This window comes from Phodopus roborovskii, unplaced genomic scaffold (genome assembly GCF_943737965.1).
Source record: "Phodopus roborovskii unplaced genomic scaffold, PHOROB, whole genome shotgun sequence".
Lineage (NCBI taxonomy): Eukaryota > Metazoa > Chordata > Mammalia > Rodentia > Cricetidae > Phodopus > Phodopus roborovskii.
The window spans coordinates 1,173,389-1,234,336 of NW_026125675.1; the positions used below are offsets into that span (position 1 = coordinate 1,173,389).

Consider the following 60,948-nt stretch of genomic DNA (forward strand, 5'->3'; position numbering starts at 1 on the left):
GGGCAAAAACCTGGAAACATGAGCTAAAGCAGAGGCCATGGAGGGGTGCTGCTTACTGTTAGGAACTAGCAGCCAGCTGATCCCCACACCCGACGATGGGCGGGATGCTCATGGCCATGTGATCGCTACTTCAGCCTTACCTGGCAGCTCAAGCTTTACCTGGCTGCCAGAGGACTCAGTTACGCATGCACAAGCCCCCCTTTTAAAGCAAGGAAGCCAAGCACACCCCTCTCTATTGCTCTCTCTTGCTCGCTCTCTCTCTCTCTCTCTCTCTCTCTCTCTCTCTGTCTCTCCTGCTTTCAGTTGGCCACCAGCTTCCCCCCCCCCCTTTTCGCTCCCTTCTCTCAATAAACTCCACGTGGGCGCTGAGTCTCGTGTTTGTGTCTTATAGGCATTAGCTGCCGCAAAAGAACAACACTTGCTGTTTGGCTTCTGTGGCTTTTTCAGTTTGATTTCTTATAGAACCCAGCACCACCAGCCCAGGGATAACACCACCAACAATGGCTTGGGCCCTCCTCCATTGATCACTAATTAAGAGAACAACCTACAGACAGATTTTATGGAGGCATTCTCTTAACTAAGGTTCCCTTCTCTCAGATGAATTTAGCTTGTTGTCAAGTTGACATAAAATAAGCCAGGACAACTCTTTAACTGCAACACTGGGATCCATGATGCAATTCCTGAATTCTGTAGTGAAAAAACTGTAACTAAATTCTTGTTTTATTAACTGGACAATATTTATTAAATGACTATCATGTGCAGGGCCTTTCTTTCTAAGCTCATTAGGTGTATTGGCTTGATTGTAGTTCTCACAATTGCTCTTCTTTTTTAAAGATGATTTTTTTTTTGCTTATATTTTATGTATGAGTGTTCTGCATGTTTACCTGCAGGTCAGAAGAGGGCATCAAATCCTATAGATGGTTGTGAGCCACCATGAGGTTACTGGAAATTGAACTCAGGACCCCTGGATGTGCTCTTAACTGCTGAGCCATCTCCCCAGCCCTCATAATTGTTCTTGAGGTGGGTTATGTTAGCAAGCTCATTGTAGACAGATAGAACAGATGAGGTCCTGGGGCCTTAGGTAACAGTGCACAGCAAAGCAGCAGCATTGGAAACAGGCACCACAGCTCAACATTTCACTGCTACCCCTAACAATGCCTCTCGCAAGATTGAATATCTGCTTTGTCAGGCATCTACATTCTTTCTTGTAGGAGGGCTGTTTGGGGGTTTTGTTTAATGAGAAAGGGTTTCCTAATGTAGTTCAGGTTGGCCTCAAAGTGCTTTGCATCCAAAGCTAGCCTTGGAATCTTAATCCTCCTGCCTTTACCTCTCTAGTGTTGGCATTCCAGCATCATGACAGCCAGCTTAGCTAGATTCCTTCAGAAAGCATTTCTCTTAAACTGCAAATTGCAGGTTCAAAACAGCAAGCTTAATACCAAGGTCACACTAAGACTCTATCAACCTGTCTTGGCTTTCATCTTTCCCAAGCTTTTTGTGATCACTGATCTGCCTTTTGAACTTATTTGTATGAGGGTTGATCAGTGTTTTCCCATATCAACCATATCACCTGAAGAGATATGTCACCCATACATACCTATCTATACTCAGACTACATGTTGAATGAAAGGCAAGACTCGTGGATATCGCCAGAAAAGGCAAATGGCAGTATCCACAGGGAAAGAGTTCTCTACCAACAGTTCCAGGTTCGAGTTTTGTTTCTTTGCTGGTAGGTACTGTGTATACTTCTGGCAGAGCAATTCCAGAAGCAGGGCAAGTACTTCAGGAAGAGAAGGATATGTGTTATGCCAGAGGTCTGGAAACAAAATATCACCAATTCAGAAGCTTCAGCAAGAGAAATATGTTTTGTTTTTGTTTTCATAGATTTGAGTGTTAGTAGGGCTGGTTCCATCTAAAGCTATGAGGGAAGGAAGGGCTCTAGCCTATCTCTGTGTGTCTTACATGTTACAAAACTTATTTCCCTAAGGAGGCATTAACAGTGTCTGCCTCCCACTCCTTATGAGGCTTCAAAAACAAATAAAAATACAATTCTACCAAAGTTCAATGAGAACGGATGAATTTATTGTGATTACTCACAAGCCCTGGGTGAGAGGTTACTGGCCCTAGAAGGTCTTCAACCAACATGGATAGTGGCTTTTTTATATAGCTGTATAGATAGAACCTTGCTGTTAACCTTCAACAGCCTATTACACTCTGGTCCCTCTCCAGATACTGAAGCTGCATATGATTATGGCAGAATCACACACACACACACGACTAATAAAAGTTGCTGGAAACTTAAGTGTGGATCCAGTAGCTCTCAGATCCCTACCTCTTCTATAAGGAATCACCAATAGTCCACAAGCCTGACCATGATTGGCTCTTGCAAGTAGGTGATGGGAGATGCCATTATGTATATTTGTTTCCCATACTGGTTAATGAATAAAGCACTGTTGGCCAATAGGAAAGAAAGATAGGAGGGACTAGGAGACGAGGAGGAAAGAGGAAGTAGTAAGCAGTAGTCAAGATGGAGAGTCTGGAGAAAGCAGTATGCCGGCCGGCTCCCCGGTAAGAGAAATACATAGATCAGCAGAAATGGGTTAATACTTAAGACAGAGCTAGCCGATAAGAAACTAGTACCTGGCCAACAGAATTATATCTAATACAGAGTCTCTGTGCATTATTTGGGGCTGGCGCAGCGGTGGTTCAAGACCGGGTGGCGGGTAGAAAAACCTTACTCGTTACAAATGGCGCCCACGTGGCTAATAAGAACTTACACTTAAAATTTAACAAAAGCTTAAGAAAGGGTTTTAGAAACAAAAGAACAGAGACAAGCAAGGTTTCTTGGTAACAGCATTTTTCTCGGTTGGACTCTGCTTTGCGAGAGACAAGCAGATATTTGCGCTGCTCCTTTAAGGGAATTTTCCTGACTCAGCATAAGCGGCAAAAAAAACTGCATGGCTTTTAAATAACTCTGCTAACAATTTATTGGTGTGCATGAGAGATGGCTATGGCAGTGACCACATCTCCAAGCTGGCAGCATGCCTGCTGGATGGCAGCGTTGACCAGGGCAGTGACCAAACCTCTCATTGCTGGCTGTAAAGGTACCCGCCGCCATCTTTGATAACCTCGGCAGAAACAACAAAGACTATCATTTTAACAATGTTGTCGTTTAACAGATAAAGACTCATGGCCAGAAAAAGATAAAGATTTACAGTAAAGACAGATTCATATGAAGAAAAACCTCTAAAGGTTTGTGGTGTGTTTTAAAAAATACGTAGGTTTGGAAAAAAAGAAAACCTGGTTTTAAAAAGACAGAGAAGCTGGGTGTGGTAGCACAAGCCTTTAATCCCAGCACTCGGGAGACAGAGGCAAGCAGATCTCTGTGATTCCAAGTAAACCTGGTAGGCAGAGTGAATTCCAGGACAGATAAGAGTTACACAGAGAAACCCTGTCTCAAAAAATGAAAAAAATAGAAGAAAGAGAGTAACAATAAAGCCCCATAAAAATGAAAAGCTCAGAGAGAAGCTGTATACTATATGGCATTATATTGTCTTTATATCGTTTGACTGCTGAGGAAACAACTGTCAAAGGAAATACTGCTGGATTAATCCAATTTATATATTTTAAAAATACTTTGACTCCAAAATTTAAGTTCAAGGACAAGTTACTGGGGAAAAGGATTTCTATTTTTGTTTCCACAGAAAATAAAAAGCTGGGGATTCCTTCCAGACTAATGTGGTTTGAGCAAGCCAGACCCCCTGAAGCAGCGTTCCTGGTGATCCTACATTCAATACAGCTTGAACAAGGCAGCCTTGCAGACTACAGCCATCTTCTTAGGATCCCCATGACAGCGCCCCCTATCAGCAGGAAGTAGTTTGGAAAGAACGATGCCCAAATTCCCAAATATTGTTTATAAATGTTTGTTTTCATTTAAATGTGGTTGATTATAAATGGTTAATGATCACAACCAATATATTTTTAAAGGTAAAAAGGGGATTATGGTATAGATATGAATACTTTGTTTTGGAATGGATTTTCATTTATTGACACAAATTTAAGGTCACTTTTGTGATGTGTATATTTCTCCTTTTGTTTACATATTGTGTTTATATAGCTCATTTAAAAATGTAATGTATAATTTAGTACAGATTGTAGATAGTTACCTATAATAGTCAAAACTTTTAGCTAGGTGAGTTAGGTTTTCTAGATACACAGACATGCATTTAAGATGAATAGGCATTCTTCAAATCTTTCAAAGACCTACAGAATATGGCATTTAAAAAGGCTTAGGGTTTTTCTTGACAATGAGGCACAACTGCTCCTGGCAACACCACCTGCATCAGAAAGGATGATGGACATTAAAGAATTTCGTTATGAAGTTTGCTCCCAATATGGCAAGACTAGCCATTTGGACAAGATAATGCTCTTGTCTGGACTGTTTGACTTTATGCTGTATAAACTGGACATGCAGGACCCACAGAAAAGTGACTGCTGATTCAAGATGGACATTGCTACAGCGTTCCTTCTTCATGGAAGAGTCTGCCAGACAGTCTGCAGGACACAGAGGAAAGTGACTGACAAACTGCCAATACAAGAAGACAGTTTAAAGTTTCCTGCTTTGCTAAAGAGTCTGCCAGACACACTATGGCCTATGGGCTGAAGATGGAAGATTACAAAAGAAATTCGGGTGACTAGGCAGTGAGTTGTCTCTGTCATTTCTAGAGTTTATATCTATCCTTCTGTGGTCTTTGAAGGAGTTGAAGACAGATAGTTATGGTTATAGTTTTCCTTAGTTAGGATTCAATGATAAGGTACATATAGAACTTTAGACTCACAAAGATAGAATAGATGATGGAATATTTTCTTCAAATCTTACTAAATGTTAATGGACTAAATATTGTTAACTGTGATTCTTATTTGATAAATATTGTGTTATATATTTTGCTATGTTAAGGTTAAAACGCTTCTTTTTATTTAGACAGAAAAGAGGAGATGATGGGAGATGTCATTATGTATATGTTTCCCATACTGGTTAATGAATAAATCACTGTTGGCCAACAGGAAAGGAAGATAGGAGGTACTAGGAGACAAGGAGGAAATAGGAAGTAGGAAGGAGGAGCCAAGATGGAGAGTCTGGAGAAGGCAGACTCCCCGGTAAGAGAAATACATAGATCAGCAGAAATGGGTTAATACTTAAGACAGAGCTAGCCGATAAGAAACTAGTACCTGGCCAACAGAATTATATCTAATACAGAGTCTCTGTGTGTTATTTGGGGCTGGCGCGGCGGCGGGACAAGACTAGGCGGCGGGCAGAGAAAACAGTACTCCTTACAAGTAGGCACAGGTGATTGGATGAAGATGGCATCTATTTTGTTCAGAGAACCCTATCCTATAATTTCATTTGCCTCTATATCGAAATAGCCCCTTTCTATAAGTGTATCAGTAACACTGAATATGGGCCTACCCTCATGACCTCATCTTAACTGATCACTACCAAAAAGACCTTATCCACAATGAGGTTACATTCTGAGGTACCAGGAATTACAACACCAATACTGAGGGAAGCACAATTCAACCTGTACTGAAGAATAATTATCAGAAAATTTTAATGACTTAGTAAGTCCTTGCATTATGACCCACAAATAGTAAATGAGTAAGTCTGACTACAGTTGGAGCATTGCACCAGGCACAGAGCATGACTGTGAAGAGGTGGAGAGGTACAGTTCACTGTGGTTGGTGAATCTCAATAAGCCATGTAGCAGGTAAACAATTCTGATTGCAAAACTGTCATTGTATTCTTTTAATTAGACTCAGTAAGGCACCCATCCAAATACGCTATCATTTCATCAAAGCCCACACCTGCTAGTCTTTTTGTGGGGTCCCCAGACCCACCAGGATTCCACCTCGCCTCTCTCCCAACATTCTCTCCATCATGCTCCAAGGCATTCCAGCATTAAGTAGCTCCAGCTAAATCCAATGCTGGCTTCCAAATGGCCACTGCCTCAGGGCCTCTGTCCTGGTACTCCATCTAGTGGCAAGAACACGCAAGAACACATATGTAAGACTACCGTCTTACATTAATTCTAGATGGAAAGTGGCCCCCGCCCAAAAATCAGTTTTCTGGAAGGAGAGAGCCCTGGAGAACGTCACAAGGAGAAAAATGAAGATGAGAGGTTTGGAACAAAGATGGGGATAATATTTCAACTGGGGCAATGGCAGAGACATGAGTATGTATACAGAAATGAGCTGGGATAGGCTCTTACTAAGGCCTGAGGTCTGAATTCACGGACATGGGAAAACAGGCCAATAGAGTGATCCTCTGTTGGAGTGATCCTCGGTAGCAGAAAGGACTGCACTGATTTTGCTTAAGGCTATATGTGAGGCCTACAGCCCCTGTTGCCCACCAGTCTTTTGGGCAATATGCTGTGTAGGAGCCTGGCATTATCAGCTCCTTTTGTTCTCACAGCACAACCATTTTCTAGACATGTGAAGCAAGGCTGAAGACTTCGTAGCCCCCCAAGGCCACAGCTGTGAGTAGAAAAGTTGCAATTGAAGCAGACAGGATTTAAAAATAAAACAACAACAACAAAAAAACAACTAAATGTTTCATTCCTTTGCAGAGAAAGATAACATGAGAACAATATTTTCAGAATAGACACGATAGACTAGGTAGGTGAATGGTGAAACAATCTTATTTGGATTGAGAGGTAGCTTCAGAAATTAAAAGGGGAGGGAAGCTGGTGAGGTGGCTCAGTGGTATACATGCTTGTCATCAAGCCTAGTGACCTGAATTCAATCCCTGGGATACACATGGTAGGAGAAAACCCACTGATGCTGATTGTCCTCTGAACACACATGTGCTGTGGCATAGAAACCCACACAAATAAAACAAATATAATTATTTAAAGAAAATTCAAAGACAGAGGCTGAAGACATGGCTCAATACTTAAAAGCACTTACTGTTTTTTTCAGAGGACCCAGGTTTGGTCCCCAACACCCACATGGCAGCTCACAACTGTCCATAACTCCAATTCCAGGGGCTCCTACACCTTCTGAGGGTACCAAGCATATGCATGGGGGCAAAACACATCGATAAAATAAAAACCATCTGAAACTCCAATTACAGAAATCCAACACCCTCTTCTGCCCTCCACAGGCACCCGCACGCATGTCTCTCTTACACCTACACACACAAACACACACGCATGCATGCACACACACACACACACGCACACACGCACGCACGCACACGATAGAGGAAAATAATGCTTCAGAATGCAGAATGGCACACTAGATTTCTGCCAAAATCCTAATATCTGAAAGCACAAAAAATGAAAAGAAGCTGAGCAGCCCTAGCCTGTAGTATTGCTAAAGCAGGAGCAGGCTCAAGGGAAGAACTGGAGGAGAGCCAGGGTTCTAGCAAAAATGCCTAGGTAAGTTGGTAAGTGGGAGGCCTTTATTATTAAACACACACACACACAGGGACAGAGAGAAACGAAAGACAGACAGAAAAGGAGATGGAGAGATTACTCAGTGGTTAAGAGAACCTTAACACTGTGTTTACAAGGTCAGCACTCTCAGAAAACCCTTAAAGTTAAGAGTTCTTCCAAGTAGATGGTGGAGATGACCGGGAACTGGTAGCCATGCGACCTGGTTCTAAACATATAGTCTAACTGTGAGGCTTCCCAAAGAGGAAGTTTAGTGGGAACATGGTAAAGCATAGTTATCTCTTGTTATTCTAGTCTCAAAGAAACTAGCAGGAGGAGAGAAAAAAGCAGAAACTGTTCATATGGGACTGAAGCAAAACAGTCCCTAAACAAAGAATGTAAAATTTGGTAGAGGGTAAAATAACTTCAAAATGGCCTAGAGAAGCCAGTCTGCATTTAGCCCTCTTCCTCCAGTGTCCTACCCATCCATGTCCTGTGTCTATGTCTTGCAAGGACTGCAATTCAACTATCTGTTGTCTTTAAACAGCTTTCTCAGATTCTAAACTCCATACCAGTGTGTCTTCACAATCCAGCTTTTCTAACATCTTACAGTGAAAAAAAAAAGACTCATCTATAAGCAGGCAGTGGTGGCACACACCTTTAATCCTAGCACCTGGGAGGCACAGGCAGGTGGATCTCTGTGAGAAGGCCAGCCTGGTCTACAGAGCGAGTTCCAGGACAGGCTCCAAAGCTACAAAGGGAAATCCTATCTTTAAAAATCCACCACCTCCACCCTGAAAAACTCATCTACTGAAAAGTTCTTTCATGAACACTTACTATGACTTTAAGTCATTCAGGAGAGGCACAAAGCCCAACGTGAATGGCCCTCTTCTCTCCTGTAGCTCTCTGAACTATCTTTACAAAGCTCATCTCTGCTTCTTCCCCATTCCCACTATACTGCTGAGATCGCACTGAGCAAACCTCATAACCATTCGTTACTGCTGTCTTCAATACCTCACTCAACCAAATCCTCTCTGCTCCACCCTCTCCTGAACTGTCTTTTCCATTTCTCTCTCCTTTTCCCCACCACCTGCATACATCATTGTGTTCTGCCCTCCGTAAACTGAACTCTCCCTGGTTCTGCGACTTTCTGATCCCTTCCTGTTCTCTAATATATCCCTGGTTCATTCTTTCCTCTTTCCTTTACCCAATGCTTCTACTGCTTCTATGAACATACAGCCACACATCTACTGATATGTATGGCTGTGCCTTTCTCTCTACTCCTGAGTGCCCATGTCTCTCTGGTATAGTCATGCTCGAACCATGCTCAATTTTCTCTAGTACCCCCACCTCATCTAATTTTTTTTTTTTTTTTTTTTTTTGCCTCAGCTCCTTCTTTTTCCCAAACCCTATAGTGCCCCTTGCTTGGCTCCACATTAACTGAACTTACATGGCTCCTGTCCTTCTCACAGCTCCTTGGTTCAGCTCTTCCTCCCTCCTTGGATCCTTGGATGACTCACCCTGTCTGTTTCCTGCACAGAGAATCACATAATGGCTGCACTGCAGAACATGGTGACACCTTTTCACCTCCCTCAAGAGATTCCAGAGAGATTTGATTTCATACTTGGAAACATTAAACAGGAGGAAAGTGTGTTCAGGGCAATTAGCTTGATTCTACTACTTCACAAAGAAGATCTATTTCAAAATATAATTGTGCATACACTAAATATACAGAACTTTTACTTGCCCATTAAATATAAATTGACTTTGTAGGGTTATAATTCATAGTAAAATGGGAGGAAGGGCCAGTCTTTCCAATCCTTTGTCCTTTATCATGTCATATGCCTCTTATTAGAAAACAATAATAATAAAAAAAAAAAGGCCACGTCCTCTGAAAAAATGCTGTCAACTGACTTTGGGGACAATGATCTTAAGTTCCATGGAGCTGCTCCAAACTAAAAACCATCACAAAGGAATGAAATCATTCTGAAACATCTCATTGTTGAACACCATAAAGCAAGGTTCTGTTGGGAAAATTGCTTTTGACCCCCAGAAATTCTCAGTTCTCCCCATTGTACAAACAAGGACACTGAGGCACCAAGAGAAGCAGCTTTCCCCCAATTGTTCATCCAGTAAGTGAACCCATGTTATATCCTAAGTCTGGGATTGCTCTTGGCTCTTTGTTCCCTTTCCTGTGTTTCCCAAGGAGTAATCCCTCTCTCGCTTCAGTGCTCCCAGATTCTCAAGACTGTCAGATACAAGGATGTTGCCCAAGAGCAGACCTTTGTAATAGGCTTCCAGTTAAATATACAAAATTCCTAGGTAAGTTGAATATTAGCTCAACAAGAGGACTAGTGGAAGGCCTTTATTATTAAACACACACACAGGGACAGAGAAAAACAAGAGAGACAGACAGAAAAGGGGATGGAGAGACTACTTAGTGGTTAAGAGAACCTTGTTACTTCTCATAAGATCTGAGTTCTATTTCTAGCATCTGGAATCTACATGGTGGCTCACAACTGTTCCTAACTCCAGTTTTAGAGGATCTTATGCACTCTTCTGATGCTGCAAGCACCACATACATACATATCATGAAGACATACATGCTGGCAAAATACTCAGACTCATAAATCTAAAAAAATATAAATATAAATATATATATATATATATATAATCTGATTCAAACTAATGTAGTTGTGTGGGGTTTTGTTGCTGTTGCATTGTTTTGCTTCTTTGATTCAGTGTCAGATTTTGTGACCCAAAATGACCTGAAACTCATCATGCAGCCCGATGGCAACCCTCTTGCTTCCTCCCACTATGTACTACAAACATGATCATCTGCCTAGCTTTTATTGTTGTTCCATATATATATATGTATATATATATATATATGTATGTATGTATGTACTCACACACACACATACATACATACACACACACACACACACACACACACACACACACACAATTCATCAGAGGACTAGAATGCCCACACAAGTTTAAAGACCCATTCTTTCTTTCTCATGTGAAGATCAATAAGTATTCAATCATTGTTCATTTTCCATTTCCCTTCAGCCTGCTTTGCTTCCCACACTCACCATGGAGTTGACTTTCATGCTACATACTTTGTCTTCTCTCGTAGGTAATTCTGTGCAGGGCTTAGAAGAAACCTGGATAATACCCCTTTTCTTCTCAACCCAACACTAAGATTCTATGAGATGCTACAAGCAAATAAACTCACAAGATTGCCTCAATCTTACTATCACCTAGCTCTCTCCATTTTGTCCAAGCACAAATTACCCACAAGACTTTATAAGCTTTACAGTTTGATGGAACCACTTTTAGGGCATCATTTAGGCTTAGGTCATATGGAAATACTACCAGTTGTACAAAGTCACAAGTTTTGAAAGCAAGAAACCATCCATGGCAGAAAAGTAGCAAAATATTATTTCTTTCTTTGATCATAGGCTGATGGAAAATTATATGTGTGTGTGTGTGTGTGTGTGTGTGGGTTCCCTCAACACAATTGTTTACAATGAACTCACAGTTAAAGGTAGAAATACTCATCCTTTAAAGAATGAGAGCTTAAATTAAGAAAAGTTTTATTTTTAAAACAAAACAAATGCATTAACACATTTCTAAATGCCATTGCAAACACTCATTGGGTTTTATGAAAGGAAGTCTGCACTCTGGTGTCAACTAAAAGCTAGAACAATTTTAGAACAACCACTGCTTACGGTGACATGGATACATGGGCATCTAAGAAGCCATTGTGTGTTTGCAGCTGTGTGAAAATGCATGAGCAATGTGGAGTAATGGAAAGTGGAGTGGCTGCAGTCACACTTTCAGACCCTTTTTCCCACTATGTGCTCTTGTTCTGTCCTGTTGAACTAGTCAGCAGGAAAATGTACAAAGAACCTAATATCAAAGGAACTTCCAAAAGTCAAAAATAGATTCAAGGTCACGGCTAGTTACCCCAGAGGTTAGGGGGAGGGGGTTGTCAAAAGCCATATTTCACAAAATGGCAGGCACTAAATCTAGTCACATGTGCTTGCAGTAGAAAAAGAAGCACTGATCTTAATAGAGACTGGTCTTCTTCATGATGCGCAGGAACTCTTGCTCATTGACCTCGCCATCTCCATCTCGATCAGCTTCATCAATCATTTCCTGTACAGTAGTAAGGGTTCATCTTAGATTAAGTCACAACTAAACTTAAAGAGATTAGATAAGAAACTTCAAATAATGCTGTAAGGAGAGACAACTATGGTTCATCTACTGTGAGTGTGCCACTTTTTGTGATAGTTTTTTGAAAACTAAACCATACATATTATCAAATGCATCAACTGAAAAGGAGCTAGAAAGTCACCCTGGCCTGAAACACAAAAGAGGAAATTCAGCCACACATGTGTGTTCCAGAAGAAGGTTCCATGGCTATCAAATTATCACTGGAGGCATAAGAAGTTTTCTTAGTAGAGAAAATAGAACCTTGGATAGGCAGGGGGCTCCAAGGTGGGAGGGGTTTGAGTTTCTGACTGAGGCTTTACTCACCTGCAGCTCTTCATCGGTCAAGTTCTCGCCTAACTCCTTGGCCACACGCTTCAGATTTTTGAATGATATTTTCCCCGTTTCATCATCATCAAAGAGCTTGAAAGCCTTCAGGATTTCTTCTTTGGTGTCTTTCTCGGACTTTAGTATAACATAAAACAGATAGTTACTAAAGCCCTGCCACTTTTGGTCATCCTTTTGTCTCCAAAAACCTGACTGAGCCATGGTAGAAAGCCAGGCAAGCCAGCTTCTCTGGTCTACAATGCAATGTACTCTCTGGCTACTTCTTTTCCCATCATCTATTTCATAATCAGCTCAAAATTCAGTAGAAAAAGATGCCATCTTGGTAGAAAAGCCAACAAGTGCTGATAAATGGGAATGAAGCTTGGTTTGAGGGGCCAATGAACCATGTAGGGAGGACTGACTCCTAGTGCAACTGGACAGTTTTCTAAAGTAAAAGACAAGGGCTTCTGACGTGAGATGGGGCTCATCTTTCCAGCACCCAACACTGGATATTACTAGGTATCTATCTATACCGATTGCCTTTCCTGTGTTTTGTCTTGTTCAGAACTTTCCCCAGTTCTAAAGCCAAGGGGGGAGTTTTAGGGAAACTATCTTCTTAGATTAATTCCCTGGCCCCATCCACATCATCTCATGGTCCTAGTGATAGCTGTTGTGACATGTGCCTTTAGTCATAGAAAAAAGTATGATCCATTGTAGAAAAAGAAAACAAATTCAGTAAACTGAACATAAACTCAGGGATTACAAAGGAAATGTAATTGAATCTAAAACACTATATAAACCAAGGAGATTCTAGATTCAACTTTAAATTTTTTAAAAGCAGTAAGTAGGGTTATAATTAGAAACAAACAGTGTTTATGCTAACAGAAGATAGAGATGTACTTATAAGAGCATTTTTAATAAGAAAGAGGCATTTTGTACAATGGATTTCAAAGAATTACTGGGTCCCAACATAAAGAGAACAGAATTTCCAAAAGCATTTATACCTCAAATGTTTCAGGAAGGTTCTTGCCAGGAGCAACAAGTAGAGAACTAATTAGAGCAATATAGGAACCAATCTTGAGTATCAATTGGATTTGCTAGGGGACAGCAGAATACTAAGCTTCCTGATCTCTTAAATCAGTACACACATGCACATAGATATACATATGGTGATTTCAAGGTAACTCAACTGTTAAAGAGGTATGGCCTGTGCCTGGGAAACACTTTGGGGAACATGGAAGGGGTTACCTTTCTCCAGGCATACTGAGAGAAGGAGCCACACCAACAAGCCAGAAGGTCAATGAAAGAGAAAAGTTGGTTTGGTTTAGGTGACATGATCATGTTCTCTCAAACCTTTGGACCTGCTAATAGGATCTGAGAAACTAGGGATAGATGAAAGAAACTTTAAAAGTACCAAAACACCTTAACTATTCTAAAGCTCAAAATTCTTTAGTATGTGTGATTGCACATACTAAATTGCCAAAATGAGAAGCATTTGTCTGAAAATGTCATAATACCTGATTTATTGTATGCTAATCTAATTTTTAATACTATTAAAATAAAAATGAGAAGCATTTCCAAATCTGTGTTAACATGTTTTAGTGCTTGTGATTACCATATGGCCATAAGAGACAAGGTAAAATAATTTCTGTAATGCTGTAACATTAAAGAAAGTGAAATGAAACTTAGGGATCTCCTCAATTAATAATACAATCCTTAAGCATGTGAATGGTATAGATTTTATTGAATAAAGTTATTTTTATGTCTATGTTCCCATGTATGTACCATTATGGATAAAAAGTTTGCTCCTTATCTCAATTAACTTACCATTTTCTGAGTCATCACTGTCAAAAAGTCACTAAAGTTCATTTTTCCTGTACCTTCCTTATCCATTTCACTTATCATCTTCTTGATTTCTTCTTTCTTGGGTTCAAAGCCCAGGGCCCTCATTGCAACCTACAATGAAACAGAAAAATCTAAAAAAAACACATATAACTGGTATAGAAGCAAAAATGACTATTGAGGATATTAACCTAGCACCTGACAAAATGATAAAAAAAAATGATGAGGGAACACTGTAATGCTAATTTAATTTATATTTGCAGTCAGCTTTATCAATTAGATCATTGATTCAGGCAAAATATACACAGGTTACCTTCTTCTGTTACTTTTTACAAGAAGAGAGAAAGGATAGGTAAAAGACAAACAACAGGGAAACACAAAGTGCCAAAGCAGGAATGTGTGCACCTTGCCTTTAGTTCCTTGATGTCTATAGTTCCAGTTCCATCAGCATCAAAGAGATCAAAAGCTTCCCGGATTTCCTGTTTCTGTTCTTCAGTCAGTTCAGGCTTAGGGCTCATTCTTTTTCTCTGGCCACTGGATGTCATGTTTGTCTTCTTAAAATTAGAGGCCTTCAGACATTACACAAACACAGAAGCACAGTATTACAAGGCATAGTCAATATTTTATTTATGACAGTTCTAGACATTCATAAATCTTTCATTTATGCTCCACTCTGAGTAATGCACATATGTCATTCTGTAAAATTTCATAAGCTGGTGAGATGTCTTGCTGCCAAGCTTGACAACATAAGTGAGAACCCAGAACTTACATGGTAGGAGAGAACCAACTCTTCGAAGTTATTCTCTGACCTTCATGCTCAGGCTAAGTCATACTCCCCGTCTCCCTTGCACAAATGTCAGCAAGGGTAAAAACTAAGTAAAATTAACCCCAAGTCTAAAAAAAACTCCTCTGAGAAGAAAAAGAGAAAAACTTTAATTTAAAACTGTTTTAATAAGTATATTTCAGCTTTTACCACCACACTGTAAAAAACAGAAAATCAGCAATACACTAATTAAATATGGTTATCTTCTACCATAACTGTACATTAAAACATCATTTCTGTTAATGATGTAATGTCTCACATGATTAAATCCAGCTATATTTCATTGGGGAGACAGAAGCTTGAAGGGACTTTTTATTTTAAAATAATATATTACCATTTTTCCTCCTTGTTCTTGTATAGATCAACATACAACAAGTGACTATATGAATACAAATTTCTGGTGTTAACATGAGCAGTTTTTCATTAGAGGATAGATAGTTTATGTACTTATACCTTTAATAGACATGTTACTTTAGGAAATTAAATTTAATTAAATTTTTAATCAAAATGTCTTAAATCAAAGAATTGTAAATATAAAGAAGCAGCATTAAAAACTCTTTAAATCATTTTTACATAAAGGTTGAACATGCCTCAATTTTCTCCTCCTTTTCTAAAGCTAGTAAACAGCAAATTTGAGACCACATTTGTTTGAAAGGAACAAGCTTATCAATTTATTATGAATATTTCTATATTGTATATTCAATTAAACCAGCATGGTGTGGCTTCAGTTTCATTACCAAAGATGAAAAACGATCCCTCCCTATTCTAATGCCACTGCTCAGACAGCTGATTAATGAGAAAACAGTTTATAAAGAATTGAGCAATAATGAAGTTTCCTGGAAAGAACAATTAATCTTTCCAAAGTATTGATTTTAGAAGCCAGGAAATCCCTCATTCTTCATCCTGAGAGTTAACTGAGAAACCAATCATGCATGAATACTTAACAGATATCAACTGCCCCTGAATCCAGCTCAGCTCTAGCCAGGTAGTTAAAACATCTATTTGTGATGCTAATTCTCAATGCATTTGGCACTTGGTGCCTTGTCTGAGAATACCAAGCTCAAAGCATCTCCTGAAAGCCTCAATACATTTGCAAACATCAGAATACACTAAACCTCTTAGCATCATGCATAAACTTTAGTAGGTGGCAGCGGCCAGGAGGCCTGAGTCTGACTGAAGTAGGAGTCTGCGTGTTCCCTGCAACAAAATGGTCACCTGCGGTTCCAGGAAAACCAGCAGAGATTACGAGGCAGGTTAGGGGTGGATGAAGGTGCCTGGGAGGCAGAGAAGGGGGGCAGTGGTTAAGCGCATGCAGGCTAGCGGCCGGAGGCTGTACTTTTTCTCCTACCCTTCCGGCTTGGAACTCCAAGGAAGAACTAGTACGCCAAGATGAAGAACAATGCAGGAAAGGCTGCAGGGCCGCAATGAGGCCTAGGAAGGGCTTTGAGGCGCCACTCAGGGTCCACGGAACGCCCAGCACTTACCATCGCCAAATGGACTCCTCTGCGATCGGTTGTTAAGGCAACGGCGTACTCGCGGCCTCGGCGTCTTTCCCACTGCTCAGAGCGCGAGCGACACACTTCCCATTGGTTTGCGGAAGGAGCAGGTGGGACTAAGATGGCAAAGCCCGCCCAAGTGTAAAAGAACAGTGTGGTGGCGGCAAAGGCTGCCAGTCTCATTGGACAAATTCGCGCTGTGAGCGTCAACTGGCTGCGCCGAAGCCGCGCTAGACCAATCAACGTGAGGAAGGAAGCTCGGCTGATCATGGGCTCATACCTCTCGGTAGAAAAGGGTGTTGGGTCTTGGGTTGAAGTTCGCTGGTTGCAGTTTGCTAACAAGCTGAAGGCGGCTGCAAGAGTTCCTAAACCGGGTAAGAGTTGCGGCCTTGCTCTGGGAGGCTGCTGCGTGTGGGCGACGTAGCCTGGGAAAAGTGAGAAGGGATAGATGGGATGTTCTAAAACCCGAGATGGGAATACAGAGCACCTGAGGGGCCGGGAAAGATTTGGCCTAATGGGTTGGAGGGGTGACTGAATGGGGCAGCAGAGGCCTAGAAAGGAGGAACGGGCATGCCAACCATTGCGTCAGCGGTTCACGGGGCTGTGGCGTACAAACCGAATCCAGGCGAGCCTTTGTGAATTTAGTTCTCAGGATGATGAACTGGGGACTTTCTGGGTCTAGAAAAGTCATCAAAATGGGCTGCGTTAGACGTGCAGACACTCAAATCACATGAGGAGCATTTCTGAATGAAACCTCCTTTAGAGCAAAGCCACGGGAATTTTGGAAATGATGGGTTCATAGAGCATTAAAGAGTAATGTGTGCAGGGGTATAGAAGTACCTGGAACTGTTCCAGACTTAATGGAGGTCCAGGGTCAGCTATAGCAGCACCTCAGCTGTCACACCCTCTTCCCTCAAGGTATAGAATATTAGTTTAGGGACATTAAGGACATAGCATCAGTCTCACAAACTGAGAAAAGGCCAGACACTTAACAGCACCCCATAAATGTAATGTAGGCCATTGCTTTCCTTCCTTGGAGCCATGAACCAGATTAAAAACTTTTGTGTCCCATTTGACTCTTCTGTCCTTGCCAGCAGCAGTCCCTCATATCGAGCCTCTCGGTTTTCTCAGTTCTGTCCTTGAAGTGTCCTTTCTTTTTTTTTTTTTTTTTTTTTTTTCTCTGCCCCTCCCCAGCCCTTCATCGGCAGTATGAGCTGGAGTTCTCACCAAAGTCTGCAATGCCTGGCATGCAATTCCTCCTCTCGTCATACCCATACTGGTACCCACCTCCTCATCCCACCCAAGACACTGCTTTCATGACTGATAAACTCTCCTGCATAGACCTTACCCACCCCATGAACTTTTTAAAAAATATACTATTTTGGTTGATTCTTTGAGAATTTTTGTCACTGATGTATACAATTTTTTTGTCATTTTTTTTTTTTTTTTTTTTTTGAGATAGGGTCTCATTATGTAGCCCCTACTGCCCTGGAACTAGCTCTGTAGACCAGGCTGACCAATCTCACAGAGGTCCGCCTGCCTCTGCCTCCTGACTACTGGAATTAAAGGTGTGTGCCACTATGCCCTGCATTGGCAATGCATTTTGATCATATTCACTCTTCATTCTCCCCTTAACTCCTTCCAGAGCCGTAAACCTCCCTCCCTTCACTGTACTTTTACAGTCAGTCGTCTCAAACAGTCTTTAGTAGCGTATAGTCTTATGGTTTTATCCCAGTGTATGATGTATAGTTTGGCTTTTGATGGATTCGAAGTTTCACCATAAACCAGACTTGAGGCTTCTGGCATGGCAACCATCACAGCCCACAAAACCGTAGGACTTTATTCTTTGAGGTCCACTTTTCAGTATTTTATGCAATTCTGGTGTGTGTGTGTGTGATCAAATTGAAGTACCAAAATTGCAATATTTTAAACATTTTTGTACTCTATTCCCACTGTAGGGCAAGGACACCAACTCCACTCTAATATTTCCCTGCTGCAACACTGAAACTCTGTGTATTAGCAGCTCTTCCCTATCCCACCACTGCCAACTACTACGAGATACCATCTACTCTGAGTTTCTGTGAGTTCGCCTACCTTGTGGTTGTGGGATTAGATGGTGCTTATTCTTTTGTGCCTGGCTTACTTCACTTAATATGATACCTTCAGAGTACATTCAGGTTGTTGCATGTGTCGGAATTTTGTTCCTCTTTATAACTGCATAATACCGTGCTGTATGATTTAAATGAACTACATTTTATCATTTCATCTATCAGTGTAAATTTAGATTACTTTTATTTTTTGGCTACAGTGAACAGTCCTACTGTGAAGATGAATATAGGATTGTCAGCGCCAGATCCCCACATACCATTTAGGGGGTTTATACTCTGAAATATAACTGCTAGATCACATGGTACTTCTGTTTAATTCTGTAAGGAACTGCCAAACTTCCACAGTGGATAAACCATTTTACCATTAGCCTCACATGAGTATGCCAGGTTTTCCTGACCTCACCAACACTTATTTGCTGTTTTCTGGCTTCTGATAGTAGTACTCTTAATGGATATGAGATGGTCCTACTGAGATTTTGATTGGCATTTCTCTAATGATTGGTAATGTTGCATCAATTTTATGTGCTTGCTTGCTATCTTTTAAGTCTATCTTCTCTGGAGAAATGCCTGCTCATTAAGAGCTATTCCTAATATGCATTTGAACACTCAGTGCATTTCAGACAGCAGGCAGGGGAAAGGGAATGCCAGTGGAATCTGACTAAGCATTACACTAGTTCTGAAACCCCAAGACCTACAGACAGAAAAGCTATCATCAGGATTCTTTAGTGACTCACAGTATTTACTCTCAGATAGCTGGTGTAAAATTTGAGACAATGTAGGTTTAGTTTTGACAAGAAACTGGTATGCTAAGACCCATATGATCATCATTTGAGCACTGTGACTACACTAGGGTGGGACATGTTACTTTTATTTCCTGTGTCCTCCTTTGAACAAGTGGGGAGGATATATGAATGGACTAGTGTGGGATGGGGGTGGCAGCTGTGCTCTGTGTTTCCAGACTGCACAGAATTCATCTCCTAGGATGATTTAAAACAGCAGGGCTCTAAACCTGTGGGAAGCTTTCCCTCCCTGTGACTCTCACAGAGATTTTCCATGAAAAGGTCACTTAATCTCTCCGTCACTGGAAGACAATATTGATTAAAAGTGTCAGGCTGTGAAAATTGAATGGGAGCCATCATAAGACCCAGTCAGGGTTGGCTGCCTGCCACTTCTTTCCCCAGTGGCATTCTCTGCACCTTCCTTCATGGGTGGACTCTTTTATTTCTGGTACATCTTGCCATTAACACATATTGTATCAGTAAATACATTCTTTGTTTTCAACTTGCTACTCTAGATAACAGAAGAAGGAGTATATGATTAGGCCTTCACCTGGGCTGCAGTTTTCTGTTTGGGAGCATCATTGCACATGGTTACTCTTATTTCCCGTGGTGAAGTGCTTGTTTGCCACCATTCTCCACTCACAAATTAAAGATTTTTGGTATGACTAATGAAGGAGGTTACTTATCTGGCTTCCTCCCTGCCTCTAGTCCAAGTACTCTGTAAATTAAGGGGAGAGCAGCCTATAGCACAGGGATATGCACAGGGTACTTTGGCCTGTAGGTATGGCTGTGACTCAGCTGTTTGTGAGTCTTAACACCTAAAGATTCTTTGCTTCACATACTACTAATGTCTTTCTCTATTTACGTCTTTAGGAAGAAGAGTTGATTGCAAACAAGAGTATAGTTTGAGCCATAATGGAACAAGCAGTCGGTGGTGAGTCAAAGAGAGGCCAGGTCACAGGGAAACATCTGGCAAAAGACATTTCCAAAGTAAGTACTAGCATTAAAAAGTAGGGGAGACCAGGCTGTGGTGGCACATGCCTTTAATCTCAGTACTTGGGAGGTAGAGGCAGGCGGATCTCTTGTGAGTTCAAGGTCAGCCTGATCTACAGAGCTAGTTTCAGGACAGCCAGAGCTTTACAGGGAAACCCTGTGTAGAAAAACGAAACAAAAAGGTAGGGGAAAACCAAACCATTGATATTACCTATGCAGTTTAAAATGTACTTAATTAATTTGTTCAGACAATGCTGGTTGGTTGTGTTTTGTGTATTGTATAGCTTGATTTAAGATATGCCTGTTACTTATTGCAGTATAACAAAAATCAGAAAGCAGGTGTTTTAAAAAAGCAGTAATTGGATCTGGAATGATGGCTCAGTGGTTAAGAGCACCAACTGTTCTTGCAGAGGAACTAGATGTAGTCCCCAGCACCTACATGGTAACTTACAACCATCTGTAACTCCAGTCCTAGGGCATCCCTTTCTTCTGCCTCCTGAGGGCATTGCATGCACATGGTACAAAGACATATATGCAGGCAAAACACCTATACACACAAAATAATAAAATAATTTTTGAAGTACTAATACCTTTGCTCATTACTGTAGATCCAGTTGGGTGATTTTATACCAGTTTTCCCTGGGCTTATTCATGTACCTGCAGCCATGCAGGGACCTTTGGTGTGCATGTTCCATAGTATACTCATGCATGCAATGATAGTAATGGCTGTCAGCTAGACATGTTGGTTTACCTAGACTAGCAGAATGGTAGAACTCTTCCCAGATGATGGCAGTAGCCCCTATGATCTAGTTTCTTGAGTCTCAGAAAAGACTTGAAGGAATTGTTACATCATCGTTGTCAAGCCTTCTGTAGGTTCTTCACATACATCAGGTCTTCAAGTTTTTGTGATGTAGTTCACTTTTGAAAAACATCATACTTCTAAAATATATCTATCAAATATTCATAAGTTATATATTCTTCAAGATGGTTTTGGGTCCACCAGATAAATCTAGTTTTGGTGTAGTGCTTAAATAAGGTTTCATGTGGACATCTTTGGTTGAAGACTATGCCCAAAAATCATCATAGCAAACTGCTTCCTCCCTCCCTCCCTCCCTCCCTCTCTCTCTCCCTCTATCTCTCCCTCTCTCTCTCTCTCTCTCCCTCCCTCTCTCTCTCTCTCTCTCTCTCTCTCTCTCTCTGATTTTTGGTCTCTGTAGACCCAGCTGTCTTGGAATTTGCTTTATAGACCAGGCTGGCCTCAAACTCCCAGAGATCTACCTGCCTCTGCCTGCCTCCAAAGTGCTGGGATTAAAGGCATGGGCTACCACCACCCAGTTCTTCAACCTCCTTTAATGCTTTGGAATAAGCTCTTTTCTACTGAGTGACTTCCTAAGAAATAAATGTCTAAATGTAAGCTACTAAGAAAGGATACTTTTAGTCTCATATGTAGTCATCCTGCTCAAGAAAAAGTAAAACTAGAAAGATTGGAGAAAACCCAGGGGCCCCAGCTATGCTCTTGACAATAGATTACAATTGAATTAAATTATTTCGTGGTGCTGGAAACTAAACATATAGCCTAACAGATATGTTCTATCACTGAGCTGTACACCCCACTGTGAGCCCATTCTTCTCCTGCTGTTAACACTATCATATGCTAATTTATCTGTTTAGTCCATTCTAAACTCTCACTACTTGCTTTCTATCCAAAATTTCATGTTTTTATTACTACTTATTCTCTTTTTTTGTCTGCTGTCACCACAAAAAGTTAGTGATTATTTCACATGGCCTCCTTACATAGCCTTAGACATATGATTAAAGGCAAACTAGCAGAGGCTAGTTTGAATCTCACCACTATAAAACTCTACTGACTAGCCATCGACTCAGTTGTCCCAAGCAGTATCAATATGATATATCAGTACAGGAGGGAATCTATGTCATCCTGTCTAAGAGTTGATTAATATGTAGTCCCATTTAAAATCTGGAAATGAGATCTAGGCATGATGGTACACACCTTTAATTCCAGGACATGGGAGAGGGAAGCAGGCAGATCTCTGTAGGTTCAATGCCAGTCTGGTCTCCATAAGGAATTCCAAGACAGCCATGGATACGTAGACCCTGTTTCAATAAATAAATAAATGCATAAACAAATACAATATTATGAGGGCTTTTTTAAATGTGTGTATATATATGGGCATATCTACACTTGTGTGGTTTATGCAAGTGAGTATCCAGATATACATACATATGTTTACAAAGAAGCTAGAGGAAGACATTGGGTATCTTTATTGCTCTCTGCCTTATGTTTTTAGACAGTCTCTCACCATAATAATTTTTCTACTGCTATGATAAAATACCATGACATAGGCAACTCATAGAATAAGGGGTTTATTTGGGCTTATGATTCCAGAGGGATAGAAATCCAATACCATCACTGTGGGGATGCTTGGCAATAGGAAGGTATGGTGGCTGAAGTAGCAAGCTGAGCATTCACGTGTTGAATCACAAGCATGAAGCCAAGAGAGAGTACTGGGAATGACTTTGAAACTTCAAAGCCCACCACTAGTGACATATTTTCAGCAATGCCATATCGTGTAAACATATCACCAACTGAGAACAAGGTATTCATGCTCAAGATTATGGGAAACATTCTTATTCAAACTACTATACTCTAAACTAGATTACTGTTTTGCCTAATATGGCCTGGCATTTCACATTGATGCTGGGGATTTGAACTCATGTCCTATTTTTGCACAGTAGCGAGAGCATTCAAGTTCCAGCCTCAATGCTCTCTTAAGGTTCAGGCTAGATGCTAAACAGCAGGTGGGTAGGGTTTTTCTAAAAGGAGTCTGAGGGTAAGATGGAAATAAGCCAGTTCACACATGTATTCCCCTTATGGCTCTTTATTCTTCAAGAATAGAGGCTTCCCAAAAAAAAGTTCTTTCTCAAAAAGTCTCTTTAAGATTTCTCTCTAAAAACTCTCTCCCCAAAAGTTCTTTGTCTAAAAGCTCTCTTAAATTTCTCTTTAAAAGTTCTCCTTAAAAATTCTCTAAAGTTCTTCCTAAAAAGTCTACAAAAGTTCTGTCTAAAAGTTCTCCTGAGGTCTTCTTTTCCTATCCCACAATTCGTCTAGTTTTTATACCCACAGGCATATTTAACAACTCTCTGACAATAGGGCAGATCCAAGAAGGTGATAGGATCCTCAGAAAAGCAGGTGCCTCACTTCTGTCCTGTGGATTTGACTTGCAAAATGTCCTAGCAGACTTAAGTGTCAGGGGGATGTGACTTGCAACTAGTGCTGTTAACTGATTAAAACTGACTTCTCTGTGCTATATCAGAGGGAAAAGATAAGACTGTGTAGTGTGAGATTCAGACCCGGTGAGAAGGAATTCCTTCTCCAGGCCCTATTTAAGAATACAAAGCACCCAGTATATATTCTGTATATGGCCAAATTCATAGTAACAAATATTCTGGAGTTGACACCTAGAATATAAATTGCTACTTCTGTAATAAATGATGATGGCTCCCAATAGCATAGCAAACTCTCTTAACTACTAAGCCCTTAAATTAATGTATTTAAAAACATTAGACTATGAGTCTTATGGAATCCCTGAACCTAGAGGTGTTAGAGAGCATCAGTGGAGAGCTCTGAGCACTTGCCAAATTTTAATAAACCAAGAAAAAGCAAAGTGATTCTAAGTGCTTACAATTTGACTGTGCAACTGCGGTAGAAAAAGATGAAAGGAAGAGGTTTCCTGAGAGAGAGTTGGTGGGCAGATGAGGCTGAACAGGTCTACAGATTATGAGAGCCATTTCAGAATAGGGTAGAGGTAAATCTGCAGACAGTACCTGGCTCTGAGAAGCCCTGAGTATGTCAATGATTAGTATGTCAGTGATTAAGGTACAAGAGGGGAGGTTGGTGGACAGGTTAAGAGCAACTGATGCTCTTCCAGATCCAGTGTCAGTTTCCAGCATTTACATAGTGGCTCACAACCATCTGTAGCTCCAGTTCCAGAGGATTTTGACACCCTCTTCTGACCTCCACAGGTACTGCATGCAGGTGGTGCTCCAGCATACATGCAGGCAATACACCCATACATGTAAAATAAAGATAAATCTTTTAAAAATTACTAAATAAGAGGGAAGGTTGGTTGCTTTATTTTGTAATAAGGAATAGAAGTTCTTTTTGATCTTGACTATCCACGCAATCAACCTTGACTGACTATAGAAGCTAAGAAAAGTAGGATGTGTCATCTCAGAGAAGGCCAGGTACCGCTTTGAAAAGACCCCAGGGAGGAGAGCTATTGCAGGCCCTCTTTAAGGACAGTGGTAGTGTGGTGGGTAATCTTCACTGTCAACATAACTAGATTTGTAATCACCTAGGAGACCTATCCATAAGGTTTCCAGATATTTTTATCTGACAAAGGAACACCTGTCCTAAATGTTGGTGGCAACATCCATGTGCTGGAATCCCTGATTGAATTAAAAGATGAACAAAAAAAAGCCAGCTGAGGGCCTGTGTGTGTGTGTGAGTGTGTATGTGTGTGTGGTGTGTGTGTGTGAGTGTGTGTGTGTTGTACGTGTGTGTGAGTGTGGTGTGGTGTGTGTGTGTCTGTGTGTGTATGTGTGTGTGTGTCTGTGTGTGTGTGTCTTTGTGTGTGTGTGTGTGTGTGTGCGCACGCGCACCTCCCTGTCTTTTAACCAAGAATGCAGTGGAGGCACCTGTGTGTCCTGCTATCACCTTTGATGGCCTTTAACCCATAAACCAGAAGCCAAAATAAATCCTTCTTTCCTTAAGTTGCATCCGATAGGTGGCTTCTTACAGTGATGAGAAAGGTTACTAATGCAGGTAGCCAGATTATTAAGAAGATGTCAGTGAACATTTGCATTGACATCCTGGAATTCTAATGCTTATGCACCCGCATGTGGAGCCTGAGTGATAAATGGCTGCCCAGTTCTGCCTGGAGATGCCAGCAGAGGGGGGGGCTTATGTGGTCAGCCCAGAGCCTCCTTATGCACATGGAGGCAAAGAAAATCACTGTCCTCTAAGTGGCTCTCAAATGGCTAGATTTTTTTTTTGGCCAGGGATTACCAATCAGGAGCAAGAAGTCATTGCCTTAGGCTTTTTTGCTTTTTTTTATTACATTGTCTGCTGTGATCGTGGGAATTTTAATTCCCTTCCAGTAAATATAAAACTTAGATCAAATGTATCAGGCTAGCCTAGTGGCATTTGTTTTTTCTTTCTCCCTTGTTAAGCCCAGGAGATGAGGTGACACTGGTGATCAGACACAATTATACCAAGCTTTCCCCTGACTCAGGCAGTTTCATACAGACAGACAAACAGATGTGTATGCCATTGCAAGGGTTCGTGACATGTGACCATGACGTTTATCACTTTAGTCTTCATACCTCTGGTCCTCTTGCCATCCCTCTTTCCTCAGGCTAAGAAGTGCACGGTGATTGGAGGCTCTGGGTTCCTGGGGCAGCACATGGTGGAGCAGTTGCTGAAACGAGGCTATGCTGTCAATGTATTTGATATTCGCCAAGGGTTTGATAATCCCCAGGTGCGGTTCTTTATAGGCGATCTCTGCAGCCAACAGGTAAGGGACTTACTCAGCCTCACTAATCTCCTATAGGACCCCAAAGGGAAAACCAAGTACTCATAGGCCAGGAAAACTATAGTTTGAAAAGAAATATATCTTGAAAAGTATGAAAGTTACAGAAAATAGTTTCATATACCATGTCATCAGTATTCAGAATGAATGACTGTTGTCTGTGTCATAGGAGCATGAAAGTAGCCATGAGCCATGGCTCAATGAGTGGACAAGGCTGTGTGCCAAGCAAACTTTACCAAAATATTTTATCAAACATATTATGGGTTTTAGCATGTCAACTGCTACCTTAGAGTATACAGATGCTAGGCTATATGGTATTCCATCATTTTAACTGAGATATAGTTCACATGCCATAAAATTAATCTTATTTTAAAAAATTATTTTAAATTTAAATTTTAAAATTTAGTTATGTATGTATATTTGTGTTGGTATAAGCACGTGAGTGCATGTATCTGCAGAAGCCAGAGGTAGGTGTTAGATTCCATCCCACATCAAAGTTGGAGTTATAGGTGGTTTAAGCCATCTAATGTGGATACTGGCACTCAACTCAGATCCTCTGACAAAGCAGTGCATGCTCTTAACTTCTGAGCCCCCTTTCACACCCCCAAATTCACAGTTTTTAAATGTGCACTGAAAGAATTTTCATAGCTCTTCAATCATTCCCCATTATCTGCTTCCAGAACATCTTCACTTCAAAAAGAAATCTTACACCTGCTCACTTCCCACTCTTATCCCAGCCCGGGAGCGGTACTCATCCACTTCAGTTGCTCCATGTCTCTGTTCTACAACTTTCATAGCTTTTTTTTTTAACACAATGCTGCCAAGTTCCATTCATGTTGTATGGGCTATTTATATTTTGAATATTTGTAGGTATTGCCAAGTTGTTCTGCAAAGCTATTGGGTCTGTTTATGGCAGCCATCCACAGTCATGCCTTTCCCTTCCCAAGCGACTCACTTCATCCCACAATGTTTTCAGCTCCTTGTTGATGATGGCCGCATCAGCATTTCGGGTACTATTGTCAAATTGGATACTTAAGAAGATAACCTCACTGGTTTTGTCTCTTTTCCTTTGCAATTAATGCTCTAGTCCTCTACTCCCATTGTCATTCCCCAGCCCACACCTGTCCTCCACGATAAGCCTGTCCTCTCAATGACAGACACTGTACTTTGGGCACTGTTTTATCCTAGTCCTGCCCTCTACTACTGCAGCAGGACCAACTCTTGTCATTTCTACTGTCACTCTCTGTACTGTGTCCTCACCAGTATTGGCTGCCTAGCCCCTTTGTTGTCCCTATATAACTTTCATCCCCCTGCCACAGACTCTTCTTGTCACGTGTCATTCAGGGTTCTCCAGAGAGACAATCTACAGTGGGGGAGGGGGTCATGCATAGAGCAAGAAGGAGAGAAAGACTGAGATTAAATTCAAAGACAGTGATCGTGGGGGCAAGTGTGAAGTTATTGGGACAGGCAGGAAACGGGCAGAACTGACACGGTGCACTGATTGGAACCCCTGCCTCTTAAGAGAAACATTCTTTGTTCTTAAGGTCTTCTTCACCAAGAGTAGCAAGGATATTGTTCTTTTGTGTGATGAAGCTAATTGTTGGTGTTCCCCCAAAACTTCTGAAGCAGTGCTGAATGCAGTCACTGGGGTGATACATCAAAATCACCTTCAAATTGTAGCCCCAGCACTGGTAAAAAGCCTTCCCACACCTGTATCTGATTCCAAAGAAAGACCTCCCAACACAGCATGTTCTGTAGTGACGCTCAGCCTTTTAGGTACATGCATGGACTGGGGACATGGTTCATTAACCAGAGCAGGTATTAGCCAAACAAATGTGATAAACGGTCAGGGGAATAAGGCAAAGCTTTAACAGTGGATCCTGAATTCTGAGCTAAGGAAAGAACATGCCAGGGGAACACTTAAAAATGATCTCTTTGCTTCAGCCTCCTAGTGCTGGAACTACAGGCTCTTATCCCAGCTGCCAGCCAAAGAACCCCTCACAATACACTCTATTTAGTTCCTGGTCTACCTTCCAAACAACCAGATGGAAAAAGATGCTTGCCAACTGAAAGGAAAGGCTCAAAGTAGTTTAAGATCTACTATATTAAGATATATAAATACCACTTTGAGAGATTTTATTTATTTTTATTTTATGTGTGTGGGTGTTTGGCATGTATGTGTGTCTATGTACCAAATGTGTGCAGTGCCTACAGAGGCCAGAAGAGGGCATCAGGTCCTGTGGAACTGGAGTTAAAGATGGCTGTGAGCCACCATGTTGGTGCTGAGAATTGAACCCAGGTTCGCAAGAACAGCTGCTGTTCTTAACCACTGAGCCATCCTTCTAGCCCCACCTACTACTTTTTAGAGTTGCCTCCATGTCTTTTGGTAGATCTAGGACTGCATTATCCAGTAAGGCAGCCACTGGACAACACGTATGACCATCTAGCACTTCAGTTGAGATAAGTCTGCAGTGAGAGGCACTTTAAAATAATGTTGATACCAATAAGTATCTCAATAATTTTATATTGATTGTGTCTAGGCGCTATAAAATCTGATCTTTGATAGATTTACACACACGCTTCTTTTGAGACAGGGTCTTTCTTTGTATTCTAGGCTAGCTTGGAAGTCACTGTGTCAAGAATACTGGCTTCAAAGTCACACTAACCCTTTTGCTTCCACCTCCCAAATGCTGGGATTGCAAGTATGAAGCATCACACCCAATTTCATTTATTTCTATGGAACTGAAAACTTGATGTGTGTGGTTCAGGTCACCCCGTCAAACCCTTATGCTTGTGTATGTGTGTGCGCGCGCACACAAGAGAGAGAGAGATAGTAAATAGAAGAATGAGTGTTTCCATCCACATTTCCTAATGCACACCTTTTTCTCTAAGACTGGCTATAGAAACTACAATTCATCTTTTAAAAATGAGTGTTGTGCTCTTCTCCCCACCCAGTGTCAGAAGGGCTCCATCCCCATACCTAGAAGGAAAGAATGCTACACAGAGCAGCCAAGAAGAATCTGAGCAGACAGGCCTTGCTGGGTTTCATTATTTGCTTTGCTTTGCTTTGCTCATGCCTATGCTTCAGTCACGCTCGTATCATGAGACTGGAGGCCCGGGCACCCAGGGTGGGTGTGGAAGCTCCACACCACTCCCTTAATGCCTCACTCTGTGCATCTCTTTACCTGTATCCTTTGTAATTCCTTTATAATGAGTCAGTAAATGTGTTTACCTAAATTCTGTTAAGCACATGCACAAGTTAAACAAAACCATAAAGGGAATCTGGGAGTGTATTAACTGTGGGTGCATAAATTTTCTTATCTAGCACATTATTAAAGGAATCTATGCATCCGTAGTTACTAAAAAGGAAATCTGGGTAGACAGAAGTCTTATTTGGCAGAGGATGTCAACTCAATAAATGCATAGGGTGCCCTTAAATGAGAATGTCACCATTTGCTGAGAAATGTTCCAGGACAGAACCATCAGTAGATGCTATAACCTAACCAGTCCATGGAATTATCACCCCACAGATATGGTAAGAATCTGAAAGCCATTACATTCATTGAATGATCCAACTTGGCATTAAACAGAAGTGCCATGATAAGAGAATACACTAACACTGATGTGGAATGCTTGCCACAACTATTAAGCCTGAACGTAATCGTAAAGGAACAGACAAATGCAAATTGAGCATAAGTCCATAAATTAACCTCTCTGATCATGTGAAATATTACAGTGTTACAAAAGGAAGATAACATGGAAAAATAAGGATTTGGGAAAGCAGATAGGCTGAATAGAAGTTTATTCAGGGAGAAATAACTTACAACAGAGACAAATGAACACCAGCAGGTTCCAGTCCTAAGGATGCCTCCAGATGCCCTCTGTCTCTGTCCAGGAACCAAGAGCCCTCCAGGGTCCCCTCCCCCAGACCTAGTTCCCCCCAGGTCACGTCTGCACCTGTCCCTACCCCCCAGTGGGCGTGGTCAGTACAATAGGTGCAGACAGAGTGAATATCTCACTACATGAAGAAAGCAAAACTCAAGGATTGCTCCAGATTAACAGAAATGGAAAAAAAATACAAGGTTCTTGTATATGCATGGTCCACATTTGGATCCTAAACCCACAAATAAAATAGAATGTCAGAATGGTTAGGGAAGCTTAAATATGAAGTAACTGTTACTTCAAAGTAGCTAGGAGATAAGGAGATGGCTCAGTGAGTAAAAGTACTTGCTCTAAAAGTAGTAGTTCAAATCTCCCAAACCCACAAATAATAAAAAGCTATGCATGGTCATGAAAGCCAAGCATTAGAGAGGTGGGAATGGGTGAATTTCAGAAGCTTATTGCCCAGCCAACCTACCTGAAGCAACAAGATATCTTTTAAAGTGTAGGAGGTGGAGACAGACAGATCTCTGTGATTTTGAAAGCAGCCTGGTCTAAATAGCAAGTTCCAGGCTAGCCAAAGTTACATAGTTGAGATGCTGTCTCAAAAAAAAAAAAAGGAGAAGGGAAAAAAATCCTACATCATCTTCTCGTATCCAGACCACATGTGCGCACGCACACACACACACACACACACACACACACACGCGCATGCACGCACGCATGCACGCACTCACACGCATGTGTGCACACAAGTAAAATTTAATTTTAAAAAGAATATCCTACATGTTGGAATGGGCCTACTATTTCATCATTTGATAGTTATTTGGGCAAAAATCTATATGCCTCGAAGATGCATTTTACTCTCAAATAGTTTCCCAGCACTATAATGTTTGTGTATAATGACAAAGGATTTTGTGGCACCTGGTGATTTTCTTTCTTATGATGATAATCATAAATTATATCTAAGGCCTACTACTTTGTGGAGATTTGGCACTATGGTGACATTTTGTCGTTCTGTTCTGTTAGCCTGTCAGATCATTTTCCTCAGGAGTTAATCAGTTTATTCTCCACTTTTTTTCACTTTTTTTTAATTTAATTTTTTTCCACTTTCAATAAGAACTCTTATTCTTACTGATGACCACTAGGAGTCTCTGTATATTGGTACTTTAATCATTTAAGTCCCCAGTAGGCTTGGATAGCCTCTTTACTTCCTGATAAGATAAAGCAAGATCTTCTTGGTTCATTGAGTTAACTGTCCCAGATCTGCAGCCACCTGTTTGTCTTAGGAGGTTCCTTCTAGAAGTAAGTGAAACTGACTCGCTTTATACATCTTCTAGTTACTGCGTTGCCTGGTTTCTCATACTCCCTTTTTCTTCAAGACAAGATAATTAAATGGGACAATTAAAACAAAATGTGGTTTTATCCCACATGCTCTGTACAGTTTGAGTCTTTTAAAAGAAACACACTATGTGTCTATGTTGCTTATATAATTACAAAAAGCCAAAAGCCCTACAGGCCAAAGATGACAGAGAATGTGAGAAGCCTCTTGACCTGTCCTAGGCTGGATTGATTCTTTTGTGTTTGTGTGCTTTTCCAGGACCTGTACCCAGCTCTGAAAGGTGTAAGCACAGTTTTCCACTGTGCATCACCACCGCCATCCAGTAACAACAAGGAACTCTTTTATAGAGTGAATTTCATTGGCACCAAGAATGTCATTGAAACCTGCAAAAAGGCCGGGGTTCAGGTAAGGGGAATGCTTGAGTGATTAGTATCGGGAGCATGTGCTTACTTTTTCAGAGGGACGGGAGGTGGAGTGGTTTCTGTTACTGTCTTTCTGGGCTAATCCAGGGTTGCCTCTTTCATATTGAAAAGATACTAAAAATTAAGCCCTAGGTACCAGTTGATATTACAGAGGGCCATTTGGGGGTTATACTCTTCTAATATGGATAGACCATCTGAGTGCTCAGATTGGCTAAGGTTTATTGGTCTTTGCTGAAAGAGCTATGAAGTTTAGAAGACATTGCTTATTTTCTCTGTTGAAACAGCATGTACATAATGTTTCCAATATGCTATTTAACCACCCCTTTTCAACTATGCACTCAGTGATATTTACCGTATTCGCTTCATTGTCCAACCATTATCACTGTCCTCTAGCCACATAGTAAACAGAAGTTGTGCATTTTTCAGCCCTTCCCTAGCTCCTGGCAGCCACTATTCTCTAGTCTATATCTTTATTACTTTGGAAAGCTCACAGGAGTACATTCAAACAGTTTTTATCCTTTTTGTGCTGTGGTTATTTTTACTAATCACAATGTCTGTAAGGTTTCTCTACATTCTAATATGTCAGAATGTCTGCTTGACAAGAACTTTGCTGTGCTGCATTTGGCACCTACTTTTCTTCTTAGGTAGCCAGGGGCAAAGCAAAGCTGCTGGTAGTAAATAAAAGAGATGGGCTTCAAAGCAGCCCCTCTGCTGCCAAGTTCTAGCCACTCCACTCTAGGAGATCTGTGAAGCCCCGTGCTGCTGTGGGTTAGATCAAAGACACAGAACAGTAAAAGGCAGAGTGTTTACTACTAGCATAGCTGAAGCCAGCTGGCCCCCTTCCTCAGTGCCACTGCCCCTTCTTAACCCATGTTGGGCAATGGTTCTGGATCTGGGTTTGTTATTTCTGTCAATTCCATGCACTTACAGTATAAGGTATTATCTTGCATGTTGTAGAACTTTATAGCAATAATATCATACTGAACATGTCTTTCTGAAACTTTTTCCTACCAATATTAAGTTTCTGAGCTTTATGCATCTTGATATAGATAACTCTTGTTCATCCTCTGAGAGGGTAGCTAGCTTGGTGTGTAAGGTCAAAAAGAAATTGATTTAGGGAACATTTTTCTCTAACACCAAAAACAAAAAGGTCTTCAAAGCATTTTATTTGAAATATTAAAGTGCTACTTCCCATATTTAAATCTAATTAACCAGAAATCTATAATTATATGCAACAGGGTCGAGATTGATCTTTTTTTTTTTTCAAATAATCAGTTCAACATGCTGATTGCTTAATCAAACATTTGTGTAAATATATGCTGCCTGCAGCATACTTTGGTCATCCTGTACTGCCTGAGTCTTTTTCCTAGGTTTTTGGTTTGTTTGGTGTTTTGAGACAGGGTTTCTCTGTAGCTTTGGAGGCTGTCCTGGAACCCACTCAGTAGACTAGGGTGGCCTAGAACTCACAGAGATCCACCTGTGTCTGCCTCCCTAGGTTTTCTGTCTGCTCCACTGACCTGTGTCCTCTTATGCAGGCTCTACCTTAGCATATGTATCAATAGGTAGTAGGACATACTACCTGACTAACTTCTTCAATGATCCCTTAGTTGCTCTGAGCCTTTTGTTCAAATTTTCTCAGACACTGTAGAATCAGCTTGTCAAGGTCCTTGATGAAGTTGGCTGGGATTGTTACTGCAATTGTATTTATGTTCTGGGTAATTTAAAAAAAACATTTGATGACTTTCTAACATTGAGTCTTCTATCTACGAATGTGAAATATCTCCCACTCAGTGATAATTGTACTGTACTTCATAAAGGTTCATACGTATTTTGTTGAATTTATTCCTGTGTACCCCTTCATTTGTTAATCACCAACTTATCCTACATTTTCAGTTACCAATTTTCATATATGTATGTGTGTGTGTGTGTCTGTGTCTGTGTGTGTATGTATGTATGTATAGATATAGAGAGAAAGAGAGAGGTCCTATGGTTTTTTGGGGTTTTTTTTTTTGGTAATTATTTGTGTGTGTGACTGTGTGTGTGTGATTGTGTGTGTGTGTGTGTACACATGCCTGTACAGGGGCTTTCAGAAGCAGAGGCATCTTTCAGAGGCCAAGGGCATCAAATCCTCTTGGAACTGGAGTTACAAGTTATTGTGAGCCATGTAATATAGGTGCTGGTAACCCAACTCAGGTTAACTTCAAGTGCACTAAATACTCTTAACCTAAACCATCTCTCCAGCTCCTAATTATATTGATTTTTAATTCAGCTACTTTGTCAAACTCTTAATATTTTCTGTACGTATGCCCATGTTTTTGCATAGGTATTGTATCTTTTTATTTCTATCATCTACTAACACAGCAGTTCTCAACCTATGGGTCATGATCTCTTTGGCAGTTGAATGACCCTTTCACTGGGATCACATGTTAGATATCCTGCATTTCAGATAGTTATATTATAATTCATAACAGTAGCAAAATTACAGTTATAAAGTAGCAACAAAATAATTTTATGGTTGAGTGTTAATACAACATGAGAAACTATATTAAAGGGTCACAGCATTAGGAGGGTTGTTTCTAGTTTTAAAAACATTATAAATTGGTGTTTGTCTTCTACCACTCTGGCTAGGACCAGTAGAATGTTGCAGAATAAAAGAAGTAAAGGTATATCTAATGGAGCTAATGGTGTCAGTATTAGATGAAGTACTCTTAACCAGAATGATGTAATCTGGGGACCTGCAAAAGAGAACATCCTCCTTCAAATTATAGCTAGCTTGCTTGTCTGTCTGTCTGTCTGCCTGCCTGCCTGCCTGCCTGCCTGCCTTCCTACCCTCCCTCCCTCCTTCCTTTATTGTAATTTGGTGCTGCGGACTGAACCTTGGGCCTTACACATGCTAGGTGCTTGGCTCTGGTAGCAAAGCATGACTTAGGTGTATATGCAGATGTTAGTGTTCATTTGGCAGGATTGGTATTAGAGTATCCCGTGGGATTTTGCAAGCAGAAATTTCCCTACAGATTAGTAGTCCATCCTTCCTTCCATAGAGATTCTCTCCCATAGTAAGCTACCATGAATAGAGTTAGTTTTGTTTTCTCCTCATGATAGGATGGCAAAAAAAAAAAAAAAAAAAAGACCCACGTATTTTAGAGTATAATACTAGAATGTGTCTAAAGTCCCTATGGCTACAAAAGTGGTTATCTTTGGCTTTATCTTAGAAGACTTAAAAGAAAAGGCACTCCAGCAAGTGTCTTGGAAGTGCCTTATGGATGGAGCTTGCTCATATATGACCCTTAGGCAGTTGGAATAGTAGTGATTCCTAACTTGTGTTGTACTTTAAATCTTTCTCTGCCAGAAACTCATTTTAACCAGCAGTGCCAGTGTCGTCTTTGAGGGTGTTGACATAAAAAATGGAACTGAAGACCTCCCTTATGCCATGAAGCCCATTGACTACTACACAGAGACCAAGATCTTGCAGGAGAAAGTATGTACTTTAAAGCTAGTTGAATGAACAAATACATCCACTGTTTCCATTCATAAGAAAAAATGTCTGTGAACATGGGAAAGTTAGTATTTTGAGACCTAAATACCCAGCGTGTGATATAAATTCATGTGTGGAATTAAATTTCAAGAAGACAGAATGACTTACTGTGACCAGATACTGTTCTCAGTATTTTATGGGGACTACTTCCTTTAAACTCCAAAATGATCTAATATATAGGCACTCTTACCATCTCTAGATTATAGGGAAATACACAGAGGGATCCAGTCTTTGTTAGGGATTCCATAATTTCCATGTAACTGTTGAGCAGAATTGTGGGTTGAGCACTGAGGTTGCCAGGACACTGGAAATTCTGCACTGTGGGCTAGGATACCCCTGTGCCCCACAATTACTTGGGCAGTTATTGCGGTAAATAAGGATCAGGATAAACAAATAGGCCGAATAGATGTTTATTCAGGGAGAAATAACTTACAACCTAGACAGATGAACACCAGGAAATTCAACCCGATCCTCTCCTGTCCGAGTCACGCCAGAAAGAGAGCCCCTTCCTGGCCCCCTCCGACCTCCTTCCACAGGTCACTTCCGCCCATGGCTCCACCCCCCAATGGGCGTGGTCAGTGCCACAGAAGGAGACAAAGTGAATATCCCACTACAGGCAGTGGCCTTGTTTCCTAGGCCTTTGTAGCACATCACACACTGAGGTTTGCTCTCTAAGCCAGTACTTGGAAACTGAGACTCTACACTGAACTGCTCTGCTTGTTCTCACTGCCATCTGAGAATAGGGCATAGTCACATGGAAATCACAGCAGAGCCTGTCCTCACCTACTTAAGAAGTCCTATGTCCAGGATATGCCCTCCTGTTCTGTGGAACTAGGCTTAAGGGAAATCAAAGCCTACCATGGGCCTCCAGATAATACTAGTTAACCCAGAGGCCCTGTGCACTGGCTCCTGAGGTGCTAGGTTTCCAACCCACAGCTGAGTTGGCTCATGACCTCCAGATGGAAGCCCGGGCTCAATCCATCAACATGTCACTGGCATGGACTTTTGGGGTTGGTGTAGCAACTTTTCAAACTCTATAGAGATAGCCATGTTAGAGGCCATTTGAAGGCTTGGTCATTCCCCTCAGCACTACAGACACTTAGCAGCGTTTGAAGGGAGTTGGTTCAGGAAGCTCTGGTTGCTTTCACTCAATTGATAACTAGTTTAAAGTAGCTAGGACTATAATCTGTATATATATATATATATATATATATATATGTATGTATGTATGTATGTATGTATGTATGTATGTATGTATGTCCTTGTGCTTAAAAGACAAGTGCTTTGCTAACTGAGCTAACTTCACAACTATATGTGTCTGTTTTTGACTGAACTGTTTATTACATAGTGGATGAGTATGTTTGAAGCCTTGCACATGCTACTGAATGCAGGAGCTCTTTTGGTGGTAACAGCCTTACTGGAGTCAAGCTACCTCATTAACTAAAATTCTCAGACCTTTTCTATAAATCTAAGATAGGATATACCTTCTGGCTGCATGTATTCATAGCCATTGAACACAATCTGAGCTTTCTCATGTGTTAAGCCAGTTTTCTCCTTCATTGTTGGTTTTTCATGGCTAGATGGGATACAGAATTGTAGTGTGAGATCTTGTCCCAAGGCAGACAATTATCCAGTGGCCTGCACATACACCAAGTATGTCATTGATCTGTGTCCTAATGGGAAATATTCCACACATAGTAGGTACCATCTTAGCTCAGGAGAAGTCTTACAGTGGACCCTTTCCCTCCTGCTCTCTTTCAGGAAGTATTGGATGCCAACAACCCTGAGAAGAATTTCTTAACCACAGCCATTCGTCCTCATGGCATTTTTGGTCCAAGGGACCCACAGTTAGTCCCCATCCTAATTGATGCAGCTAGAAAAGGCAAAATGAAGTTCATGATTGGGTAAGGCAACTACCATTGACATTCTGTCCCCTTTAGATTGTGTGAGCACAAATGCAGATAATAATTTGAGAATGCCAAGCAGCATCGTGTAATACTATGAGTCTGTTCAGGCTTCTGTAACAAAATACTTTAGCCTGGAAGACTTCACAAACAAGAGTAACTCACAGCTCACAGATCGAGAAGTCCAAGATCAGCCATTAGTAAACGTGGTGTCTAAGAGTCTAATCTTCTTACCTGCTCTGTACTTTATGTGATTCAGGGGACAAACAGACTTCCTCATGCCTCTTTTATAAGGGCATTGACACCATTCATGAGGGCAGAGCTCTTCATGGTCTAATTGCCCTGCAAAGTTTCCACCTCAGAACACAAGCACAGTAGGAATTAGGTTCTAACAAGACTATAGAGGGAACACAAACATTCAGACCATACATGTGTGATGTTGTCTATTGCCCTCCATGTTGATTTCCTGGAACTGGCATCCCAAACTCCCACAAATAGTTCTTAAAACAGCAAAAATTAATTCTCAGTTATGGAAGTCTGAAATGCAACTATTGGCAGGCCTGGCTCCTGGCTGCTATGAGAAGAATTATGCTCCAAGCCTCTATGGGGTACTCCTTGCTGCTCCTTGCGTGGCAGTGCACTCATTCCTCCTGCCTCTTCCTGCCTTTACACATGACCATCTTCTGTGTTATATGTTGCCAAGTTTCCCTTTTTCTATTACGACATCAGTTATTGAGCCAGTTATTGAGCCAAGACTTCTACCCTTGTCTGACCTTAACTGATTTCATCTGCAGAGACCCCATTTCAACATAAGATCAACTCCACAATTTCCAAAGGAGTATAAATTTTGGAAGGATATTATTCAGTTCTGTATACTCTTTCAGGTACACCGGGAAAAGATGTGTGTCCCTGCTTAGAAATTAAAGAAGTGAGCTGGGTGATGGTGGCACACACCTTTAATCCCAGCACCTGGGAGGTAGAAACAGGTGGATTTCTGAGTTCGAAACCAGCCTGGTCTACAGAGATAGTTCCTGAACAGCTAGGGCTACACAGAAAAACCCTGTCTTGAACACACACACACACACACACACAAAGGAATATGAAGTTCTGGAGGGAAGCAGTAACCCTTTGACTCCTTGCATGTACAAGGCAGTTACTGTGTGTTTAAAAAGTAGAGAATGATAGTAAGTATGGTTGGCTGCTAACCATGCCCTTTCTTGAATCAATTTTCTTTTCTTTTTTCTTTTCTTTTTTTTTTTTTTTTTTTTTTTTTTTTTGAGATGGGGTCTTACTATGTGGCTCTGATTGCCCTGGAACTCACTCTGTAGACCAGGCTGGCCTGAAACTCAGAGATGCTCCTGCTCTGCTTCTCTAATGCTAGGATTCAAGGTATAAGCCAATATGCCTGGTGCCTTTCACATTTTATCCCAGCGCCATGTCTTCCTTTACTTACTAAATGTTATTGATGCCCTGACTTAAGACTTTGAGGGATCTTAGAGACGGCCAAGAGAAAACTGGAAGACCATTGACCTGGTGTACCCTGGGAAAGTGGTCGAGATCTATACACCAAATCAAAGCCCAAGAAGACACACTGGTGCTGATTATGCAGGGCACCACAGTTTCACATTCATGCAATATAGCACTGCCCCAAAGGTCCCAGTAGTTGCAATCACTCAGTACCAGAGGCAGGCACTATTACAATAGAAATGGGTTCGTCTCTCAAATGCCTCAGAGCTAGGGCTTTGTGGGGCTGGCAGCCAAACACAACTGTAATATTTCTTGTGTACCTACAGAAATGGGGAGAACCTGGTGGACTTCACCTTTGTGGAGAATGTGGTCCATGGACATATCTTGGCAGCTGAGCACTTATCCCAAGATGCAGCTCTGGGTGGGAAGGTAAGACAGTTGCTTCTCCTAGCATTTTAACACCCACTGGGAAAGTTCTAGGTTACGTTGAACAGCCAATATCTAGGACCCGAGCTTCAGGACTTCCTTCTCTATAACCCCATGCTCACTCCAGGCCTAATCGTGTGTACATTAGGCAGATGCTTACTCCTCGCTTTTCTCCTCATATTTTCAGATCTCTATCCTCCCTCACCCCCCATACATGGCTCATATTGCTCAGGCCTGACACTCCTCTAGCAGGTGATATAAATGCAGTCACTCAGAACTCAGCAGAGTTGAGAGGGTCTACTCTGTTACCCCCACCTCAGGCTCACTGTCTTCCTTGTTTCTCACTGCGAACTCTGTAATCCTTCTGAGCATTCATGCTCATTTCTCCCTGTGAACCTTTTCTATTTTCCCACTTACAACTTTTGGTTTAGAACAAACAACGTGTTTGAAAGATCTAATAGGTACCATTTGTTACATCCAAAGATAAAACTGTAGAGTTTTACCATGGACTATAATGACCAAAAGTAACGTCCTAAGTGCAAGCTAAACTTCACTTATAGTCCTGGCCTCTTTGTAGAATGTATATCACTTTCCCTCTCTGCCCTTATGTATTGCCCATTCTGAGAATCTAAGACAGAGTGTGATATACTGCAGTAGCTAGGCATGTAAGGCCTCATAACTCACATGTCCCTTTTAGTGTCTGCCCCTGCAAAAGAGATAAGGCAGTGACCCTGCTTTTCCACAGTAGGAGTTGTAAGGGGAGCCAGTAGCTAGTTGAACTTCGAGACCCATATGTGGCCTATTTCCTCCAGTCGCTGTGCAGGCCTCTCTAACTTTGTGTTCCTTTACCCAGGCATTTCACATTACCAATGATGAGCCAATCCCTTTCTGGACGTTCCTGTCCCGCATGCTGACAGGCCTCAATTATGAGGCCCCCAAGTACCACATCCCATACTGGGTGGCCTACTACCTTGCTTTCCTGCTCTCTCTGGTGGTGATGGTGGTCAGTCCTCTCATCCAAATTCAGCCAACTTTTACACCAATGCGTGTGGCACTGGCTGGTACATTCCACTACTACAGTTGTGAGAAAGCCAAAAAGCTCATTGGGTACCGGCCACTGGTCACCATGGATGACGCCGTGGAAAGGACAGTGCAGAGTTTCCACCACCTGCGGAAGGGCAAGTGATGTGCCCAAATGCCCACATCAATAATTTTTTCTTCTCTCTTCTAATATGTCAGTATCCTTACGTGAGTTTCTTCTGAGCTATGTTCCCCTTGCTGGTTAAATGGTAACATACCCGAGTCCCTCCATGAGGAGGTAACAACAGGAGACATTTCTTGCAGGATAGTATTGGCCTTAGAGCAGGCAGACACTGCTTTGGTCTTTCTTCCTTCCCCCCACATCTCTCTCATAAAGACAGCCCTGAGTATACCAACATTAAATTGAAAACCACAAGATTTTGTTCACATTCTTAAAAATGGAAGCAAAATCAGAAATTGTAAACACAAAGTAAGACCTCAGACATGCAGTTCTTATGACTTATGATCACAGTAGAATTGTTAGAAGTGTTGACGACTGTGACCCAATCCCTAAGAATAAATCCACTCCTGGCCCCTTGCTGCCTTGCATACTGTCAGGGTCTCTTTCATTTGGTTCCAGTGTCTGCCTGCATTGTTTTGCCATAAAACATTTCCTTTTCTCCGTAGACTCTAGTGGTGGTCGTTAGTTGTCAGTGGTGATATGATACAGTGTGTGCTAATATTGTCCACTGTGTGCTGTGTTACCTGCTTAGCTCCTAGTAACGTGGAATACTGGGCTGGTTAGCAATAAGCTGGAGAGAGTGGTTTTCTTCTCCGTGATGTTTGAGTAGAAACTCCTTCATGAGATGATGCTTAATGGGCTTCAGACATCCTTGCAGCTCGCCTCACAGAAACATATCAAACCATCTCCCATGTTGTGTTTCTTGACCATACATGAAGTAACAGTGTACCTTGCACTTCCTGGTATAAGTTCACTTCAGGAGAGGACACAAGTGGAAAAGCTAGTTTGGGAAGCAGTAGGACATTAATAAGCTAAAGAGGGAGGCAGGGAATAACCTTTATTCTGTAGGTCTGGACAACTTGCGGTGGTTCATACAACTAAGGATTTACTCAGTGGAGGCCAAGGATCCAGAAAATCTTCTGGCCTGCTCTACATGGGAGGCCAGAGAGTAGTAAGTAGCATAATAATGAGTTAGAACTGAACATTTAATGGACATACTTAGAAAGGAATAAGAAGTAAGCACAGAAAGGAAAGATGCACCTTAGATGGGAACAGAGCTTAGGAGTTGCTCAGAAGTACTGGATAAGAAAGCTAACAAACAGAAAACCAAATGCCTTAAAACTCCTTTGAAAATCTTAACTGCTTATGGACTAAAGATGTCTTTCTCTTCTGTAAGCCTTTTGTCACTGTGACAAAATATCTGACATCAACAACTTAAAAGCAAAAAAAAAAAATGTTTTTAAGAACCTACTCTATGGTTGGTTGTCTCTGTTGCTTTTGGGACTGTGGTGCCCTATCCCATTCAAGGAAATACCTCAAAGACCTCCGTCTAGGCCATACCTGTTAAAGGAGCTACCACTTCCCAGCCACACCAGGAGATGGAGTACAAACCTTCAACACACAGGCCTGCAGGAGGTATTGAAGACTCCAACTGAAGCTGTCCTTGACCTCTACAGTCTACACATTTGCAGTGGGTGCTGCTGTTTGCAGTGAGTACAGCCAGCCTAGATCCTGTGTGTCTGGTATGGACATTGTAGCAGGGTCACATAACTAATATATAACGGAAAACTGCTGAAATTCAAAACGAGGGAAATTGGGGCAAAGAACATGGGCCAGTGGTAAAGAGCACCTGTTCCTCCTGTATAGGACCCAGTTCAGTTTCCAGTACCCATAGGGAGGCTCAGGAAATATTTGTTACTCTACTTCCTGGGGTGCGGTGCATCTCTGCCTTCCATGGGTACCAAGTATGCATGTTCTATGCATACAGACAAAACAGTCATATGTATAAAAATAAATCTTTTTTAAGGGAAAATTACAGAGTATCATAAGCAGGAGATGGGCCTATGAGCGAACATGGTGTAGGGAAAAACTGGAGCTAGGCATGGAAGCAGTGTCTCCTCAGACCTGAAAGATGAGATGACTTAATTAGAAAGAGACTGGAGGAACCCTTCAGACAGACCATAAGTACCCAGCTGACTCCTCTTTCCTTACTTTCTTCACTCAGACCCACTCACCCTCTGTGCCAGTTTGGAGGAAGTCAAGTGCCAGGAAATTTCAGCCTCAGGCCACACCCCAAACATGCGACTGAGGGCGGAGCTGGCACTGTGTCCACAAGCCCTACAGATGGTTTCAACCATTAAAGTAGTCTCCCCTAGATCATTGAGTGTAGCTAGAGCCTCACCTCAGCCACCTACAAGTCATAACTTGCTCTCATCTCGGGCCCAAGTGCCAGAGGTTACCCTACCTGTTTGATTCCTGATGACTGATGGCTTACAGTGGCTGCCTAGAGCATGGAGCTTAGCCTCTGCCTCTCCCATGTGGTACTTTCTCTCTGCAGAATCAGGGCCAGAGGAAGGCAGTTAGGTCCCTGTGTGTCTGCTGGGGATATCTCCCATTTCAACCCTTCTTCCCTTCTCTGTGGCTGTTGACCTAGTTCCTGAGTCAGGTGTGCTGTGACAGCAAGATGATCTGTCCCTCTTCCAGTCCAGTCTCTACACGTGGTATGTCAGACCCAAAGCAAAAACAATTGTAGCTTCCATTTCACTACCAACAATGCTTTAGCAGGTCTCTGTTCCCCACCTTACCTTTCAACCCCGACCATTCGTCTAACGTGCTGTATTCCAGCAAAACTGCACTCATGCCCTGTCATTCACGCACTTACTCAGGTTGTCCTGCTTACTGACAGTATTTTTGTGGCTCTGTCTCCAAGTCTAGAGTGAAGCGTTCTTCCTCAGAATCCTATCTTTACCTGTCTCCTCTCTGGTTCTCCAGCCTGTGACTCTTGACTTTCACCTCGTTTCATGTGTTCCCTGCCTTTGCTTTCTCCTACTTCCACCAGGTGAGCACAGAGTGGGTGCTCAGTAAGCATAGGTGATCATCTTTCCTGGCTTGGTGTCCTACAGGAACAATAGCAATCACAAAAGGGAATGGCCAGCCAGGTTAGGGTAGAGCAGAGCCACAGTCCCAGCATACATGCTTGGCATCTGCAACCTCTGAGTACCATAAGTTAGCCTTTCAAAATGTATCTTCCACCAACGTGTCGGACAAGACTGACCTAATACAAATTACAAGCTAGGGAATTGGGGCTAGGCAGCTGTGGGGAAGCCTGCTTGGGAGAGAGATCCAAGAGAGAAATTAAGGGGCAGTCGGCACCCCTGCCTACAACTCAGGCCTATGACTCCAAAATGGAAATCATGGAACCCATGCAAAAAGGACAGGTTTGCTGTGAGACGGTGTATGCTGATGCTGCCATCGTTCTCTCCCTCCCAGCTCTCCTCTTCCACCCCCAGAAATCGAGCTTGTGCCACCTTCCACTCATTTCCTCAGCAGCATTCTCCTATGCCCAACATAAAGCTCATGGTGGAATGGGGGGAGCAGCAGCTGATTCACTTTCAAATTCCATCTCCAACATAATGTCTTCCTTAGGCCCCCTCAATTCCTGCATGTCTACCCTCACAACCCAAGGGCTTTCTATTCCTTACCTATTCCAGGGAAGGTACCCACAAAGTGTGCCAAGACTTTAGGACTTTTGGGAAAGAAAGCCCCAGCAGTTCCCACAAAGAACCTTCTCAGAACCTGGAGGGGACCACTTGGCTTTGGATCTCTCAAGGCCAGTAAACTCCAACTTTCACATTGGTATTTTGGCAGCGTAATCTAGAAAAAAGTTCCAATGCATGCAGGATATAGCAAGCTTCAATGAGAAATGATCTAACCTGAAGCGTTCAAACGCACGAATAGGGCCTCAGGAGATGTCTCAGTGTATAAGAATGGTTGCTGTACAAGCATCACGACCTGAGTTCAAATCTCCAGCACCACATAAAAAGCTGGGCAGAGTTGTAGATACCTGTAATCCTGGTGCTGGGGATAGGAAACAGGTATGAATTGCTGGGACTTGCTGTCTGCTAGCTTCGCAAAAAAAACAGTGAGCTTCAGGTTCACTGAGAAACCTTGTCTCAAGAGACTAAGGTAGAAATCAATTAAGGAAGACATAATAGAGGAAGAACCTGATGTCCTGGCCTCCACACATGCACTCACAAGAGTGTGCACCTGTAAGCAAGTGTACACACACACACAGAGAGAGAGGCACAAATGGAAACTATGAGAAAGAAAAGCACTATAGAAGACACTAGAATCTCCCATCCTGAAAACTCCTTTATTCAACATTGTTTAGCCATAGACTGTGGAAGGTTCCACATGATGATGTCCAAAGTAGAGATTTCCCTTTGCCAGGTCTACCTCCTATATGCTCTTCCCCAGGAGGATGGTTCACATCAGCTCACTGGCTTCAGAGGATTCCCATTTCTGTAGGGATAGAAAGGAGAGAAGAAGGTGAAGGCAATCTGTCTCTTGATGACTCTTGAGATGCTTTCTGTAGTGGGTACTAGGGAACACACACCACCTGCTTTGTTCTTCCTTGGAGGAGGAAATTACTAGCTATATTCAAAGGAAACTGGAAGTAACAATACAGCCCTTGCCCTCAAGGAGTTCAAAGTACCACCAAAGAAATGAAATGCCAGTTAGCCCAAGTATTCCTCTTGTTAAGAGCAAGGGTGAGCCAACTATGAACCTGGGTTCAAATATTGCTTGACATTGCTTTTATATCATTTTACTGACATAGGCACCTTTTGCTACAATAATGGAATTGAGTGTGGCCCCCAAAACCTAAAATATTTGTCGTCTCCCTTTCACAATAAAGATATATGAACTGCTACTTAATTAAGACTGATAGGACAAAAGACACTTAAAGATGGGAACATTGGAAGGATCTGGGAGGAGTTGGGGGGGAAACATGACCAAATTATATGAAAACATTGTAACCAAAAATAAAAAGATATTCAACTCCATTGTTTAAATAAACATCAGCTCACACATGTCAGGACTGCTGGTATTTTTCCTAAGTGGGCAAGAGTGATAGCTCAGTGTTTGTATTACAAGCATGAAGATGTGAGTTCGAGTCTCAGGACACACAGTCTTTATATCGTAGATCTGATGAGGTAAAGACAAATGCTAACTATCAGGCCAATAAGAGACTCCTTCTCAAAAAACAAGGTGGACAACCATAAAGTAATCATACCATGTATGTACATGCTGTGCAGGCAGAAGACATATATGTGTACTCTCACATACATGTGGACCTGCATACACACAAACATGTACACACCAAGAAGCAAAGGACAAGGTGTTAGCTTGTGGAATCTTTGTACATTGCTGAATTATGATATAGTTCAACAATTCCACATCTGAATACATACCCGAGAAATCAAAAGCAAAATCTTAAGGAGATATTTGTAGATTCAGGTTCATTGCAACATTTATTAAAATATCCCTAAAGTAGAAACGGCCCAAGTAGCCATCAATAGAATGAATAAACATGGAATACATGTAACACAATGATATGCATACTTAGAAGAGAATTTGAGACATGTTATGATACACACGAAGTGTAGGACATTATGTTGAATGAAATAAGCTAGTCATGAAAGGACATGATAGGAATCACCTATAATTCCAATTATATAAAAATACTAAGTAGAACATCACTGATACTAGGTAGAAAACTGGTAGAGTTAGGAGCTGGAGAAGGAGAGATGCAGTACAATTGTGTCTGGGTGGTGGACCAAGTACAAGGAGAGAGTAAGGGACTCTGACCTAGAGGACTGATGGTAAGTGTCAAGAGATGGCATAATCATTTGAGGAATGCTGTGATGCTAGGATGTAGAATACCTAACTAGCTATTGATTAGATGTGGGACTAAGGAAGAGGGATGAGGCTAAGATATCTAGGAGGGCCACTCAGAGAATTAATTGGTGGCTAGTGGTGCCTTTAACTAGACTAGGCACCCAAAATGGGGCAAGATTTGAGTAGCGGTAAAGAGATCAAATTACTGGCCTTGCCAAGTTTCTAGATGTAAGAGATAGCACCTTGGCTTGTTATTGCCATTTGAAGCAGTAGGAGCATAAAGAGGATGAAGGGTAGGACCTTAAGAATTAAGAGATGAACCAAAAGCCAAGGAAACCTAGGGAGAAGGTGGCAAGAATGGCTAGCAATGTAAACAAAGAGTTGGGGCTAAAGGGGTAATGGGGAACAGGGCGCCTCCTCAGCCAACAAGCCCATCCATTCCCAAATGCCCATTCAATCTATCCTTTGATTTGTCCCCGTGAAGTCTATGATCCCCACTTGGTGCAAGGAATACTGAAGCCTCAAAGAGGGAAAACAGACTTTCTCAGACACACAGCCAGTTCGGGGGAGAGCTGAACCTTGACCCTAGTCTGGCAGCCCCCAACTCCATTACCTTTTGCCAAACGACTTCCTGTTCTTTCAAATGAAACAAAGACAGTCCTTGAGTTACCATTGATGTTCAGGTCTGTATGTTGGGACACACACGTGAAGTGTGTACCCTTGCCTCAGCACAGGAGGAGAGCCCTGAATTTATTTCCTGTGGTAGCTCCATCAAATTACCACCGTTTCAGTGGCTTAAAACAATATTTAAGAAAAAAGTCTAAATTGTTCTCGTATTAAGAGGAATAATAGCCCATCTTTAAGGTGGAAATTATGCTGTCCCGACAGAAATGGCTGTTAGAGAAGAGAATTTGCTTCGCCCCACTGGTTGAGTGCAGGGTTCCTGCTGAATGGTGTGAGAAAAAGCTTCAGGAAGCAGGGATAGGTGCGCTGTGTGGAGGGCTTGGAGGCAGCTTCCATGAGCAGCTGGGAAGAAATCATCAACATCCAAAGAAAAGAGGAGGTGCTTGACAAGGTTGATAGAGAAGAATTGAAACAGAGATGAGTGGAGCTAAGGGAGAGAGAAGAGATGGCCAGGGCACCCAGAGACTAGTTCCAGAGGAAGATCTATCACTTTAAGACCTGAAGGGGACCAGGAAAGGATGGAGCTATGCTGTTAGAACTCACAGAAGCTGGAACAGGAGGTGGGGCTATGGTACAGGAAGAAGGGGACAAGCCTGTTGCTCAAAACGTGTAGGAAGCCTGGCTATGGCATAAGACGTGTGGCTAAGGTTCAGGGGGTGTGACTACTTTTCCTGAGGTCTGACTATGGTAGGATCAGAAGGCATGGACTTTGTGGGTACAGGAGTCTGTTCCCAAAAATGTCTGATACTGTCTTGTTTGGGCCAAACGAACTACTTGCCTTGGGGGGGGGGGGCAAAGAATTAGGCACCAAGTCTTAGATGTTTTTTGTCATCTACTCTTAATTGTTAAATTTTATACATATCTTTGTTATAAAAAAAATACTTTCTAGTTGCTCTAGGGACAGAGGTAAATGCTCAAATTTTATTGCAGAGGGTTCAAGTCAAGTTGCTGTCAGGGCTGATTGCTTCTGGAGCCTCAGGTTGCAATTTATTTTGCCTTTTTGTTTTCAGCATCTAGTGATCACCTGTTCTGTTGGCTTATGACCCCGTCCTCTGTCTTCAAAGCATATTACTGCAATCTCTGTTTATACTATTCTATTCCTCTCTCATTAATTCTTTTTTTTTATTATTTTATATAACCAAGTCCATTTAAATGAAAACAAACATTTAAAGACAATATTTGGGAATTTGGGCATCGTTCTTTCCAAACTACTTCCTGCTGGTAAGGGGCGCTGTTATGGGGGATTCTAAGAAGATGCAGAAATCCTGGCTGTAGTCTGTAAGGCTGCTTTGTCCAGCTGTTTTGAATGTAGGAAAACCTGGTACTCTGTTTCAGGTGGTCTAGCTTGATCAAACCACATTAGTCTGGAAGGAATCCACCATTTATCATTTTCTGTGGAAACAAAAATAGAAATCCTTTTCCCCAGTAACTTGTCCTTGAACTGTCCTTTATACTATTCCATTCCTCTCTCATTAATTCTTATGAAGACTCTTACGATCATCCTTAAGCCCAGTCTGGTGATCCTTAATCACATCTGCAAAGTCTTTGTTGCCCATTACAACAAAAACAGGAGCCTGTGAGGCTAAGAAGATGAACACCATTGAGGGGAATATTATTCAACTGACCATAAGGGCTGAAACCTAGAGAGAGCTTCTCTGGCTGGTGAGACTGAAGGGCGGGAGTATGTTGGTTCTCTAATCTTTGCATGGCAAAAAGCATTTGGTTCTACAAAGGTAGAGACAAGCAGCCCAAGTGAGTGTGTTCAACCAGCCTTGAGTCGAAAGCCCTGAAACCATGGAGGAGCACCAACAGAAGAGTGTACCAAGCCACCTGCCGAAGCATGAAATATGCTGGTGCTCAATTTTGAAGCTAAGTTCCAACTGAACGAGAGGTCAAAGGGCAGGCAAGTCCTGACAGGTTCAGTTGCCACAAATCAGGGGCACGGCAGCCAGAGAGAAAAGGGCTAAGGGACTGCCTAAGTTATTCCCTTCTTGCCCCACAAGGGCACTGGGGTCTAGGGCCTTGAGAAAACGTATATGTGCAGCCCTGTCTACCAGAGCTATTCAGATCATTCACTGAGCTCATTTGGCACCAACTGCTTAGTGCAAAACCTATGTAGAGGTCACCAAGAGGGTGGGGTTGAGAGATGTGGGGGGATCCTCCTTAGACTCCCATGGCCCAGGGTGAGCAAGTGCTTGTTCTGCACTACTCCAAAATACTAGGTCTGGGTCTCTGCTTCCAGTGAGGATGGGACTCATAGACTTGGGCATACCCCCTTTGTACCTTATTTGGGACTACAACTACCATGTAGAGAAAGGGAGCTGAGAGGCTGAGCTAAAGGCTTCCAGCTGACAACCTCCTATTCATTTTCCAACATAAATTTGACCCTCAAGAGCAAGACTGCAAAGGCCAAACCCAGCACCAGTGACAGCAGTATCACCCAAGATGCCAAATGTCCCTGTTCAAATGAAGAAAGGAAGAACAAAGCAGGAAAATATACAGGCAGGTAGACACTGTCAAGCTGATTACATGACCTCGGTTCTATGTCCAAGTCGAAACCCATGTATAAACCTTCATAATAAATAGTCTTCATAGATAAAATCAAGCTAAGATTATAGGAGCCTAATTTTAAATATGATAGTGTTCTCAGAAAAAGAGACTAGACAGACATACATGATCGAAAATGGACATTTAGAGAAAGAAACAGATGTGAGCCATGTAGTCATAAGCCAAGGAATACGTAGGGCTACTGAGGCTGGAAAACACAAAGAAGGACCACCCTTAGAGGTCTTCTAAGGAGGATAGTGCTGTCAACACTGGTTTCAGACTTCTGGCCTTCAGAACAGAGAGAGAATGTGCTTCCATTGTGTTAAGGCCCCTGGTCCGTGGTTCTTTGTTCCAGCAACCCTGGCAAACTAACCTTTCCCACATGACTGTAGAGGTGTAAGTGTTACATGTCTTCTAAGTGAGTGATCTTCTCTTCGCCACTCCAGCAGTGAATAAACAGCACTCTTCTTCTTCAAAGCTCTTTGGAAATACTAATTAACTCTCAGTTAATTGGGTGAAATAATGTGAAGCTGTAGTGACATCATCTTCATTCTGTGCCCAGATCTAGCCAGAAGCGCAGTCTGGTGACTGCTGGACTCTGAAGCTTGTCTTGTGGTAACATGTTGATTCTTTCCCAGCTGTCCCACAGAACATGACTAGGGAGGGGCCTCCACTCATGTCAGTTCCTCAGACTTAAAAAGGGCCAGCTATGGGCACACAAATGGTTTCTGTGACTGAGGATGATTGGGAGTACAGGGATGTTAACCACGTAGACTGTACTTATTCACACATCATCAAAACTGTGCTTTCTGTCATATAAAAAGCACTTAGATCTGCTTCTAAAGTTCATTTTTTGAGACAGGCTCTTGGCACGTAGCCCCAGGTTGGTCTCAGACTCAAAGCAATCCTGCCTCAGCCTTCCAAGTGTTGAGACTACAGATCCACCACACCCAGGCAACAATTTAATTTTTACCAAAGGAAAACCAGCTTCCTTATGGAGGGGCAGAAAAAGGGGGCCAAAGTCTCGAGGATGAATTTCTCAGAACACCTTACAGGGATACTTAGAACCATTCCTAAAGCACAGTGAGGCCTCAGTAAATATTAGCCTCATTGTTGATACCAGAAACACCACTGCTTGCCAACTCTTCAATCTTGGCACACTGTATAAAATGTAAATAATTACCAATATGCACCATAGAGTGATGTGAGGCTGGAATGATTCCTGACATAAAAGTGACATTAAGTGACATCAACTAACTGTGCACCCTACAAGCACTTGCCTTGATCCAGCCTTATAGAGGTAGCCTTGTCTATCCAGCAATGTCACGTCAAGCATGGTTTAGAAATCTCTGGTCTCTTGTGGTTACAGAAATTCAGATCAGACTGAAGTGTCAGCTGCAAACTTGTGCTCACTGTTCCCCAGGCAGGGCAGTGTCCTGGAAGAGGAAGTCTATTCTTGGCATCCAGGTAAATCTCAACCAAGGTGCCTTCTGAGGCCTTTTCCTTCCTTGTACGGTTCTCTTTCATGGAACAGTGGTTCCTGTATGGATTCGCTGATCAACTTTACATACTCAATCTTATGCTACCTACATGACACCATGCCCACCAGGAGCTTCAAGGATCCAAGACAAGCTGCCTCCATCCCTTCATAATGAGGCCTCTCTGAGCCCAAGCCATCAAGATCGTGACAGAAAAACCCACAGAGACAGCTGACCTGAGCTCATGGGCGCTCACAGACTCTGGACAGGCAGCTAGCTAGAGAGCCAGCATAGGACCAAACTAGGCCCTCTGCATCTGGTTGACAGTCGTGTAGCTTGGTCTTTTGTGAGGCCACTAGTAGTAGTGGGACCAGGACCTGTGCCTGCTGCATGAGCTGGCTCTTTGGAACCTATTTCCAATGGTTGGATCAGCCCTTATGGGACGGGGAGCTTGGTCCTGTCTCCTTTTGAGGTATTGTTGACTCCCATGACAGGCCTTACTCCATCTAAAAGGAGATGGAGAGGGAATGGATGAGGGGGGAGGTAGAAGAGAGATGGGGGGAGGTAACAGGAGGAGGTGGGGAGAAACTGTGGTTGGTCTATAAAATGGCTAATAAAATGACGATATGTAAAAGAACAAAGTACCCACATTTTTTTAAAAAAAATGTTACTTCAAAACATAAATTAATGCGTTTTTTAAAAACCAGTTATTTCTGGGCATGGTAGCTCAACCTGTAATCCTATCACGGGGCCCTGAAACAGGAATATTACTTCAAATTCCAAGCCATCCTGGGCTACAAAATGGGACTTTGTCTCAAAAAAAAAAAAAAAAAAAAAAGAAAGAAAAGAAAGAAAGAAAGAAAGGTAAAAGCAGTGAGGCTGCAGAGATGGCTAAACAGTTAACTGCTTTTCTTACAGGCATCTCATAACAGGTGGTTATGTAGTTTCTGCCTTTCAATAAAAGAGAAACAGAAACAGAAGCAGAGAGACGAAGAGACAGACAGAAAGCCCAAAGCAAAACAGCAACTCAAATGCTTTACAGGCCATTCCCTCATGAGAGCAGGCTGAACGGCTTTTAGCTGTCCTTGCAAGAGAATATTGTCTCTTCAGAAGTCACCCACTGGCCTAAGGAAGCCTTGGCCCAGAATCCTACAGCTTTTGCTCAATAATGTGGACTCAGGAAACATGAGCTGAGCTCTGCATGCCACTGCCTAGACTGAAATGCTAGGAATGCTGGGAGACAGCCACACGTCACCTGCTACCTTGACTTTAGAAACATGGGCATTCACAAAATATCTCTGCGTATTGTTTGCTGTTCGTTATGGAAAGCATCCCATTCCCTTGTCCCCAGTATTTACTTAAAAGGAATGGGATCTGGATTCTGCCTTTGAGAGCTCATGAGCTGTGGAGGAAAAAGAGGGAGCTCAATTTGGAGCGACTCCAAATTTTGTCTTCAAGTGTAGAAGACAGAGATGTATGTATACTTAGCACTTTTTGTTTGTTTTGCAGACTATACTTCCTGCCATCTTTATGAACTGACAGTGCTTAGAAAGACAATTTGATGAGCCTGGGTTGCAGCTCACGTAGCAGAAAACTTCCTAGCATGCACCAACCCCTGGCTTTGATGTGTAGCACCATGTCTTCCAGACATAGCAGTGCACATCTGTAATCCCAGCACTAGAAGCAGAGGCAGTAGGATCAGAAGTTTGAGGTTATCCTTAGTTGCATAGCAAAGCAAATCAGAGGGCAACCTGTGTCAAAAGAGACTGTGTCAAAGGGATAAAGAAAAAGAAAACAAAGAGGGGCACAAAAACTCTGTCCCCTGACAACCTGCTGGCCCCATGGGATCTCTGGGGATAACCTCTGCTTCCAGCAAAAAGGGGGAAGGAACCCACAACCAGTTATTTTATGGGGGTGACACATCATTTCTGGCTTAAGGCATTACCCGAAAGCAAAATCTGCCACTGGCTGTGGATCTCACAAGTTCCCTAAAAATAGTGGTCTGGCATGGCTTGAGTTGACTCTTTGTAAAGTACTTGAGGACATCAGAGTCACTGCTCAAGCTGGACCTAAAGTTTCTGAGACTGGTAAAGCTATCCTGCATGCTAAAAACAGAATCCTTTATGTTTTTATTAGTTTAGTTTATTATGAAAGTAGTATACTGTCATTTAAAAAAAATAAAAAAAAAACACAGAAAGGAATAAAGAAAATGTAAAGTACCCTCTCACAAGCCCATTTCCTACATGCAGCCACTATGACCATTTTTGTGTGAAACCTTCTAGATACTTTGAACATGGAAATATGAGATAAAGTCAAATGAAGTTTGAAAATTGCTTTTTAAAAAAGACAAATTTGGCATCATTTTTTGACAGTTGCATGTTCACATATACAAACACACATACTAGGAGTTAGAATTATATTCATCCCATTACCGTCTCTTATTCCCTCCCACTCCTGCTGACCCCTTCTTACCAGCTAGTCCCTCCAACCTTTATGTCTTCTTATTGAAACCACTGAGGCTAAGTAGTATCACTTACACGAGGTTACCTAAGTGTTATTTACTAGAATGTGGGCAACCTACCAGTGGCTTATACCATGAGTGAAAATGACCACCCTTCCCCAGCAACCATTAACTAACAACAGATCCCCAGGGACGGATGGGGGCCTCATGAACTCCTCCATGATCCATGATGAAATGAAATATTGAACAGCCCAATCTCTTGTAGGTCTTAAACAGGCAGGCATACTTTCTCTGTCTTCTTCCTCTTCCTCTCTCTCTCTCTCTCTCTCTCTCTCTCTCTCTCTCTCTCTCTCTCTCTCTCTCTGTGTGTGTGTGTGTGTGTGTGTGTGTGTGTGGTATTCATGTAATATTCATATGGGTGTATGTGGTATTCATAAGGGGGGCTCAGAAAGAATATAATGGCCTGAGAATGGAGAAGAGTGATATGAAATGCTCTCTTCTGACTATGACCCCGGTTGAGGCAGGACCTAGACATGGTCCTTAGCAGCAGCCCAGGCCAGGATGTCACCATAGCCCCAGGTGGTCATTCAAATTGGCATGGCCCTGCAGCAGCATGGCCCTCGGATACCAAAATGGCCCCAGGTGGTGTCCTAGCCCACAGGCCTCTGCATGGCCCCCAGCAACATCAGGAGCCATAGATATCAACACATGCCCTGTTGGCTGGTCTAGGGTCCTGGATCAAGACCTGGGCCTTGGCCATAGCTCAGGCCTGCACATCACCCTGAACTCCCATGACCAAGAGGCCGTTCATATTAGCTCATATGTTACCACCCTCACCTCTCCAGATCTGCCTCTCCCCAGTCCACAAACCATGCCTCCTCTTACTGTCTTTCACCTTCCCACCCTGTATTCTCTCACCATAATGGTGCCTGACTGCCCAGTGGTAGAACTCTTGGTTGGGTTGCAGGTGGTGCTTGGTTGAGTCCTGTCCACCCCAGCTACAAGGCATGACATGAATCTGTGCCTGGGCCTGGAAATCTTGAGTGTCGCTTAGTATGATAGTGTTTCTGGCTCTAGAGGGCTCCTTTCTTCTAGACTAAGAAGTCATTGGGGAGCATCTGTATCTTCTACCCATTCAGATATAGAAGGGGCTGACATGCCCTGCTTTTTATAAAGGTTCTAGGGCTTAAAACTCGGGTCTTCATGCTTGTAGAGAAAGTGTCACACATTAAGAAGAAAGCATTCTACATAGCTCCTTTCCATTCTTAGGCTCTTAGATTCTGACTTCCCCTTCTTCCACAATGTTCCCTGGACCCTGGAAGAGGTAATGTAGATGTCCCATTAAGCGCTGAACACTCAACAGTCACTTAGTCTCAGCACTTTGACCAGTTATGAATCTCTGCACCTCCCACTACAAAAAGATGCTTCTCTGTCCAAGATGGAGAGCAGCATTGTCTACAGATATAATCATGAATTATAATGTAATTTGGCTACATGTCCAAGTAGCAAAGCATCAATTGTATATAGTAAACTTCCCTCTAGGGCATGTTACTTCCCCAGTTAATCTTTTCATCAGTTTTACATGTATTCCCTACTATAGACCAGGTCTCATCAGAAAGTGATTACCCTCCAAAAAGTCATGCCACCATTATACCAGTGGTCATATATTGTCTGGCAGGCCAGCATGCAGTGTCCACAGTTAGATAAGACCACTGATGAATATTCTTCCCCAGTGGACTGCACAGAACATCCAGGCACTATGAAAGCTAGCCAGGAAAAAAGAAGATTCCAAATCATTTTCAACTTGATTCCTATATGTACTGCAACTAATGTGGGTAATATCTTGAGCAATAGGTTCTTAACATCTATCCCTAATGGGCAACCAAGAGTAATGGCTGTATTCTATATATTTTGGGGAACCTGTGAGGCTTCTTTGACAAATAACTCATAGGGAGGTTGAGGTGATTTTGTTGTTGTTAGTTTTTATTTTGTTTTGGGGGGTACAGGGTTTCATGTAGCCCAGGCCAGCCTGATCTCGAACTCTGTAATTGAGGATGACCTTGAACTCCTGATCATCCTGTCTTTACCTCCCAAGTACTGGGATTACAGGTATGATGTTTTTTTTAATTAAAGGTGTTAATGGACTAAATATTGTTTACTGTAGTTCTTACTTGATAACTGTTTTGTAATATATAATTTTACTGTTAAAGTTACAAAAAACCTTTCTTTTTATTTACACAGAAAAGAGGAAACAGATGATATGTAGCCGCCAAAGGAGACACAGGTCTGGGCATTCTCCAGTAAACCAAGACGACATGGAAATGCATAGATTTATAGAAATGGGTTAATAATTAACACAGAGCTAGCCAATAAGAAGCCCTAGCCACTGACCAACAGTTTAACAATTAATATATGTCTCTGTGTGGTTATTTGTGGTCAAGGGAGGTGGGACCTGGCTGGAAGAAATTCTACAACAGAAAGGGCCTAGAGAGATTGCTTGGTGGTTAACAGCACTGGCTGCTCTTCCAGAGGATCCAAATTCAGTTCCCAGCACTACATGACAGTCCACATAACTCCATTTCCAGGCGATTTGTGACCTCTTCTGACCTCCATGGGTACTTCACCCATGTGGTTCACAGACATATATGTAGGCAAAAATCCCATACTTATAAAATTAAAAATAAATAAATCTTTAAAAAGTGAAATATAGAAAATACAAAATAGAACATACGAAAATACAAACAAAACAAAATGTTACTGGAATTCCAGCTTATAGACTATACCTAATAGTAACATTCTCCAAAGTATTTCTCAATGCCTTTGTAGTGTGTTATAAAAATAAAATCACACTATGTTGTTATGTGTCCTTTCTTTCTCATTTCCTTATTTGTTTGTTTGTTTTGTTTTGTTTATTTGAGGCAGAGTCTCACTATGCATCCTAATGCTATGTACACCAGTCTGGCTTTGAACTCCCATAGCTCCACTTGCCCCTGTCTCCTGAGGATTAAAGGCATGTGTCATCATGCCTGGCTCCAGTGTGCCTTTTTTTCACGCAAGCCATATTTTCTTTCTTTCATTTACCAATATGATGTATAATTTTCTGTGTCTATAACTTGAGATCTAAAATCATCTTGGTCAGCCAGAGTATCCTGGTATAAATTTGGGTTATTGTTTGGTTTCGAACATGAAATGGTAGAACATGTGTTAGAACATTTGGTTCCCAGTCGGTGGTATTATTTGGGGAGGTGTTGGATCTTTGTAATATAGCTGACAGAAGTAAGTCATTAAGTGAAAATCTTGAAGAGTACACCCACATTGGGTTCTAGCCCTATACTCTATTTTCCTGGTCCACACCATGTGAAGGTACTGACACAAGTTCCTAGCACCATGGGTGGGCCCCTGTTTGTCTTCCTGCCATGATGGACTTTGAAGTCAAATAAAACTTTAAGTTGTTTCTATCAGGTATTTTGTACCTATTGGTTAAAACTTGGTAGGTTTTCTTACTGCTGATTGTTTGTTTTGAAACAAGTTCTCATGTAACCTTGAACTAATGATTCTCTTTCCTTCACTTCCTGTATGCTGGGGTTACAGGTTTATACCACAGTGCCCAGCATAAACAAGACTTTAAAAATAGCAGTGAATATAGTGTAGTGAGCATACTTGTACTCCATTTTCCTCAGCATAATACAGGTGCACACAAAGATAAATATCTAAATTTTGGAAGTCTTGTAATAATATTAAATACAGCAAGTCAGTATTTTGTATCCACTGCACTGACAAACATAAAACACCTGGCAGTATCAAATGTTGGCAAGGATTTAGAACACTGGGGATACCGAGGAATAAAAATTAGTGTTCTATTGTCAGGTCAAACAGACTTGGTACTACATCATATTTAACAAGGATCTCTGAGAATTCTGGTTGGTGTGTGTGTGTGTGTGTGTGTGTGTGTGTGCGTGCGTGCGTTATGTCTTTTTAGTTGACACCCAATAAATATACAGGTAGAGATATTGAAAAAGTCATGTGATCCAAAAACCTGAAGTTCAAAGCATGGGCTTGAGTGAGAAATTAGAATTCAAAATTTAGAAGCCATTCTTCTCCAGGAGTTAGTTAAAGCTACTACAAGGTGGATTGAAGTCACCATAAAAATGAACATAGTAGAGAAGAATTCCAAGGACTGACTCCTGAATCACTCCAAAATTGAGAGGGTGACCTGGGGAGAGAGGAGGAGCCAAGGAAGGGACTACATCAGGAAATGGGAGTGGCTGGTCTTAAATAACACGGGTGTCCAGTAAAATATGAACTTTAAAAATAGCCATTGGATTTAGCAACAGGGCAGACTTCAGACCTGATAAAAATGAGGACAATAAAAGAAACAGAAGCAGGAAATGTAGGTAATTCTCTGAAGGAAAAATGGGGGTCAAGAAAAAGCTGGCTTCCTGTGATGAGGAGAATTCAAGAATGCTGATCAGAATGAAGAATGGCCTGGCTAAGAGGGACTAACAGCTAACCCAGGAGGAAGGAAGTAGTACATGTATGTGGCGGGAAATGGGATCTACAGCATATAAGTTGGCCTTTCATCTGAGCAAGGACATGCTGTGCATAAGCACCAGGACACAGGCTGGTGTGCCTAGCTAATGTGTATATATTAGATCAAATTGTAAAAAAAAAAAAAAAAAAAAAAATCTGTATATGTTAGTACTCTTGGGTAGAAGGGAGTCACCAATTTGTTATCTGGATCACTTTGGAGGAAGAAGATGGCAAGAACATATAGTCCCATTCCTAGAACCTACTGGAACATGAACAAACCTACTTTCTCTCACCCCAAATGACCCCATGTTTTACAGGTTCCTTTTTAGTTCTTCATACCTGAGGCAGAGGTAGAAATAGCCAATTTCTTTTGAATTTCATTGTGCAATTGAAGAATTCTGTTTGTAAGTATCTGTTCCATTGCTTTACTGGTCTATTTTCCTGTTGCACTAATTTTAAGAAGATTAGGGCTCAAGCTGCCATATGTATAGCAAATAACGTGCACATTTGCTATTTCTGTAGTTACAGTTATGGTGGGTTTTGCTGTACAGAAGTTTTTCATTTCTCCATCTTTTATGGTTTCTGGTTTTCATGACACACTTAGGAAGGCTGTCTCCATCCCATGATTTTTTCTAGTGCTTTTATAGTTTCATTTTTACATTAAATTTCTAAGCCATCTGGAGTTTATTTTCATGTGGAGTGTGAAATAGGAAACGCAACTTGTTGTTCCAACATGATTTCTTGGATGATATGCTTTTAATGCACTGATTTGAAGTGCTGCCTTGGTCACATTGCATTTGAAATGAACTTTTTCTTCTTTTCTTCCTTCAAGTATTTGTTGGCTATTTTGTGTGTCCTCACCCAGGCATGCTATCAAAAGCTCACTCAAGAAAAGGGCAGGTGTAAAGAATATGCCCACAGTTCAGGAAGGATGGGAGAGATGGTCAGGAGACACTGACCATGCCAGGTATTAAGTACTGTGACAAAGCCGATGGAAAAGACCTTGCTCTAGATCTTAGTGGTTAAAAACAACTTCCTGCCAGGCAGTGGCACACAAGACTTTAATCATAGCACAGTACACAACAGGCTGAAGTTGGCAGATGTCTTTGAGATCATGGCTAGCCTGGTCTACAGAGCTAGTTCCAGGACTGCCAGGACTGTTACACAGAGAAATCCAAGACTGAGAGTAGTGGAGAGGCAGGTGAAGGCAACCTCATCAACACTGAAGCATAGAGACAGAATGAGTCTTGAATGGGAACAATCAGAAATCCAGTATGAAGCCAATGTGGATTTAAAGAGGCTGGGGCTATATCTCAGATGGTGCTCTGTTGCCAGCTTGGATAGAAAGCACAAGGAAAAATCACCGCGGCTGCTTTGCAATGAGTGGACACAGTGGGTTGACAGTAACAGCCCAAAAAGCAAAGAAGAGGTGAGTGGGGACACAAGTACAGGGGTGCAGATGGCAAGGAGTGTGGAGAGGAAGAACTCAGGAAGATAGTCCAGACTTGCAGATTGGTTGGATATGGAAGAGCCATTCTGATAATGAAGTCAGGGAGTAAAGATTTGTTTGCAGAAGTTTAATCTGATATTGAAACATTCCATCTCCCAGGGAAAATCCTTAAGACAGAAGGTAAACAACTCAAAAAAGCTTCAGGAAGTTCCCAAAACTTAATAGATTTACTAGGCCCCTTCTTCCCATGAGTAAACAATGAAGACTGCCAGGAATCACTCTTTAGCCAAGCTTCCTAAAGAAGAAGAAACCAGCCGAACTTCCTGGAAGAGGATTAAACCAAGTAAGTCAATTGAAAAGGACATTTTCTAACCTGTTGCACTGCCTACAGGTCGTGCAGTGTGCTCCAAGTTCCCACCTTTTGTGAACTGTCATATGTACTGGGATGTCTTTGAGTCATTTCTGCTCCTGTAAGTAACCCCTCACCCATGTTCCTATAAGTGACCCCAACAAAACTCATGAGTTCACCAAGTTGAACTTGGGTAATATGCATACTTTGATGATATGTTGTAGACTTCCTATCTGGGACGAATAAGTGCATGTGTGTGTGTGTGTGTGTACGTGTGCACGCCTGTTGTAAAAGTCTGTCACAAAACAATGGCTTAGAATGAAAAGAGATTTTTGAACGTGTCTAAATTTAGTTGTTCTTAAACATCCATGTGGTGCATTCCAGTAACAATATTTGCAATAGCAAATGTTCATTGAGCACTGCCAAGTAACAAGCTGCATTCTAACAGAATGCATGTGCCGTACTTACAAAGGCAGGTGATGGTACTCTTGCTTCAAATGAATAGATAGGAAATTGAAACACAGCTATGGCAGGTAACTTGCATAATTTGCATATCCAGAATTTGTACCCAGATAATCTGGTTCCAGAGACTGAGCCTCTAACTTTCATATCTCCTGATAAGTGGGGTTTCAGAGAAGCCAAGAAAAGCAAGTTTTTCTAGAAAGGAGCACTCAGTTGTGCCTGCAAAGAAAGGGCAGGAATGTGAGCAGTGAGTTTGGCTATATGAATTGGTGACAAGAGTGATTATAAGCAAGTGGTAGGTGAAACCCTAATGGAATAAGGTTGTGAAAGAATGGGAGGAGGAGAGACAGTAAGTCCATAAAACTCCTTGAGGTTTTGCCCAGTAGAGGAACAGAAATGGAGCAGTAATTAGACGTGGGAGTGGGGTTCACTGACATTAAAAAATAATAATGATGATGATGCTGGTGGGAAATCCTCCAGATAAGATGGACACTTCTTTTGAAGTGCTAGAGGTTGATGTCATGGCCTTGCACATGCTAAGTGGGCATTGTACCACTGAGCTGATGAGACACACATTTTTTTTATGATACAGAAGAAAATGAGATGGCTATGGGGCTAAGGAGGTGGTTCTGTCAGTAAACTGCCTGGCATGTAAGCATGAAGACCTGAATTCAATCCCTATGACCACTGTTTAAAAAAAAAACCAAAAGCAAGGTGCTTTGATATACACGCATAATCCCAGCACTGGGGTGGTGGAGACAGGAAAGTGCCACTGGTCAGCTAGTCTATCTGAACCAGCATGCTTCAGGTTCAGTTATAAATTTTATTCCAAAAAAAATAATAAAATGGCTTAGTATAGTAACTCTTATCTTAAATCCAGCACTCTGGAAGGGAAGACAGGTGATTACTGTAAGGTCAAAGCTAGCCTGGTCTATATAGCAAGTTCCAGGGCAGACATGGCTACATAGTGAGACCCTGACTTGATACACAGACAGACAGACAGACAGACAGACAAACAGTTAATATAAAGGGAGGGAGGGAGGTAAGGCAGTTGAAGAAGTCTTTGTGGAGGATTTGGGAAGGTACACCATTCTGCAGTTATATGAGCTTTGGCATCCCTGTTCATTGACTTGGGACAAGTGTTTCAAAGATGCTGATGTTTCCTTGTGCACAAAGTTAGTGCTGTTACAAGGTGGAGATAACAAAGAAAGACTAAGCTGTTACAAGCCAGTGTGTGGCTAAAGGGATAAGCTGTGGACTTTGTTGGATCAGGAGACAAACAAATAAAGGAAAAAGCTAAAGCAAATAGAGAAATCTGGAAGAAGTTGTGGTAAAAATGAGGCCTGTATCAGAAATTCTAGAAGTTCAGACACAACCATGCCAGGTACCTGAAGTGGAATTTACAGAGTCTTCGGAGACACAAAGGTACATAAAATTGGGAGGT

General features: G+C 41.8%; 2 protein-coding genes across 5 annotated transcripts; one reads left to right on the forward strand and one right to left on the reverse strand.

The window, feature by feature from the left end:
* Positions 1 to 11,012: 11,012 nt before the first annotated feature.
* Cetn2 (centrin 2) lies at positions 11,013 to 16,227 on the reverse strand. 3 transcript variants are annotated; one of them, XM_051178268.1, is made up of 5 exons: positions 16,125 to 16,227; positions 14,228 to 14,386; positions 13,803 to 13,931; positions 11,976 to 12,113; positions 11,013 to 11,594 (listed from the first exon to the last, which is right to left on the reverse strand). In XM_051178268.1, the coding sequence occupies exons 1-5, from the start codon at positions 16,125 to 16,127 to the stop codon at positions 11,505 to 11,507; spliced, it is 519 nt and encodes a 172-aa protein (XP_051034225.1). In that variant the 5' UTR covers positions 16,128 to 16,227; the 3' UTR covers positions 11,013 to 11,504. The 3 variants fall into 3 exon arrangements, with proteins under 3 accessions (XP_051034225.1, XP_051034227.1, XP_051034226.1); XM_051178270.1 differs by lacking the exon at positions 16,125 to 16,227 and adding an exon at positions 15,989 to 16,010; XM_051178269.1 differs by lacking the exon at positions 16,125 to 16,227 and adding an exon at positions 15,856 to 15,895.
* Positions 16,228 to 16,342: 115 nt separating this feature from the next.
* On the forward strand, positions 16,343 to 40,149 carry Nsdhl (NAD(P) dependent steroid dehydrogenase-like). Of its 2 annotated transcripts, XM_051178265.1 has the most exons (9): positions 16,343 to 16,510; positions 18,095 to 18,216; positions 19,897 to 20,013; positions 25,455 to 25,613; positions 31,108 to 31,254; positions 34,621 to 34,749; positions 36,568 to 36,710; positions 38,504 to 38,606; positions 39,457 to 40,149. In XM_051178265.1, exons 3-9 carry the CDS (start codon positions 19,939 to 19,941, stop codon positions 39,787 to 39,789), a joined length of 1,089 nt encoding a protein of 362 aa, XP_051034222.1. In that variant the 5' UTR covers positions 16,343 to 16,510; positions 18,095 to 18,216; positions 19,897 to 19,938; the 3' UTR covers positions 39,790 to 40,149. The 2 variants fall into 2 exon arrangements, with proteins under 2 accessions (XP_051034222.1, XP_051034223.1); XM_051178266.1 differs by lacking the exon at positions 18,095 to 18,216 and having other exon boundaries at positions 16,360 to 16,510.
* The last annotated feature ends 20,799 nt before the right edge of the window (positions 40,150 to 60,948 follow it).

Bases quoted from the DNA above. Each gene is read 5' to 3' on its own strand.
- Cetn2 (XM_051178268.1), bottom strand. The intron at 13,932-14,227 runs GCAAGGTGCACA...GTTTCATTGTAG, and splicing joins TAGACATCAAGGAACTAAAG to GTTGCAATGAGGGCCCTGGG. The intron at 11,595-11,975 runs GTGAGTAAAGCC...ACTACTGTACAG, and splicing joins TGACCGATGAAGAGCTGCAG to GAAATGATTGATGAAGCTGA.
- Nsdhl (XM_051178265.1), top strand. From the start codon at position 19,939: ATGGAACAAGCAGTCGGTGGTGAGTCAAAGAGAGGCCAGGTCACAGGG. The intron at 25,614-31,107 runs GTAAGGGACTTA...GTGCTTTTCCAG, and splicing joins GCGATCTCTGCAGCCAACAG to GACCTGTACCCAGCTCTGAA. The intron at 31,255-34,620 runs GTAAGGGGAATG...TTTCTCTGCCAG, and splicing joins GCAAAAAGGCCGGGGTTCAG to AAACTCATTTTAACCAGCAG.